This window comes from Benincasa hispida, chromosome 10 (genome assembly GCF_009727055.1).
Source record: "Benincasa hispida cultivar B227 chromosome 10, ASM972705v1, whole genome shotgun sequence".
Taxonomy (NCBI): domain Eukaryota; kingdom Viridiplantae; phylum Streptophyta; class Magnoliopsida; order Cucurbitales; family Cucurbitaceae; genus Benincasa; species Benincasa hispida.
In genome coordinates this window covers 35,305,639-35,377,727 of record NC_052358.1, presented here as the reverse complement: position 1 = coordinate 35,377,727, position 72,089 = coordinate 35,305,639, and the positions used below count along the sequence as shown (strand labels likewise).

At 32.4% G+C, this 72,089-nt stretch overlaps 1 protein-coding gene and 1 long non-coding RNA gene across 2 annotated transcripts; both read left to right on the top strand.

Moving 5' to 3' along the window:
• Positions 1-33,452: 33,452 nt before the first annotated feature.
• Positions 33,453-49,852, top strand: LOC120087807. Its single transcript, XR_005484699.1, has 3 exons — positions 33,453-33,611; positions 42,541-42,704; positions 49,430-49,852. It is a non-coding gene; the product is annotated as an uncharacterized LOC120087807 (long non-coding RNA).
• Positions 49,853-56,881: 7,029 nt separating this feature from the next.
• On the top strand, positions 56,882-57,358 carry LOC120089040. The gene has a single exon (XM_039046473.1). It carries the CDS (start codon positions 56,882-56,884, stop codon positions 57,356-57,358), a length of 477 nt encoding a protein of 158 aa, XP_038902401.1.
• Positions 57,359-72,089: the final 14,731 nt, after the last annotated feature.

Here is a 72,089-nt window from a genome sequence, read left to right as displayed (position 1 = left end):
TTTGTTATTCAAAATAAAACATTTGCAACCAAAAACTTTGAAATACCCAATATTTGGAATTTTGTTATGCCAAAGTTCATAAGGAGTTTTATCCAAAGAAGGTCTAATTAAAACTCTATTTAAAACATAACAAGCGGTGTTAACGGCTTCCGCCCAAAAGTATGTAGGTAAACCATACTCATGCAACATTGATCTAGCAAATTCTTGCAAAGTACGATTTTTCCTTTCAACTACACATTTTATTGAGGAGTTCTTGGAGCGGAGAAATTATGAAGAAAACCATTTTCTTCATAAAAAGTTTCAAAAGCATTGCTATCAAATTCTCCTCCATGATCACTCTTAATTTTAGAAATCAAAAAAACCTTTTTCATTTTGAACTCTTTTTGCAAAACTAGAAAAGCTTTTCAAAGTCATCCTTATGTTTTAGCATCAAAACCCAAGTAAATCTTGAAAAATCATCAACTATCACAAAGGCATAATAGTTCCTCCAAAACTAGCAATTCTAGAAGGTCCAAATAAGTTCATGTGTAATAGTTGAAAGGGTCTAGTTGTAGAGATCACATTTTTAGATTTGAAAGAGGACTTAGTTTGCTTACCCTTTGACAAGCATCACAAACTATTCTTTTCAAATTTAAATTTGTGAAGACCTCTAACCAAAGAATTTTGGAAAATATTTGAAATTAATTGCATGCTAGCATGTCCTAGTCTTCTATGCCATAACCAAGAATCATTATGCAAAGCCGATAAACATTTATCATTAATAGGATAATCATTCAAATCAATAGTATAAACATTTTCATCTCTATTTCAAAAATATAACTTTTCTATTACTGCATTTTCAATGATGCAATTCTTTTTATCAAACATAACTCTAAAGCCTTTATTACACAATTGACTAATACTAAGTAAATCATGCTTCAAACCATCAACCAAAAGTACATTTTCAATTAAAATAGAAGATTCATTACCTATACTACCTTTACCAATTATTTTACCTTTCTTGTTGTCACCAAAGGTTACAAGACCTCCATCCTTTTTGGAGAGAGAGACAAACTTGGATGGGTCTTCCGTCATGTGCCTCGAGCAACCACTATCCAAGTACCACTTGTTTTTCTTAGAGGCTTTCAAACAAACGTACAAACACAAATGTTCAAGTTTGATTCTTTGGTACCCACACTTGTTTGGGTCCTAGATGGTTAGCATTGACAAACTTGGGAATTCATTTTATTTTTGCATAGACATTTAAGGCATTGGATTTAGACAAGTAACAAGAATAAGTTTGTATGTCCAAACTTGCCACATGAGAAACAAACAACATTATGCAAAGATTTATCTCTTACAACAAATTTATGCACTCTACTTTTCTTGGAGAAATTATTCCTTGGAGCATTGTGAAAACTTTGCCCTTTGAGAAAAATTTCTTCTTGGAGAAGTAGTATGAGCATATTTCAATTTAAAACACTTAGGTCTAATATGGCCTTCAACACCACAATAATGATATATAGGTACAAAGTTTATATTTAACATGCTTAAACACAACCTTAGGCATATTAAGCTTAGGCATATTAGAGATGCTTTAACAAAGATAGTTTTGAACTTGAAGGAGTAGAACATTCATCAATATAGCCTAAACCTCTTTTATCACCAAAAGGCTTGCCTACTTCAATTATCTTGTCTAATCTTTGAGCACCTATTGTCAACTTTTTAATAGATTCTTTAGCCTTATCAAGTTCTTGCAAAACACTAATTCCTTTTTTTTGAGTAATTTAATCAAATTATCTTTTTCACAACTCTCATGCTCAAGAAATTTAACTTTGTCAAGCAAAACATGTTTCTCATCACAATCAAAAGCATGCTTGTCACAAGAGATATTCATTTCATCAATATGCATGGCATCATGCTCATTCTCTTTTAAGCAAGCAATTTCTTCAAGTAAAGACTTATTTTTACTAGATAAAACATTGTATTTCTTTTTAAGCATAACATACTTAGAACTAAGTTTTTCTAAATCATTTTGCATATTTTCAAAAGCTTCGAACAATTCATTATAAGAAAGAGGTTCTTGAGTTACCTCATGATTTTTTTCATCCTCTTTATCACTATGAGCCATGAAGCAAAAATTGGCCACTTCTTCATTATCACTCCCACTTTCGCTTTCATCGCTATCATCCCAAGTAGCTTGCATTGCTTTCTTCTTGGATTTCTTGGATGATTTGAGAAAAGGACAATCAGTTCTAATATGACCCAGCTTCTTGCATTCATAGCACATTACCTCATCATTTTTGCTCTTTTCACCTTTTGACTCTTTTTAGTTAGAGAGATGCTTTCTTGAATTGCTTCTTTCTCTTGATGAATGTTCTTATACTTACGTGAAAGATAGGCAACATCATCTTCATCAAGGTCATCTTCATCTTAGGAGTCAACTTCTAAAGAGATGACCTTTAAAAGCTATAATCTTTTCTTTCTTTTTCTTCTCATCCTCCATGTTTTTCTTGATCTTTATCTCATGCGTCAACAACGAGCCCATGAGTTCATCAATGGAGAGAGATTTAAGATCCTTTTCCTCTTGAGTGGCGGTGACTTTAGGCTCCCATTGTTTAGGCAAAGACCACAATAGCTTCCTTATCTTCTCAAGATTTGAGTACTTTTTCCAAGTCCTTCTAAAGCATTGACAATGTTTAGTAAATCTAATAAACATATCAGAAATAGCTTCATTTTCATCAATTTTAAACATTTCATATTGATGAACTAACATGTCAATCTTTGTTTCTTTTATTTGACTAGTTCCTTCATGAGTAATTTCTAATTTATCCCATATCTCTTTAGCGGTTTTGCAAATAGACACTCTATTATACTAAACTTCATTCAAAGCACAAAATAAGCAATTAATAGCTTTGGCATTTAAAGAGCATGTTTTTTCTTTCATTTATTGACCATTCTTCCTTAGGTTTTTATGTGCTAACACCATCGACATCTTTTGTTAGAATTTTAAAACCTTCATCAACAATATCCTATAAATCATAATCAATAGAAAGCAAGAAAAATCTCATTCTATTTTTCCAATAACTATAATTAGTACCATTAAAGAAAGGAGGCTTTGTAATAGATTGACTATCGGTAAAAAGGATAAAACCTAAACTTGCCATAGCTAAAAATAATTAAGTTTATCAAGAAATAAATATTTCAAAAAGAACAACCTGCTCTGATACCAATTGTTGGATCGATATGTCCACCTAGAGGGGGTGAATAGGGTTTTAATTTAAACTTTTTTTTTTCTAAATTAACCCAATTAAACTAATTAATACACTTTTTATAAATAATAAGAAATTCAATTTATGCAACAAATAAGATGACAAAAATGTGATAATTTAATTCTATCAAATTTTAGCAAAGAAATAAGAACAAAATAACACATACAATAAATTACTTAAATTAATTGCAAAAATAAAAAGGAAAGAGTTTAGATAGAAGACACCGTAATTTTTATAGTGGTTCGGTCAAACTCAACCTACTCCACTCCCCAAGCGCCTCTTGGGAATTTGAATAAAATCTTTTCGACTCCTTCCACGGATTAGAGCCCAACCGTTACATCACCGCTCCTTTTACGGGTTCAAGAGCAAACCCGAACCTTTCCACGATTTAGGATCAAACCGTTACAAATGTTGGAATTTTTGAAGAACACAATACAACTCTCACTAGAGTGGATTTACAAGTTTAAACACTTAACAAGTTTATCCTCACAATACAATAACACTCTCTCAAGAATAAGATGAAAAGAAAAAAAAAATGGGAAACTTAGAGAGAGCAACAATGGAACTTTTGAGTTTTTGGAGGATTATGAAATGTAAAATTTGTTTGTTTTAAAATTTGAAGAGGAAGATGGTTTATATAGAGATGGAAAAATTTTTAGAAACCACAATTAATTTGGACAATTGGATTTTGGAAAAGAAAAATCAATGGTGGAGATTTAAACTAAACTAGTTGTTAGATACAAACAAAATATAATATTAAATTCTTTTTCTTTTTCTTTTTAAAATTAATCCAAAAAATAAAAAAACGTACCATGTGTAAAAAATTAGCCATTAGACACAAACATAAAATATATTAAATTCATTTTCCTTTTAATTCATTTTCTTTTTAAATTCATTCTCTTTAAAATCAATCCAAAAATAAAAAAACATACCATGTATAAAAAACTAGACGTTAGACACAAACATAAAATAATATTAAATTTATTTTCCTTTTAAATTTCAATTTTTTTTATATTTTAAATCAATCCAAAAATCAAAAGTCCATCATATGTTAATCTCTTAATGATCCACCATTCAACCAATATGCTGCAACATGTCTCCATGCAAATGGTCTGGTTATGTCACGTCATCCACCATGGTATTTTCTCTATAGACTTGTTTCGGTCATATCGTCTTCGTTTTAACTTCGATTTGAGTGATTCAAGAGGTGTTGGAATCGTTGTTTCGAGCTCTACGCTATGGATATATTAAATCACTAAGATTTTCAATAATTAAAAATTGAGTTTGTTATCATCAAAAAATTGATTAATTAATTAATTAAAATTAATTAATTTGAGATTAAGGCCGAAAAGCCAACAAAGTGGATTTTCGAGAATCTTTATCGATCTGAAAGTTAGAGTCCGTGTATCTAGTAAAAATCAAATCCTTATATCCATACACGAACATGTAGTCCCTCGTTCTACGAAGATACTTGAGGATGTTCTTGACGCTGGTCTAGTGAACCTATACTGGATTAGACTGATATCTACTAACTATCCCCACAGCGTAGTAGATGTTCAGTCTAGTACATAACATCGCATACATCAAACTGCCAACAATAGATGCATAGGGAACCCATCTCATCTCCTCAACCTCTTGAGGTGTCGAAGGACACATTTCCTTAGATAATGTAACTCCATGTCAAAAAGGCAGTGGGCTCCTTTTGGAGTTCTGCATCGAGTACTTGAGCAACATCTTGTCAATATACGATGCTTGAGACAGCACTAGCACTTCTTTCTTTCGATCCCAAAAGATCTTAATACCTAGAACAAACTGAGCCTCTCCCAAATCTTTCATTTGGAATTGGGTCACTAGCCAGTTCTTAACTGATGTCAGTAAACCTACATCATTCCCAATGAGTAGGATATTGTCTATATACAATATTAGGAAAACTATTGAACTATTGATGATTTTCTTGTAGACATAAGGCTCATCAACGTTTTGGTAAAAGCCGTAAGATTTGATCGCAGTGTCAAATCTAATGTTCCAAGATCGAGACGCCTGAGTTGAAATACATAGACTCCATCTCGAGATCCATGGCTTTATCCCATTCATCCCGGTCAACATCCTTCTTTGTCTTCTGATAAGACAACGGATCCTCAACTTCACCATCGGCTACCATAGCCAGGATTTCAGTGAAACCCATATAGTGAATAGGTGGGTTTGCAACCCTCCCACTACGTCAAGGTTCCCTTAACTCTTGAGGTGTTTTTGACCTACCGTATGAACTTCCATCAACAACTTTTGTGTATGAAGCAGGCCCTTCAACAACTCTTGTTGAAGCTTTAGTAGTTTCATTAGAAAGTTTACGCAACATGATCTTACTACGTGGACTGTACTTCTGTCACACCCTGCCCCAGACTATCCTCTGAGCCTAGGAAAGGATGTGACTGCAGCAGTTATCAACCCTTTTGTTGACACTTACTGCCTAATTACTTTTGCAGAAATAACTCTGATACTAATGAACAAATTCAACAACCAACTGATTAAGTCAAGGAGGCAAACAACAACTGATTAAGTATGCGCATTTTATTACAACAATGTAACGTTTATATAACTCCAAGACATATCTACAAGTTTACAAGAACAACTATAAAACTCTTCGGAAGTGTAACTGTGGCTTGTGGCAAACCTTGACCTTAACAACACCCTGGAACTCCTCACCTTTCGCTACCTGGGAAGAAAACATGAAATAATAAAATGAGCTTCACAAAGCTCAGTGAGTGGTACTTTCCTTTAAGTCTTTAAAGCATATATTTTAGAGTAAATTGTATATGCTTAGGTTATGAATGAGTATCTAGCATGAGAATGAGATTATGTGATCGGGATGTTCAGGGGATCAATAGACCCAGTGCCTGAGCCCGTAAGCAAAACCTCATGGGATGGTCAGGGGACCGAGAGGTCTAGTTCCTAAGCTTGTGAGAGGATCCTCATATGGGATGGTCAGAGGGCCAACGGGCCTAACTTCTGAGCCCATGAGCGGGGAGCTATGTGCACATAGAAGACAAAGGAAACGTAAAGAGTAAGCGTTGTATTTAGTAATAGTTATCTATCTACCGTGTGTGTAGGTAGACAACATACTCATTCTAGTTAGTTATCAGTTTAGCTATCTACCATGCGTGTAGATAGAAGTTAAGGCCCTTGCTTAAGCAGGTGTTAAAAGGAATTAACTGTTCCCTCATATGATCCCCCTCTAGGAAGGTAGCGTTTGTTGACACAAACACCTTGTTTTCCTTAGGATCATAAAAGTAACCCTCTCTGTACCTTTGGGGTAGTCTACAAATAGGCACAGCCTCGAACGTGGTTCCAGTTTCTTTGGATTGACCTCAAGCACATGTGCTGGGCAACCTCATATGCGGAAGTGACGTAAACTAGCTTTACGCCCATTCTACAACTCCAAAGGTGTTCTAGAAACACTCTTGGATGGAACACAGTTGAGGATATAAGCTGCAGTCTCCACTGAAAAACACAAAAATGAGTCTGATAAGGAAGTGTAACTCATCATCGACTGAACCATGTCTAACAAGGTTATGTTCTCCTCTCGGATACACCATTCTCCTGAGGTGTACCCGGCACTGAGAGTTGGGAAACGATTCCATGTTCTATCATATAGTTCTGGAACTCCGAATCTAAAAACTCTCCACCCCGATCAGATCGAAGTGTTTTAATCCATCTATCCAATGCACTTTCAACTTCAACCTTAAACTCTCTGAATTTTTCAAAGGATTCAGACTTCCGTTGCATCAAATAATCATACCCATACTGAGTAATAATCAGTAAAAGTGATGAAAACTCATAGCTCATTGTGACATAATAGTTATGCATTTTCTAAGTTATGCTGGATACCTCTCGGGCGGAAGTAATTGAAGGAACTCTTATCAAAGAGAATTTATGAGTGGAAGCAAGATATTTCCAAGCTCATTATGACATAATTAAATGCATTCACAAACATACAGAATATTTATGCATTTTCTAACAAATTACAGCATGTTTTCATAAATAAATACAAGGGGAACGAGAGACATACCTTTGAAGAACTCTTCTTCCACTGATCTCTCACTCTTATGAAGAACTTGGATAGCAATCTCTCGATCTCTCCCAGATCGCTTACCTAACCGTCTAGTAGTCACGAATGATCTTCTTCACAAACAAGTAACCTCTTAGACACCACCACTTGGCAACCTTGGTATTCTCGGAGTGAGAATCCAGGAGGTGTTGGCTCTGTTGGATTTGATAGAAGGATGGAGGAAACAATGATCGAACCAAACGATCAAGCAAGTGGGACAATGTACTGTATATCGCATATAGACTTTATGTGTTTGATCGTTTAGTAAAGCTCAGCAGGTACACGATCGTTTAGAAAAGCAGGCTTGATCGTTTAGTGAATCTCGCTTGCCATGCGATTGTTTAGTAAAATTCTTTACACGATCGTTTAGTCCAAGGCACTAGTGCACGATCGTTTAGGCTCTCGCTTAGAAGGTTATCATATAGTCTCTAGTTAGCTAAACGATTAGTAGTCGCACTTAATGAAGCGATCCTTTCAAAAATGAAAACATTTTTCATTTTATCCTTCAGTTATGAAAACCGAAAATAGCCTCCCACTTTCATGCACGGTTAAAGGAGAAACCGCCCACAATTATCATATAATTGTTTGATTATAAATAAATATAATAACTAACTTATTATATTATTTTTATAACCTATAGTTTTAATATCACATCATCATTCAATTATCGAGCCATGAGAAGATGTGTGGCCCCATATTATTCAAGCCCCAGAATCTGCCCTTAAGGGAGAAATCTATCTACTTACCCTTGCTTTGGGGAAAATGTGAATTCCATCTTGCATAGCTGAGTTCCCAGCTCCCCAATTAGATGAATCCCCAAAGTGGTAGGTTTGAGTCGGCAATCTGGCCACTCGCACCCATGCAAATCAAAGGACCGCTCTCATAGGCAGGAGTTCCCAAATCACTCAGGATTAAGGTCATATTACCTATGGTCATCATGGTGAAATGAAAGTCTCTGTCATGAACGACGTTATATAACGAGACTAAACACTTCGTGGACTAGTCTTATACAAACTCCATTGTATAGGACACCCCCGCTCGCATATCTCCACATGAATGATCAAGATCAGACCATTTGTAGCACATCACAACACTTATAACTATCTACAAAGCAGGCGGTATCCGTAGTGTCATAAGGATAAGGTTTCCCTCCCATATCCATATACTATAGACCATTTAGTTTATCACTTAAGGCATGATCCACTCGTATGTCTCCACATAATGTTTAAGTTACAACGACAACCAGGGATTTTAGTTTATTGATTTGTGGTAACTGCAAATAAAATATCTCATATTTCATAGACAATAGTGAAGAAAATATCTCATATTTTTACATCACAAGCATTTTTTCATACAAGTGTTTACAAACTACAGGACCCTACGAGAATTTAGGGCATCAACCCAACAAGTATCTACCAGTGATAGCTTTCAATTTGAAAAACAAAAGGAAGTAGAGCATAAAATTGTGGTTGGGCATGGATTTTTTGGCCTTTTACCATTTTTTGTTCTATATATGCAATTATTTCATCCTTATACTACATATTCTATTATTTTGGGCTTGAATTCTATTTATGCAACTAACCATAATATTTAATGGTCAAGAAAATAGCTCCTTATTGTTCATTTTCATTTTCGTGAAAAAAAAAAATAGAATCAATACAGGAAAACTATGTTTGGTTGTTTCTTAAATTTGACCAATTTTTAGAAAGACTTTTTAAATCTAGAAATAAGAAACAAAAATGATTATCAAACAAGTCTATTCTTCAAAAATTAAAAACGTGTTGGGAATGTCCTAAAACTCGCAGCTCGTAATCATGGAGACATATTCTATTTATCAATAAAAGTGTTATTGAAATTGAAATTGCATTATGTTATAAAATCCAATAAATAAATCCATGGTTATAGTATGAATACTATAACTTTATGTATAGACATAGAAGAGGATCAAGTTATAGTATATAGCCAAAATGGTCTATAGTATATGAATGAGATTAGGTACCTTGTCCTAAGGACACTATGGAGGCGACCTACTTTGTATACTGATACAAATGACGTGATCCTAAAATCGTTCATGTGGAGACATGTGAGTGGGGGCGTCCTATGCAAAAGAGTTTTGCATAAGACCGGACCTTGAAATAGTCACTTTTCTTTATAACGACCCTTTACTGTTAAAACTGACTATTTCAATTTGATAATCTAGGATAACTCAATCTTAATCCTGGGCTAACTTTGAACTCCTGTGCATTCAGGATTATCCTTTAATATGCATAGGTGAGAGTAGTTCAACAACACTGCTCAACAAGTCTTCCATTTTGGGGATAAGACTGGATAGATAGCTAAGGACATAATCCTGCAAGATGGAATTCACTCCTACCCGTTTTAAGGTTAGCAGATAGGTTATTCCCTTAAGTAATGATTCCTGGTCTTGAACAAAGGGACCATGCCCTCTCGTGGCCGAGAAGGACATGGTTCATTAGTTGGACTATAAACCAATTGTTCAAGTGAACAAAAATAGTTATTTTGACCGACTTGTAAATATGAACGACCCGTGAAGTATCAAGATGTATTTTCAGGGGTAAAACTGTTATTTTGACCTACTTGTAAATATGAATGACCTGTAAAGGATCGACTTACTGATTATGATTAAATCAAGTAGACAGAAATATATCTACAATGGTATGTCTCGGTAGTTAACGAATATTGATTAATTCGGTGTAAAGAGTTTAGCCAATTAATCTCAAATTGGTGGAGCTCATGATCTATAGATCCATAATGTCCCTTTACTAGCTTATAAAATATTACACCTTGGATCAGAAAATTGAGCGAATTTGAAGTATTCAAATTCAAAATTTGGGTTTGAATTTGAAATGTTCAATTCCAATTTTAGGGTTTGGATAATTATATTCCATATAATTAATGTTTAAATTTATTAAAATTAAACATAATTAGAGAGTTTAAAATATTTAAATATTGATTATATGAATAGAATTCATGTTCAAATTAGGTGTTTTATTAATTTAATATTTGATATTAAATTATGATTAAATTATTTATTTATTTAAATAAATCAATTTTCAATTTTTAGAATTCATTTTTTTAGTTTTTTTTTATCTAAATTAATTTTAAATTAAAATTGAGTTTTAATTTGATAGTGGAATTATCCAAGTTTTCAAATGTTTTAGTGGATTATTCACTCATGCAATCTGAATTTTGAAAGATTCAACAAAACTATTTTGCTCTCTAAAACCTCTCGTTTATCCACCTTAATTCAATTCAATTTAGAGTTTCTACCACTCAATCTAAGACTAAGAATAGTAGAGAAGTTTCTCTTGGTGGTCTACTAGAGATTTGAAGATCAAATTTGCGGAGTTAAGTAAAGATCAAAGGGAATCTACAAAGGTATATATTCTAGAAACCCTCTTTTGTGAAAAACTGTTTTTAGCATGCTTTAGAGTGTCTAATGATTCTGTTAACTTCCGCTTTATGTATGTTTACTCTATCAAAATGGGAACGTGAAACAAAAAATATGAATATTATCAAATGAGTCCTTAGCAATAAACTTTCAAAAATAGTAATGATCGCATGTTTTCAAAAAACAAGAATTTTTTTTTTAAAAATCGGTGTTCTTTTCTTTTCTTTTCTTTTTCTTTCAAAATTCATAACAATTTTCAAAACATTTTTAAAAATTAAAGCAACAAAAAACTAAATTGGATATCAAACAAATCTGTTTTTTCAAAAACTAAAAACTAAAAATCCAAAACTAGTGGGTTATCAAACAATTCCTATAGATTTATTAGTCATAATCTTTAAATTTTACGGACTAAACTTTTAATTTAATCTTCTATAAATGTAATTTCAAATGCATTAATATACAGTATACTTATTAAGTAATACAAGTTACAAAAATATCATAAACCTTTATAAAATTGTTCACCTAAATACATAAAACAAAAATCATTCAATCTATTTTTCTGAAATAATTTTATAAAAGATCCAATAATATTTGTGTATATATATATAAGAAAAATTAAATATTATATATATATTTTTCAAATTTTAAAAATTAAAAAATTATAAATATAGGTGATGAATAATAAATGAATTATGAACTACTAACTCATGAAATTAATATATAAATATCTATATTTAAAAATGAAAATAAAAGTAAATTATCAAATTCAAGATTCGAACTGTGGTCTTAAGTGAAAAGATATGCCCAAACCGTTGAAACAAAATGTTGCTACTTATTTTTAAGAAGCTATATTCATGAAACTAGAATATCATCATTTGAGGGGTACGTGTCCTTGATCCCTTAATAGATTCGCAATCTAGATTGAAAAATGGAAAAATTATGGTAAACATGAAAAAAAAAATTTGAGTTTAAAGCATATTCTAATAGTTCAATTGAAAATAGTTATTTTTAAACTAATATTTCTTGAACCAAAAGCTCGACAAGATAGAAATTATTTTCTTTAGTTGACAATGCTTTTTCGTTTGGTAGAATATTTAAAAATAATAGAAAAGGTAAGTAAATTATAATTTAACTTTTTTCCTCTTATTGGGGGATCGATACCTCGCATCTCCAATTTTTTCACCATTTAATATAAAAAGTTTTCCTACGACCCAATGGGTTGAACTGCATTGAGCCGAAAGCAACGTCCTTATATTGGGCGTGCATCTCGGATTTTTTTTTTAATAATTAATATCTCTGTTTTCCAACCGTTTTTAAAATATTATCTTATCTTTTTTCTTTCCCATTTCTGGAAATTAAAATATTATCCTTATCTTTACCATCTATCCAAATGTTAATGTCTTGCATTGAAATGATTAATGTGAATATCTCTATTGAGATAATAAATATTATTGAATTATCTACTTTCTCAAATTTAAAATTGAGTAAATTGTGAATAGATGATTAGAATTTAATCCTTATAATTTATAATAGAATTTAAAATTCTTACATGGCTATTTAAAATAAACTATTCTTACATTTCTTTTATAATTTCTTACATTCTCATTCAATGGTTTGACATTGACTAAATGCTAATTACTATTTTTTAATCTTCATTTTAATTTAAATTTGGATGGTTCGTATTTACAAAATCATCGTTCACAAATTGTAATTTAAACACAAAAATAACAACATTCAAAATAGAAGAAGAATTATTATGAATACTTCAAAGGGAAAAGAAAAACATTCAGGTTCGTAGTAAACAGTTGGTGGATATAAAATTTTATGTTAGATCTAGATTTTTTTTAAAATAATGTTATTTAAATATAATAAGATTGGTTTGAAAGTATTGACAAAAATAATGTTGTAAAATCATGGATCGAGTCCACGAGTATCGAGGATAAATCATGTACTCGATCCACGATTTAAAACTAAATCAGGGACAGGATCTACGATTTCCTAGCCATATGTCAAGCATGCTACATTGACAAGAATATCGTGGACTAGGTCCACAATTTCCTTGGTCTCAAGTCTTACTCACTCTCTCCGATCAGTTTCTTCCTTCCTCTCAATTTTTCTTCTTGATAAAAGAAGTAAGCTCGGGAGGGGATATGATACTGTGCGATTCAAATAGTTAGATGTATAGAAGAAAAGCATATTCTTCAATTGAGGTTGTTTCTTTTATTGAAAAACATATTTTCACGAACAGTTGAGGTTTTCTATATTTTAGATAATAACTTTACCCATTTTTTTCAACAATTTTAACTTTGAATTTTTAAATATTTTTTTAAAAAATTTAAGTTGTCTTTTTAAAAATGAAATTTGAGAATTAATGTGTAAATGAAGGTTAAAATAAAATAATGTCTTTTACATTATTTACCAATCAATTTCATATAAAAAATGGAAAATATTAAAGTGAAAAAGATAAACTTTGAGATATTTTTGTTAAAATAGAAAATAAAAATTAATATCGAAATGAAGCGAAATGTGAGAAAATATTTGCAACATTATTTACCATTCATTCCATATAAAAAATAGAAATAATTGTAATAAAAAAAATATATAAAATTGATAAATTGAGGCATTAGGGCTCAAACTTGAATAGCAGAAGTTGGAAGCTGGTTATTAATACTTGTTTGATAATGTTTATTTTTTCTGTTTTTTATTTTTTAAGAATTTAACCACTAAAAACAAGAATATGCTTGATAAATATTTTAAATTCTTGTTTTTTTTGGAAAAAGTAAGAATAGAAACTTGATAAGTATTTCTTATTTATCATTTTTCGTTTTTTTCATTTTTAAAGATTAAATATAATTTAATTGTATAATATAAAAATACATACCATGCATCTAGACGTACTAAAAAATTATCAAAAGTTCTTTATGTAATACATTTTCGATGCAAAATTAACGAGTATGATAAAAATGTTTCTATCTTTCAAATGTTGTCAAATTTTGATTTGAAATATTTTCTCTCATTCGAGATTTGAATTACATTGCTATGTAAATGTTGTGTTAGAAAATATTAAAGTATACATATTGAAAAATTTTAAATTCAAAATTAAATGTCCAAATGGCATAACTAAATAGTCATACGGTTTTGTACTATTGACCTAGAGGTCATAGATTCGAATCATTTTCAATCCACCGTTATTAGATAAAACTACAAATTAAAGTGATACTATATATATATATATATATATTGCAAAAATTAAAATTTATCTTTCAAATAATATATACATCTATATTGCAAAATTAAAAAATAAATATACCTATAACATATTAAAAAATTAAAAAATTAAAAAATATATGTAAATAGAAATATGATCAAGGAAAAAAAGAAGGAAAAAAAGTAAACGAATAGGTAAATAAATTAAAAAGAAGATAAAAACTGTAACGAAAAAAAGAAAGCTACTTTGGCTAATAAAGATTTGAACCATAGTCTTAAGATTTAGGAAATTTATACTAAATAATACAATTTTGGAAACAATTTGAAAATGTAGTACAACTTTAAAATATTTGTAAATATGGTAGATATTGATCGTTCAATTTGTAATTTTTTTTAAATTCCAATCCTGTCCTTAGTTGCAAGTGTTTCCATCTTATTCAATTAATTTTTTTCCTTTCCTTTCTTCCTGCGTTTGTGGCTCCCATTTCTTTCATTTCTTTTTGTTTTCTTTATTCATTTCATTTCATTTCCTTTTTCCTTCCTCTACAATTTAGCTTTCTTCTTTCTTCTTTGGTTTTTTTTCTAGGGTTTAGCTTTATTCTTTATTCTTTGTTTTTTTTCTACGGTTTAGCTATTTTCTTGTTGTTACGTTATACCATTATTCAAGCCCATTGATTGCTACATTCTCTTAAGCCTCTTCAATCAAAATATCTACACAATTCACTCTTATTGATTGATCAACAAGGAGATTTGTCGATCTTAAGAGGTAATTGTAGATTTTAATGAGTTTATTCGATGACTTTATTTCATTAATTGATGGTTTCTGTTTCTTCTATTGGTGTTTCTCATTTATCATTCTTTGTTAAACTTAGGGCTTAGTCTATCACTAATAGTGGGTATCAATGAAAAAAAAAATGTTAGTGATAGCCGCTGCGACTATCACTGATAGTCACTACTATTGATAGACTTAGCGATAGACTGGATTGAAGTTGCTGGTAGAGGAATTTGTCAGTGTTTTGGGATAGCAACTAATAACAAATTTCTTAAATTTAAAGCTATCACTGATAGCAGCTATTAGTGATATTCACTGATAGAAACTATTAGTAATATTCACTGATAGCAGCATCACAGATAGCAGTTATCAGTGATAGCAACAAATAACACATTTCTCAAATTGAAAGTTATTAATGACCAATTGATAACACATTTTTTAAATTGAATGTTATCAGTGATAGCAACTAATAACACACATATCAAATTGAAAACTATCACTAATAGCATTTATCTACGATAGCCACTTATAGCAACTATCAGTGATATTCATTAATAGCAACATATGATAGCAGCTATCAGTGATAGTTACTGATAGTGTAGAAGTATATCAACATGCAATAGAAGCAACAAGGATCAACAAGCATTCAAATTTATTAATTTTGGCTATAAATTAAGCATGTTCATACAATAATAAGAGGGTTTCAAGTAATACCTTTGTAGAACCTCTTTAATCTCAAATTCAGCTGCAAATGTTCTCCAATTCTTCTTGTGAACCATCTCAAGATCTTCCCTACTATTCTCTTGGAGCTTTAGCTTGAGTCGTGAGACTCAAAATAAGCTTGAATGAAGGAAATTTGGAGAAGAAGCTCACTACATAATCTTGAAGAACACCTGCTTCAACCTCACTAGCTTTCAACAAAATTTCAGCAAGTGTAACTAATTTGCATTCAACAAGTTCCACTTCATTCTTCTCTATTTATTGCAAGACAATCATGCAATGGAGAAGGCTGCATGTAGAGCAGCTCATGCTTGGAGAATTGAAGCAAGAGTCAAATGGGATTTTGAGTGAACTCCTTTGGTTGAAGATAATGGAGTTTTCCAATCTTTCCCTAATTTGTGTTTTCCAATTTTCTCCAATTTACAAATTGAATTTTCGAAATCAATTTTGATTTAAAAAATTGAAAACATTATTAATTTTACAAAATTAATTTCATAAGTTAATTTTCTAATAAAATTAATAATAAATAATTAATTAAACAATTTAATTAATTCTAATTAATTTAATATCAAGTGTTAAATTAATTTTACACAAATTCTATCTTCATGAATCCTTATTCATGAATTTAATATTTAAATCATATTTAAATATTAATTAATTCTCCAATTCCATTTAATTCCAAAATTGAACGCATCATTATAACACATATAATTACTAATTCCCTTAATTATAATTTGAACGTTTAAAATTAACTTATCACGCTACTCTAAAGCTAATCCATTTACGAGTTAGTAAGAGGATCTTGTAGACCTACAGATCACGAACTCCAACGACCAGAGATTAATTGGCTAAACTCTTTACACCAAATTAATCCCCATTCGTTTAATGGGTCACTTCACTAAAGCCCATAGTTGCACTCCTCTCACTGTAGATATATTATGTCTACTCAATATAACCATGATTAGTAAGTTAAGCCTTCACAGGTTGTTCATAATAACGACTGGGTCAAAAATCTGTTTTACTCCCGAGATTACCTCTTGTTCCTTGAGTCCCACTGATCCTCTAATGAACAATTGGTTTATGATCCGATCAACAAACCGAGTCCCTCTCAGGCCAATGAGAGGGTGGGGCCCCTTGTTCAAGACCCGAAGTCAGCACTTAAGAGAAACAACATCTCTACTATCCCTAAAAGCAGGGTTTTTTTTTTTTTTATTAAGGGCCATTCGATATCCCATACCCAGCTTTTCTCCCACTTGCCTTAGGTTATTCACCTGGTATTCCTAGTCTTACTAGATGATTCTTAAACACTTTAGCCGAGAGAGTCATTGTAAACATGTTAATGTAAAATAGACTTTTTATTAAACTATATGGAGAATGCATCTTATTCTCACAACACTTGTTTCTCAATGCATCTTATTCTCACAACACTTGTTTCTCAACAATGGCTAGGAAATCATACACTCCTCCCACTACATCAAGGTACTCTCAACTCTTGTTGGGTTTTATGTCCTAAAACCCACTTTTAGAGATAGTAGAGAGGTTGTTCCCTTAAATGCTGACTCCAGGTCTTGAATAAGGGGTCCTACCCTCTCATTGGCCCGAGAGGGAATCGATTTGTTGATCGGATCACTAACCAATTGTTCATTAGAGAATCGGTGGGACTTAAGGAACAAAAAGTAATCTCGGGGGTATAGACTTTTGACTCAACCGTTATTACGAACAACCTGTGAAGGGTTAACTTACTAATCATGGTTATATCGAGTGAACATAATATATCTATAGTGAGGGGAGTGCAACTATGGACTTTAGTGGAGTGACTCATTAGTTAACGAATGAGGTTAATTTGGTGTAAAGAGTTTAGCTAATTAATATCGAATTATTGAAGCCCATGATCTGTAGGTCCACGTGGTCTCCCTACTAGCTCATAAATGGATTAGCTTTAGAGTAGCGTGATAAGTTAATTTGAAACATTCAAATTAGAATTAAGGGAATTAGTAATTATATGTGTTATAATTACGAATTTAATTTTGGAATTAAATAGAATTGGAGAATTCTTTAATATTTAAATATGATTTATATATTAAATTCATGAATAAGTATTCATGAAGGTGGAATTTGTGTAAAATTAATTTAATATTTGATATTAAATTAATTAAAATTAATTTAATATTTGATATTAAATTAATTAAAATTAATTAAATTGTTTAATTAATTAATTATTATTATTTTTATTAAAAAATTAATTTATGAAATTAATTTTGTAAAATTAATAATGTTTTNATGGTGAAATTAGTGTTAAATTAATTTAATATTTGATATTGAATTAACTAGAATTAATTAAATTGTTTAATTAATTAATTATTATTATTTTTATTAAAAAATTAATTTATGAAATTAATTTTGTAAAATTAATAATGTTTTCAATTTTTTAAATCAAAATTGATTTTGGAAATTCAATTTGTGAATTGGAGAAAATTGGAAAACACGAATTAGGAAAAGATTGGAAAACTCCATTATCTTCAACCAAAGAAGCTCACTCAAAATCCCACTTGACTCTTGCTTCAATTCTCCAAGCATGAGCTGCTTTTCATGCAACCTTCTCCATTGCATGATTGTCTTTTAATAAATAGAGAAGAATGAAGTGGAAATCGTTGAATGCAAATTAGTTGCACTTGCTGAACTTTTGTTGAAAACTAGTGAGGTTGAAAAAGGTGTTCTTCAAGATTCTGCACTGAGCTTCTTCTCCAAATTCCCTTCATTCAAGCTTATTTTGAGTCCCACGACTCAATCTAAAGCTCCAAGAGAATGTAGAAAAGATCTTCAGGTGGTTCACAAGAAGAATTGGAGAAGGTTTGCAGCTGAATTCGAGATTAAAGAGGTTCTACAAAGGTATTACTTAAAACTCTCTTATTATTGTATGAACATGCTTAATTTATAGCCAAAACTAATAAATTAGAATGCTTATCAATCTTTGTAGCTTCCGTTGCATGTTGATATACTCCTACAATTGGTATCAGAGCATTATTGAAGCATTCAATTTGGTTTAATTTTGATGTGGTGGGTGTTTTTTCCTGAGATATATGAAAATGGTGCATTGATATGGTTTTTTGAGTTTTGGCATTTAAATTCTTTTTTATTTCTAAGTTAAATTTGTAATTGGCTATTGTTTGATGAGCTTATATATGTGCTCAAGAGTCTATAATTTATTTGAAATCATTAGAATTGAAAATAAGTTGTAATTGAAGAAAGAAGTGAAGAAGATTGAGCTGCAGATTTCTAGATTGTGAGATTCTATCCAGGCAATGTTGCAACGCTGCTTATAATTCCAGCGCTTATAATTCCAGCGAGATCGAGATTTTTGTTCGAAGTTCAAACGAGATTTCCTTTAAAACCAGCGAGATTCGACTGGAGCTAGTGAGAGCGACACTTGCCTTAGCAAGAGCTAGCGAGAGTTGAACCGATTTTCAGTGAGAGATCGAGTTTGAGCGAGATTACAACCAGCAACGAGATTCTTAAATCGGTTTTGACGAGTTTGACCCATTGACTGAGCGAGGATTGACCAGTTTGACTGGTTTTCTTCAAACTTGACCCGGTTCATTTTCAAAAGTGTTTTGATTGGTCTGATTCAGGTGGTTCACATCCGGTTCAAGCTATTTGGATCCAATTTTGAGCAGTTCAAGCGGTCTAGAAGCGGTTTGCAGCATTTTCTTGCTGTTTTTGTAATAATTGGGCCTTTGTTTGCTTGAAAATGCCAAAACTAAAGCCATATCAGTATGTGTTTAATTATTTATGCATGTGATGTATGTTATTATAATTAAATAAATCTTGTATGTGCATATAGTATGTCATGTAGATTTAAAATCCTACCATAGGAAGCATGTTACATGCATCAAAAGTATGTTATAAAATGTTATAATATATAATATGCATGTTTATGGTTTCTTTTATTTAATATAAATGTTATATTAAATATTGAATGCCTTTGATGTATGTTGTGGATGTTTAGCATGTCTGAAATTTTGTAAGCTATAATAAAATTGGATTAGACATTTAAAATCCATAACAAAGAACAGCTACATGCTCACATAGATTAACCACTCATTTTAATAGTTAAAATAGGTCATTAAACTTGTAAAACTCGAGTTACAAACTCAACCAGTATATAATCCTGTCAAAGGTTGGAGGTATTTAAGTTGACAGTCTACAGAACACTTCCTATCTGAAGATTATGGCTGAATTATTGAGCGTTGTTAACCGATTTTATGAGCAATATGTGAGCGATGTGAGGTTTTAAAACTAGTTTATCACCTCGACACCGTAAGTTAAATCCAATTATAAACGTTGTACTTGGATAATTAGGTTGTTTAATAGCCGAAACAAACCTAAGAAACGAATACCCCGTTTAATCGTTAGAACACTTCACTGGGAGTTTAATAACATATATGATATGTTATTAGAACACTTCAATGAAAAAAAAATGTATATGATATGTTAGAACTCTTCAATGGGAGATTAATAAACATATATGATATGATTATTTTTAGCTCTCACATCCCTAAGAGTTCACGATCGAAATTCATGTTTCACTTCATCTTGATTATACCTCGACTGCTCCATTCGGAAAGTGTTTACATGAATTGAGATTTTGGTGAATAGAAGAAGTTGTTCACTTTAAAATAAATTGTGTTGTTTTGATTTTAAAATTTTCACGTTCTCAAGATATTCACACCGAAAGGTTTATGCGGCACTTCGTGTCACCGTAGGAATGACCATAATTCTAAAAGTGTTTGCGCGAATTGATCATGTTGAATGAAGGGAAGATGTTCAATGGAAAATCAAATATATGATATATTGATTTCAATTCTCACATCCCTAGATAATTCTCACCATGAGATCTGTGCAACACTTCGTGTCGATTATATCTCGACTGGTCAATTCAGAAAGTGTTGGTTACGAGGTCAAGAACAAAGTGAATGGGGGAAGTAGTTCATAGTAAGTGGGTGAAGGATATGTGTTAACATATCCTACGGTCTCTTCTATTGGTTTGAACCGTGAGATTCCTATGTTTCGAATGCTTGTCGTCTTTAAGTCGGTATTGCTAGTCGTTTAACAATGGCTATCCCCTCGGAGGGTTTCATCATAGGATTCAGAACAACTCAAACTCCAAAAATGGATGGATTTCTAAAAATCGGTTTCAACTTTGACTTCCATTTTGGGGATAAGACCGGATAGATAGCTAGGGACTTAGTCCTACAAAATGGAATTTACTCTTACCCGTTTTAGGGTTAGCAGATAGGTTGTTCCCTTAAGTACTGATTCTTGGTCTTAAACAAAGGGACCCCGCTCTCTCATTTCCGAGAGGGACATGATCATTAGTTGGACTATAAACCAATTATTCAATAGAGGATCAGTGGGAGCTTAAGAAGCAAAATGTATTTTCAGGGGTAAAACGATTATTTTGACCTACCTGTAAATACGAATGACTTGTGAAGGATCGACTTACAGATTATGATTAAATCAAGTGGATAGAAATATATCTATGGTGAGCAGAGTGCAACTATCGAGCTATAGTGGTATGTCTTGGTAGTTAACAGATATTGATTAATTCGGTTTAAAGAGTTTAGCCAATTAATCTCAAATCGTTAGAACTCATGATCTGTAGGTCCACAAGGTCTCTTTACTAGCTCGTAAAACATTACACCTTGGATAAAAAAATTGTCAATTTCAATTCTAGGGTTTGGATAATTAATCTCAAATCATTAGTACTCATGATCTGTAGGTCCACAAGGTCCCTTTACTAGCTCGTAAAACATTACACTTTAGATCAGAAAAATGAGCGAATTTGAAGTGTTCAAATTCAAAATTAGGGTTTGAATTTGAATTTGAAATGTTCAATTTTAATTTTAGGGTTTGGATAATTATATTCGATATAATTAACATTTAAAATTATTGAAATTAAACGTAACTAGAGAGTTTAAAATATTTAAATATTGATTATATGAATAGGATCATGTTTAAATTTATTATTATATTAATTTAATATTTGATATTAAATTATTATTTAATTATTTATTTATTTAAATAAATCAATTTTCAATTTTTTAGAATTGTTTTTTTTAGTTTTATATCTAAATTAATTAGATTTAAAAAAAAATAAAATTGAATTTTAATTTGATAGTGAATTATCCAAGTTTTCAAATGTTTTAGTGAATTATTCCATATTCAACACCTAGGCCACTCCCTAACTACAATTTAAAGTGTTAAATTGCTGAATGAGTGAGTGCTTGCATGTTTGAGCTTGATAAAAGCTTCAATTTTGAAATTATTCACTCATTCAATCTGAATTTCGAAAGATTCAGCAAAACTATTTTGCTCTCTAACACCTCTCCTTTATCCACCTTAATTCAACTCAATTTAGAGTTGTTGGTGTTGATGCCCTAAATCTCGTAGGGTCCTATAGTTTGTAAACCTTGTATGAAACTTATACGTGGTTAATAATATTTGATTTTTTATTCACTTTGTCTACGAAATATGTGATATTTTAGTTGCATTAACCATAAACCAACATCCAAGATTATCATTGTAACTTAAACATGTATGTGGAGACATACAAGTGGATCATGTTTAAGTGATAATCTATATGGTTAGTAGTATATGGATAAATTTGGGTACCTTATCCTAGTAACACTATGAGTATGGCTCGCTTTGTAGATGTTACAAATGTTATAAAGTGCTACAAATGATCCGATCCTGATCATTCATGTATTAGACATGCGAGCGGGGATATTCAATACAAAGGAGTTTGTATAAGACCAGACCACAAAATGTTTAGTCTCATTATATAACATTATTCATAATAGAGACTTTCATTTCACTAGGATGACTATAGGTAACATGACCTTAATCCTGAGTGAGTTGTGAACTTCTATCTATGAGGACGGTCCTTTCATTTGTATGGGTGAGAGTGGCCAGATCTTCAACTCAACTTTGGGGATTCGTCTAATTAGGGAGCTGGAAACTCAACTACATGAAGGAACTCTTATATTAGAGACCCGTAAGCAGAAGCGAGGTCGTTCCAAACCCCATTGTGACAGAACTTGCACATTTACAATCAAATAGTAATAGTTATGCAAAAACTCTAAATTACAGCATACTTCCAAAGGACACTCCTCCGTAAGGATGAACCAAAGATCATCGATGTAAGTATTGAGTTTTTCCAACTAGCATAATTGTCGCTAATTAATTTATCAGTGACTAACAAAGCTAGCGTCGCGGTTGCCATAATTATAAGTTGCTGAAACAAATATGAATAAACTTAATAAGTCTATGCATTACCACTTTTAACACCAATTTTAGGTTTTAACAAAATAGTTTATTGTACCCTAAGTTAAAGACATCTATTTTATAATGATGCCCCATTGAGGTAGGATAAAAGTTACCGGTAGGGTGATCAAGTGCCCCTTTACTGGGATGACATATTCTCAACCATTAGACAAAAATAACTCTTGTAACTAAATCTAACAGTCACCATTTTTCGGTCCATAATATGCTAACCTTTAAAAATTCATGTAAGTGTAACCCTTTATTTTAGGCCCAAGAATCTCGCCTTAATGCACCCATCTTAGGGGAAAAGCTAATTAGGACAAGAGACTAAAGCGACCTTATCCTATTTAGGAGATCGGATAAAGAGTTGTACAAAACTACCATCCTTTAGGGGGAGACTCCCAGGGTGCCTCGAGGCAATGCACAAAATGTTATCCAACCTAATGAGAGAGACCGTGGGATATGTTGTCACACGTCCCACTCCCACTTACTATGAACATTCTCTCCGTTCACCTTAGTATTGGCCTACCCAAAAACCATCCTTTAGGGGGACACTCTCAAGGTGCCACGAGGCCGAGGATAGATCTTATAGTGTGAACTTTAGGGAGAAACGTGTAGAGGTTTAAGTAAATTATCATATACCCCAAGTACCTCCCACTGAATGTTCTACCTAGGGATTCATTAACTTAAACAATCCTGGTACTGATTTTATCTAAGTGTTAATTTAATTTGCTAAAAAATAACTCTTGCTTTTGATAATTAAACAAATTTGAATCAAGTCCCATTAAACACTTTAACAGACTATCATCGAATTTGCATGCATGCATCAAATATCTAATTTACCTTTCTAGGTAGGTTCCCAGGTAGGGGTGTTCCGTTTCCGTTATCTTAAATAACCCAGCCTAGACAGAACCCACCTTAGATAAAATGTCCCTTATAGATAGATTTGGTACATATTTTAATCTTTTATTAGTCAATTTAATCCTATTAAACCAATTAAAAGATTAAACTTACGTTTCTAATCTCATTAGATCCATGATCTTAGGTCTATCTCAATCAAATTTTAAAAGTCTTTTAAAACCTGAATAAACCTAAGTTTGCATGCATGTCTTTCTTATTGATTTTAGTTCTAATTTCTAATATAACTCTTATAAAAGAAACAACGAAAACCATTCACATTGCTAAGCTAGACTAGATATTTATAACTTTTATGAATTAACCTATGTGTCATGTTTCATGCAATGTTCATTCATTACTATATATAACTCTTATATAAAACGTAATGAACTAAGCATACATGCTTTCATACATCCTTATACTATAATATTTATAATATAAAGATGATGAATGAATATGCTTAATGTATGCATAAATATAAATCTTATATTATATGATGCATGAGCATGCTTTAAGTAATGTAGTCATGCAAGCTACTATATCATAACTCTTACAACATAGAGATGATGCATGACAAATGCATAACCTATGGTGGGTTTTAAAAACTATATGGCATACTTTATGACAAATAAAAATAAACATACATCATATGTACATTCATCAAGAATCAATGGATCGGGATGATTTGCCTCAAAAATGGAAAAAATTAAAGCTAACTATTACAAAACCAACAAGCCAACCGGTTCAAACAGGTGAACTGGGTGTTGAACTGCCCAGGTGAAGCATCGTCCAGTGATCATATAGCAGCTCAGTGTGATCCTCTAGTGATGTTGAACGAAAGTAAATGATCGTATAACATGGATCGTGTGCCTATGAAAATGCAATGAAGCATGAAGGCCACACGATCATGCAACACACATCGTGTAATGCATGCCTAAACGATCGTATAGATGATAATGATGCAGTGAAGCATGATCATCTAAACGATCGTGGAGCAAGTGTTAAGTATCATATACCAAGTGATCGAGTAGCAGAGACTATGCAATGAAGCATGCTGGCTGACTCAATCATTTAGTGTGCATGCCTACCATGTGACGAGTATTAAAACCTCAACGATCGTTTACCTCATCGTCTACACGATGAGGTAGCCAACGCAACACAACCGAGTAAACACTTTACTCGATCGTTTCGCATCAGCCATGTGATCGTTTAGCAAATACTACACGATCGGCTAGAACTTTTCTACACGATCATGTAGCTGAATCTAAATGATTTTTTAGGTCGGGCTACACGATGCGACCAACTCTTGGTCTTCTTCCATGATTAGAACGACATCTTCATGTGTTGAAGCTTCTTCATGGACGACTCTTACAGACTCAAACACTTTGAATACAGACTCGATAGCATTGCATTATGCCCAAAAACACAGGGGCCCTTACAAATGTACTTGAAAAGCAAAGGAAGCTTTAAATTACAGAGGCAACCATCCCGAAACATCCATCGATTCAAATCCACAACTACATCTAACATTTAAATGTATTGCAGACTACACAAAAACCCACCAATATCGTAAATGTAATTTGATGCATCAATAGAATTTGGACTATCAGAACAACCTGCCTCTGATACCAAATGAAGAAACTCTTATATTAGAGACCCGTGAGCGGAAGCGAGATCGTTCCAAACCCCATTGTGACAAAATATACACATTTACAATCAAACAGTAATAGTTATGCGAAATCTCTAAATTACAGCATGTTTCAAAGGGAAAGTACTAAGGTTCATGAGAACTTAACCTTGAAGAACTATTCTTCTCGTTCCCTTGAACTCACTAAACGATCGTTCACCAACACGAACAAATCTACACTCGAACAGTAATCTTCTAAGCAATCTCCTTGAACAAGAAAAAATCTATACTCGACCCTTGAACAGGAAACAGATACCACTAGCAGGCTACCTTGAAATTCTCAGTGTGAGAATCCAGGAGTTGTGGGCTCTGTAGGATTTGGTAGAGGATAGGAAGAATTTGGCAGATTGTATAGACGATCGAGTAAGTAGGAGATAGTTTTAGTCTGTCGTATAGACAGTGTACCCGAATGTTTAGAAGATAAGTGACTATCGTATATCTCGCTCGTTGCACGATCGTGTATGCTGTCAAACTATCGTATAGCTAATGCTGTTGATTATCCGATTCTCAAAATCTTAATGATCGCATCGTGTAAAAATGAAAATGATTTTCATTTTAACCATCGGTTACCATAACTGATCACAACTTCCCACTAAGTTGGTTATGGGAGAAAAAACTATAATCAATTATCTTATAATTGATTTAATTCCAAATATAATCAATATATTCATAACCTATAGTTTTAATATTACATCTCATGCAATATATATAAACCACAGTTCTTTTTCTCTCTTATAGCATTTAATAATAATTCCTCCAATTAATGTATCTAATACATTAAGTCAATTATATCTCATATAATTAATACAATTTAATTATATCATATATAATCAAATTTTTCGTTGTTAATTTGAACATTTCAAACTAACCCAAAAACTGATTCTCAACATGAATCCATTGAGCTACCAAGGGGACCTTACGGACTTATAACTTGAAGCTCCAACGTTACGTGAATAACTGACTAAACTCTTTAATCACGATATCCACCATTCGTTAACTGCCGCACATTCCACTAAAGACCGACACCTGCACTCTTCGCACTACAGATATATTTCTATGTCCATTGGATATAACAAATCAACAGTTCGATGACTCTTCACAAATCGCTCGTAAGTACAACCGGGCCAATTTATCGTTTTACCCCTTTAATTACATCTAACTTCTTAAGTACCACTAATTTTTCTAATGAACAATACATCATAGTCCTACTATGAGTAAATTCTTCTCGGGCCCAAAGAAGGTGTGGTGCCACATTGTCTAAGTCCTGGAATCAGCCCTTAAGGGAGCAATTTATCTACTTACCTCTAAATCGGGGAAGGAGTGAATTCCGTCTTGTGTAGCTGAATTCCCAGCTCCCCAATCAGACGAATCCCTAAAGTGGTAGGTTTGAGTCGGCGATNAAATCGGGGAAGGAGTGAATTCCGTCTTGTGTAGCTGAATTCCCAGCTCCCCAATCAGACGAATCCCTAAAGTGGTAGGTTTGAGTCGGCGATTTGTCCACTTGCACCCATACAAATCAAAGGACTACACTCATAGGCAGAAGTTCCCGACTCACTCAGGATTAAGGTCATGTTACCTATGGTCATCCTAGTGAAATGAAAGTATCTATCATGAATGGCGTTATATAAAAAGACTAAACATTTTGTGGTCTTGTCTTATACAAACTCTTTGTACAGAGCATCTCCCCTCTTATGTCTAATACATGAATGGTTAGGATCAGACCATTTGTAGTACTTTACAACACTTGTAACATCTATAAAGTGGGTCACACTCGTAGTGTCAATAGGATAAAGTTTTCTCCTTTATCCATCTACTACAGACCATTTAGGTTATCACTTAAAGCACGATCCACTTGTATGTCATCACGTATATACTTAAGTTACAATGATAACCAAGGATCTTAGTTTATTGGTTGTGGTTAATGCAACAAAATATCTCATATATCGAAGACTGTAGTGAAGAAAATATCTCATATTATTATATCACGTAATGTTTGTTCATATACATGTTTACAAACTACTGGATCCAACCCAACAACTACACAAGATAGAATTCACTCATTCCCGGAAGTAGGGGTAAGTAGATAAATTACTAATGGAGTGAAGCGTCAGGATGTGTTGAGATACTGGCGGTGATGCAACTTCGGAGCGTCGCAACGCTTGGAATAGCGTTGCAACACTGCGTCCACTGCTAGATACTCACTACTCACTACTCGATGACTCAATACTCGATTCTTGTTGACTTGAGCATTTTCTTGATGACTTAATAGTCTTTTACTCAATGGTACTCGATGATGCTCGATGGCTGCCTCATACTTGGTGGAACTCAGCAACATTTTGATCTTTACAACTTCTTTGAAGTCCGGATGTTCAAATTAACTCTAAATTGCTTCAAATTAACCTTGTTCTTCACCAAATGATTAATTCTACCTCTTGATTGCTTAATACCTACAAAATAAGGAAATAAACACATAAAATCCACTACTGAGCCCACATTAAGCTAGGAATAATAACTCTTTTTGAGAGCTAACAAACACCCTCAACTTAATTCTTGCTCGTCCCGAGCAAGGTAGAAACACACAATCAAGTAGAAAATAATTAAAAACATGCTAGCTTAATTCGCAAAGTCGTTACTCTAGTCTACACAGTCAGTTAGAATGAAATATGTAATCAAGAACAAAATCAATTACAATCAATCAATGAAGCACAAGTTTAAGAATGTTTCTTAATCTATTCATGCATGAGTGAGCTTAGAGTTTTGCTAGTTAAGCTTGCACAGCCTTCCCCTACATTAGTTCGGTTATCAACCTCAGACATACCAACTTGCATAAACAGGGCAACACTAAGACAAGGGTGCCTAAACTCACACACAAAAAACTTAAATGATATTTATTTTACCTAAAGGACTAGCTTTCATACCCTACTGCCGGGAACCTATCACTCTTTTCTCGTGGGCCTTAACTAGACACGACGGAGGTAGTTATTTTCACCTCTATCCATGCACACACACACACTTTTTTTTTTTTTTTTGTAGGCACACCGGTTATGCCTCATTTTTTTTTTTCGTTTTTTTTTTCAAAATTGCAACTAATTGCTTTTCTTTATTTTTTTCTCTTTCTTTTTTTTATTCATAGTAGGCCCTAATTTATCAATTTTGTCTAGTTTTTCTCTAAAACAAACATAGCTACTCCTAGGTCAAAGGTGGACCTTTCGGGGTGACAACAAAAGTACAAACCAGATAACCCAATTCTAAGCATGAAAGACTTTAATTTTGCAAAACAATGACTTAAAGATGCAAATGACAAGAATTTTTTTTTAAAATTGGGCTAAAAATCATGAACAGATCAAAGCCATGAATCTCGAAATGGAGTCTATATACTTCAATTTAGTTTGGGATCTTGTAGATCAACCAGATGAGGTTAAACCTATAGGTTGCAAATAGATCTACAAGAGGAAACAAGGTGCTGATGGGATGGTGCAAACCTTCAAAGCTAGACTGGTGATAAAGGGTTATACCCATGTAGAGGGAGTTAACTATGAAGAGATTTTCTTGCCTGTTGCCATCCTGAAGTCTATCTAGATCCTCCTATCCATTGCCTCATATTATGACTATGAGATATGGAAAATGGATGTCAAGACTACTTTTCTGAATGGAAATCTTGAAGAGACCATTTATATGGTACAACCCGAGGCATTCATAGTCCAAGGTCAAGAGCAAAAGGTTTGCAAGCTTAATCGGTCCATTTATGGACTGAAACATACATCTCGATCTTGGAATATAAGGTTTGATACTGCGATCAGATCTTATGGCTTTGATCAGAACGTTGATGAGTCTTATGTCTACAAGAAGATCAACAACAGTTCAATAGTTTTCCTAGTGTTGTATGTAGATGATATCCTACTCATTGGGAATGATGTAGGCTTACTGACTATAGTTAGAAACTAGCTAGCGACCCAATTCCAAATGAAAGATTTGAGAGAGGCTCAGTTTATTCTTGGTATTCAGATCTTTCAAGATCGGAAGAACAAAATGCTAGCACTGTCTTAGGCATTGGATATTGACAAGATGTTGATTAAATATTCAATGCAGAACTCCAAGAGGGGCCTATCTCCTTTCAGACACAGAGTTACTTTGTCTAAGGAACAATGTCCTAAGACACCTCAAGAGGTTGAGGATATGAGACAAATTCTCTATGCATCTGTCGTGGGCAGTTTGATGTATACGATGTTATGTACTATACCTGACATCTGCTATGCAGTGGGGATAGTCAATAGATATCAGTCTAATCCAGGATATGATCACTGGACAACCATTAAGAACATCATCAAGTATCTACAAAGAACAAGAGACTATATGCTTGTGTATGGTTCTAAATATTTGATCCTTATAGGATATACGGACTCTGATTTTCAGACTGATAGGGATTCTGAGAACTCCATTTCAGGATCAGTGTTCACTTTTAACGGAGGGGTTGTAGTATAGCGAAGCACCAAGTAGGGGTGCATCGCGGACTCCACCATAGAGGTTAAGTATGTAGTGGCTTGTGAAGCTGCTAAGGAGGCGTTTTACTAAGAAAATTCCTTACTGATCTGGAGGTTGTTCCAGACATGTCTAAGTCCATCACACTTTATTGTAATAATAGTGGTGCTGTGGCAAATTCCTGTGATTCTAAGAGTCATAAGTGTAGCAAGCACATAGAGCGGAAGTATCATCTCATTCGAGAGATTGTGCATTGAGGGGATGTGATTATCACAAAATAGCTTTGGAGCACAATGTTGTTGATTCGTTTACGAAGGCCCTCACGACTATAGTGTTTGAGGGTCACCTACAGAGTATGGGTCTATGGAACAAACCACGGCTGGACTAAGGCAAGTGGGAGATCTTGTAATGGGCGTGTTATACCCTAGTTTATTGTTTTGTGTACTTGTATTTTCTTATCTTGTACACCCCACTATCTTTAGGACAAATGGGAGATTATTGGGGTTGATGCCCTAAATCTTGTAGGGTTCTATAGTTTGTAAATCTTGTATGAACAAACTTATATGTGATTAATAATATTTGATATTTTATTCACTTTGTCTATGAAATATGTGACATTTTATTTGCATAACCACAAGCCAATAAACTAACATCCAAGATTATCGTTGTAACTTAAACATGTATGTGGAGACATACAAATGTATCATGCTTAAGTGGTAGCCTAATGGTCTGTAGTATATGGATAAGGCTAGGTACCTTATCCTAGTAACATTACGATTTGTAGATGTTACAAATGTTTTAAAATACTACAAATGATTTGATCCTGATCATTCATATATTAGACATGCGAGTGGGGATATACAAAAGAGTTTGTATAAGACTTGACCATAAATGTTTAGTCTCATTATATAACACTGTTCATAATAGAGACTTTCATTTCACTAGGATGACCATAGGTAACATGACCTTAATTCTGAGTGAGTTGTGAACTCTTGCCTATGAGGGAAATCATACTGTTGATTGGTTATATCCAATGGACACAGAAATATATTTATAGTGCAAAAAATGCAGTTGTCGGTCTTTAGTGGAATGCTCAACAGTTAACGGATGGTGGATAATGTAATTAAAGAGTTTAATTAATTATTCACGTACTGTTGAAGCTTCAAGCTATAGGTCCATAAGGTCCCCTTGGTAGCTCAAAAGGATTTAGTTGAGAAACAGTTTTTGGGTTAATTTGTATTGTATAAATTAATAAAAGGAAATTTAATTATATATTATACAATTAAATTGATTCAATTATATATGATATAATTGACATAATGTATTTGATATATTATAGTTTATTCAGAGGAAATAAGTTTTTGAATGAGATTCAAATAGTTGTTAAATTTAATATAAATATAATATGATAAGTTGGTTATCATATTTATTTATATTATTAATTATTTTGGATAATTAATCATTTTTTCTCTCTAACCACCTTAGTGAGTGGTTAAATGGTTTTTATGGAAAAATAGAATAAATGAAAAAAATAGTCTTTTCAATTAGATACGAAACAAACACTACACGAAGTTGAGAGAGCATATGCTAGACACTTTGAGCTAAACGATTGAAGCAGTTTGCTATGCGATAGTGTGTTCTTCTTCAATCGTCTTCCTTCTCCAAACTCACAAACTCCCTCCTAACCAAAATAGCCAAAGCTCACCACTCCTAGGTTCTCACCCTAAGTATATCGATGATACCAAGTGGTAGTGTCTTCCCCTTTTAGTTTGTTTTGTATGCTGTTCGAGGAGTTCGTGACTGTTCAAAGTGTTTGTGAAAGTTCGAAGGATTTATGTAAAGAAGTGTTCTTCAAAGGTATAATCTTTGAACTCTTTTTCTAGTTTAAAAGAATGCTGTAATTTTTATTAAGATGCATAATCTGTATGTTTGCAGTAAATTTTTGTTTTTAATCTAAATGGAATTTGGACGATCTGCTTCCGCTTATGGATCTTGTAAATCGAGTTCCTTCATCCACCACTCAATCCAAGGCTGAAAATAGTAGAGAAGTTCCTCTTGGTGGTCTACTAGAGATTTGAAGATCAAATTTGTGGAGTTAAACAAAGATCAAGAGGGAATCTATAAAGGTATATATTCTAGAAACCCTCTTTTGTGAAAAACCTTTTTTAGCATGCTTTATACTCAAATTAAATGTAATTAGAGTGCTTAATGATTTTGTTAGCTTCCGCTTTATGTATGTTTACTCTATCAAAATGGGACCAGGAAACAAATTATATGAATATTATCAAATGAGTCCTTAGCAACCAACTTTCAAAAATAGTAATGGTCGAATGCTTTCAAAAAACAAGAATTGTTTTTAAAATCTGTGTTCTTTTCTTTTCTTTTCTTTTCTTTTTCCTTTCAAAATTCTTAACACTTTTTAAAACGTTTTTCAAAATTAAAACAACAAAAAACAAAATTAGATATCAAAACAAATCCGTTTTCCAAAAACTAAAAAATAAAAATAAAAAATCCAAAACTAGTTGGTTATCAAACAATTCCTATAGATTTATTAGTCACAATCTTTAAATTTTAGGGACTAAACTTGTAATTTAATCTTCATATAAATATAACTTCTAATGCACTGATATACAATATATTTATTAAGTAATACTAGTTACAAAAATATTATAAACCTTTATAAAATTGTTCATCTAAATACATAAAACAAAAATCATTCAATCTATTTTCTAAAATAGTTTTATAAAAGATCCAATAATATTTGTGTATATATGTATATAAGAAAAATTAAAATGGAATTAGGTTTTCTAACTTGATTGAAGTGTATGAAAAATTAGATATTATATATATATATATTTTAATTTTAAAAATAAAAAAATTATAAATATAGGTGATGAATAATAAATAAATTAATAACTACTAACTCATTAAATTAATATATAAATATCTATAGTTAAAAATAAAATAAATGTAAATTGTCAAATTCAAGATTCAAACTTTGGTCTTGTGCGAAAAGATATGTCCAAACTGCTGAAACAAAATGTTGTTACTTATTTTTAAGAAGTTATATTTAGTGAAAGTAGAATATCATCATTTGAGGGGCATGTATCTTTGATCCCTTAATATATTCGCAATTTAGATTGAAAAATGGAAAAATTATGGTAAACATGAAAAAAAATTGAGTTTAAAACATATTCTAATAGTTCAATTGAAAATATTTATTTTTTAAACTAATATTGCTTGAACCAAAAGGTCGACAAGATAGAAATTATTTTCTTTAGTTGAGAATGTTTTTTCGTTTGGTAGAATATTTAAAAATAATTGAAAATATAATTAACTTATAAGTCAACTTTGTTCATCTTATTTGGTGATTGCTTAACATGTGAGAGGTATGTAAGAGGTATGTAGTTTGATACCCTACATCCCCAGTTTTTTCACCATTAATAAAAAGTTTTCCTACGGCCCAACGGGCCAAATTCCAAAGAGCGGAAGCAACGTCCTTATATTGGGCCTTCAGCAGAGCCCACAGTACGTGGAACTAAAATATTATCAATGTGAAGGTCTCATAACAAATATTATTGTAATTTGCAAAATCATCGTTCACAAATTGAAATTGTGGACCAGATACTGAGGATAAATCATGGACGGGGTCTACGATTTCCTTGGTCGTTGTTTCTTCCTCCCTCTCAACTTTTTTCTTTCTTCCTCTCTACTAGTCCGATGCGTCAATTGTCTCTACCGTTCGCCGTCGATCCTAGGTATTTTTTTTTAGTATATACGATTATGCCTTGAATAAACATAGATCTAGTAGTTTATTTAAATGTATGGATGAAAATCTAGAGTTTTGAAATAGTTTTGTTGAAAATTTAGAAGATGTAGTGTGTGAAGTTTGTTTTGTCTAAGATTTAGCATTTTTTTACTGTTAGATTGAATTTGAAAATTTATTTTTGAATTTTTTGAGTTTTGACTTGAAAATTTAGATGGTTTGTGTGAGTTTATTGTTGTAATTTGAATTGATTTTGTTTTTTTGTTTTTTGTTTTTTTTATGTTTTTTTTTATATATTGGATTGAGTTGTAGTTTGAAATTAACTTTGTTATTGTAATTGGTTTTTATTTATATTATTAAACTTTGTTATTATAGTTTGAAATTTTATTTTTTTATTATTGGATTTTGTTATTGTAATTTGAATTTTATTTTTGTTTGTATAATTTTGTTTATCTTCAAATAAAAGAACTAATGAAATTACATTTCATCTTGAGATTAAATCTAATAAATGTGTATGATATAAAAGAAGAAAAACAAAACAAGTAAAGAAGAAATTTGTTAATTAAAAATTAAAAGAAAAAACAATCTAAGTCGACAACAATAAAAAAATAAAAAAATGGAAATCTTGGACGGGGAAATAAAAATATGGAAATCATGACCACGAGTTTGGTCTTCATTGACCAAGTCATACGTTGGAGGCAGACAATAATCGTGTACCGGGTACACGATTTTTGCTACCCTATTTTTATCAATACTTTTATCTTCCATCTTAATTTTGTAATTTCTTTCCTATGTACTTACTTTTTTTTAAAAAAAAATGCATTATTCTTGAATTTAACCCATCAGATCTATGTAGATTTTTTTTTCAAGGAGAGATTTCTTTTAACCATAGTATTAAATTTCCATCCAAATGTCAATATTTCCATCAATATTTTCACGTTTTCATAAGTTCGATATTGACATGAGGGGTGAATCGATATTTCTATTATATCGTTAAAAAATTCACAAAATATAACATCTAATCAACAAAATATCACTAATGTAATAATATAAATAATAGATATGTTAACTTGTTTAAAAAGAATAAAATGTTTATTTATTAATTATTTTTAAAATTTTTGGTTTTTATCATTTTTTTTCCGAAGTATCCATCAAATCGAAATTTTATCGATATTTCCATAAAAATCTTTGTAAAATTAAGACCTCGATATATCCGTCGATATTGATATTTTGAACATTGCTTTTAACTCATTGCTACATTTTAATATTAATTTTATATATTTTGATCTTAAAATTTGGTTGATTATAATTTTGATCTTAAGATTGTGCTAAATATAATCTAAATTAAAAACTTCAAAAAGTTGACTTTATAACTTTGGAGGCTCGAATATAAATTGAGACATATTTTTACTATGAAATATATCTTTCCTAATGACTAATTCATGTTTTAAATGGATAATTAACTATCATATTCTTACACAGTGGTAGATCCAGAACTTCATATTAAGAAAAAAATTCATAAAATTTTAGATGTTTAACCTATGAACTTGTCTATGTATGATTCATGAAGTTCAAAATGTGTATTAATAGGTTTCTAAATTCTCGATTTTATGTATAATATATTTATAGGTTTCAATTTTGTACCATATATGTCTCATAAATATTTGAAATGTTTAAAATTAAATGCTATATCAAATATAAAAAATTATATTGTATCTAATAAGTTAGATGAAATATTTAATTTTAAAAATTGAAACAATATTTATTTAAATTTTAATGTAACTAGTATTATCAAAATTGTTACATGAATATGTTCGCGACCAAGAGGTATGTGGTTCGAATCTCCTTACCGTTAATATTGTACTAAAAAGAGTTCCATTAATCACAAAATTAAATACAAAAAAAAAAAAAATATGTTTCAAACTATTAGTTACAAAATTAAAAGTTGAATAATTCACTAGACGTCTTTAAATGATATACTAGATACATAAAATTAAAATTTTAACCACTTTAATAGACAAGTTTTGGAAGATTTAGGAATTAAACTTATAATTAACCTTCATATAAATATAACTTTAAATGTGTAGGATAGTATGACAACCCTAAAGAGGGGTGAATAGAGTTATTTGAAAAATTAAAACTTTTTATGAGTTTTGAAATCAAATTAATGAAATTTAAACTAGTGAAATAATTAAAGACAAAATAGATAAATTACAGCTGATTATTGGAATTTAAAGATGTGTTTGGCCTAAAGTGGATATTAAAGATGAGTTTGGCCTAAAGTGGATATTAAAGGACTTAAAAATGACGCTTGGGTGAAAGTACAAAGGAATAATGGGTTGAGATTAAATGGTAAAAGAAAAAAAATATATATATTTTAAAGACTACGACCACCACGATTTTTTAAAAAGGGAAGTTGTTGAAGGCTTTCCAGTTTTTTATAATTCAATTTAAAATTAAAAATAATCAATTCTTTTAATTTCTTTTCAATTTTAAAAAGTAACATTCATACAAGACCACGTATCATGATTTGAACCATTCAATTGATCTGATTTATCACATATATACTATCTCTTCAGTCCATAATGTCACATGGTTGCTTTATGTGTGCCACGACATTGTCGCATAAGATTTTTCTTTCAAATCTTCTTTTTGTCACAATTTATTCGTTTGACGTCTGATTTGAGCGATTCAAAATGTATTGTAATTGTCTCTCTGAACTCTATGGTATAGATACTTTAAAATACTAAAATTATCAATAAATAAAAGTCTGTTTTTATCAAAATGTATAATAAGATTGAAACTCATAAAACAAAAAAAAAAAAAAAAAAACAAAATACAATGATATCTAGGTGAAAGTAATATTAGTTTTAAATAACATCATAGACCTTTATAGAATTATCCGCCTAAATATAAAAGCAACCAATGAAACTTAGAACTGATTTTTCTATACCACTAATCTTCCTATCATTATTTAATAAAGATAAAATTTTATATATATATATATATATATAGAAAATTTGAAATGGAATTAAATTTTTAGTTTCAAATATACTAAAAATTAAATAATATAGAAATATTTATTGTAAAATTAACCAAATTTGAAAAGTAAAACAATATAGAAATGTATAGGTTCAAAATTTAAAAAAAATGAAAATTTAAGAATAATATGACTTAATAAAAAAAAACAATAGATTGAAATTTTAAATAGTTTTATATACATATATTTTAATTATTTAATTAAAAGAAAAACTTAAAGAAGAAAAAAGATAGTAAAAAAAAAGTAGTTGGATGATATCAAATATAAAGATCGACTTTACCTTACTAACATGATTGTTACTACATGCATGCAATTTCAAGATGAACTCTTTGACCATTTCAACTAAAGGAAACAAATTTATTTAAAATAAATAGCATCAACAAAATAAATGTTCAAATTAACACAAACCTTTACTCGGGTCCCTTTAAAAATAAGACCAAAAGAAAAGAAACACTTAAAATTTAAGGATGGAAACACTAAAAGTTCTATGTTCAAACATTTAATGACTTGCAACAAAATCATGAAAACTGAACGAAACTTAACATGTTCTATGAAGGGGTAAGTATATAAAATACCTCGTAAATAACCCCAATATCAAGGTTAGGCTATATGCAATCACATATTATGAATGTCTTATAACTAGTGGGACTAGAGTGTAACTTAACATAGATATCCATCTAAGTGAACAATCTCATCGATCCTATCTTAGGAGAAATGTACTACAACATATCATACATATGAAGTGGACCAGAAGGCGCACAATCATAAATGGTGAATCCATAGGAATACAATTATACATAAGTAGTGAACCCGTAGATACACAAGCATAGATAGTGAACTTGTAAGAACATACGTATATATAGTGAACCCTAATCGACCTAATGTATGAGTGGTTGAAATAAAGATAAGCGAGGTCTAAGTACAAGCATACATTGTTGACAGGCTATGAAATCACATATTATGAATTAACTACTGGGACTAGAGTGTAACTTAACATGGATAGCCATCGAAGTGAGAAATCCGATCAATCCTATCTTAGGAGAAAGGTACTCAACATATCATACACATGAAGTAGACCCGAAGGCACACAATCATAAATAGCGAACCCATAGAAATACAATCATACATAAGTAGTGAACCTGTATATACACAAGCGTAGATAGTGAACTCGTAGGAACATAAGTATATGTAGTGAACCCTAATTGACCTAATGTATGAGTGGTTAAAATAAAGATAAGCGAGGTTTAAGTACAAGCATACATTGTTGAAGAGGTAATAATCCTTTAGTATTTCGAGTATCGAACCCACATGACAAGTAGTAGTTTTAATTTGATCAAGACTGAAGATTTAATACAACCAAAGATAACCTTAATTAATTGTGTTGTGAATGAATAAGAATTTAAGCTAAATATAGTCATAATGGTAATCAGACAGGGCTAACAGTGCTTTAACCTTTCGGACTCTATATCAAAAGTGATGTGGCGACAACACACTAGGACAGTGAAGTATGCATGAGCAGAAATCTGCACCTATTTGGTCTTATGTCAAGTTTTTTTAGGAGTTCTAAGCAATTACTACCTAATGTTCCCATGGGTAGCTTAATCTTAAATTAATCATAGACTGACTTCTTTACCCTATGGTGTCCCTTATTCCTAAGGTGATATGACCTTCTTATTCTTATGCTCTTAGTTCCCTATCCCTTTGTGATATTTGTTTATACTTTAGCTTTCTCAGCACTAAAACTCCACTGGATTGTTAAATTAAGTGGCCAATTTAATTTAACAATACTAAATTTAAATTCAACAAAGAGAATGCATAAATCAAGTTGGTGTTAAGTACAACATTACTTAAGACATAAAGACCTTAGGGCATCCACATTGTTGAACCCCTAAAAGAATTTAGCTCATGATAAATGACAAAATAAACATCTTTATTAAATCAAGAATCATCATTATAATATAGCTCGATTGGTGAAAAGATGGACAACTAAAATAATTATAAGAATTAAATGAAAAATAAAGATGGAAAATTACAACTCAAAAGAACTTGGATAATTTCGCAAGTTCGAACTATTTCTCTAGAATGATTTTCCCTCTTACAAGGTGAAATTATGCTTGAACACACACTTCCATGGGAAGAAATATCCTAAAGTCATTATGCCTTAGAGGAACTTTCGTTCTTAAGGCTACTGACTTAAAACTTTGAGAAGAAACCCAATGGATTGCTATACAAATGGTAGATTATGTGAAGGTGATGAAGGGGGAGGCGACGGAGAGTTGATATCGTGAAATGAAGAGCCTCAATCCTTTTTATACGCACAAAAAATGGTTGGGGAAGACCAAATTTCAAGCTTTAAATGGTTTTAAGACGAAATCAGAGTTGCTTAATTGACCAGAACGTGAAAATTGAAACTGCTCTTGATTGGTTCAGAATCTGAAATTTTAAGGCTCACTGATGCGAGCACATCACTTTCATTACGGGCGCATCAGATGTAAAATTTTGCAAAAACAGCCCCAAAACCTATCAAAATTCAACAAATCAGTTTTAAAATAGCAATAATAGTATTTAACCTCAATTATCCCCAGTGAGCTCAATTTAACAATTTAAGACTATAATTAAAGGCAAATTCATGCACGAATCCATTTTTTCATAGCAAAAGTGCCCAAATAAAAGCTCAAATTCATGCATTTCAAGGCGTGAATTGCACCCCCTAACTTAATCGTTTTCTTGTCCTCAAGAAAATATCACAAACAACACCCATCACCCAAACATGCATGCTTAGTTTAATAAATGCGAAGATAACAACTTTTAGAAGGGGTCTCCAATCCAATACCTTGTGAAACTACAAACTCTCTAATAATCCTCACATGAGTTTCCATTTGTCCAATGGCTCAAAATTTCCACTAGCCACCCCAACATGCCAAACTAGCTAAGCCACCAATTATTGACCCTAGAGAAATTCAAAACATACTATGACTTTACCTAATCAACAAATTAACATGAATTACACAAGAAACTTTTTACTATTTCCCCCAAATTTACACTTTACAAGCCTTCACATTTTTTCTTCTTTTTTTCTTCTTATTTTTTTCTTGCCTAGGAATGACCCTCAACATCACTCTTACCTTCATTCCAGCTTGCCCCCACAAGTTACCTACGAGCATCTGACTACGAGCAAAGGTCACACTCAAGGAAAAACACTCACTTTCCAAGCTAACATTTTCACGTAAAGAGAGAACAAGTATATCATGCTCCACTTCTAGCTACTTTTTGTGGCCAACTTTGAAAGGTCATTTTTTTTTTCAAAGGGCTACCATAAATACATGTACACATTCTCACAATAAATATTATATTGGTATACAAAATGCCAAAGTTATCCCTTCCAAACTTAAAATAAGCGATGTCCTCATTGCTTGAGAAAAAGAAACTAAAAAAAAAATGGGCAAAAAAAAGAGAAAGGTGTATTGGCTTAGTTGTAAAATGTATGGCTAGGATCTCTTAGTACACAAACTAGTGGACATGCGAGAGACTAGCCTAACAAGATTTTGTACAAAAAGACAAACAAAAAACTCTTAATTTTGCATCCTATAGGGTTGAAAGGTACACAAAAGAGACATGCCCTAAGTATCAGCATGAAGAGCATCTTTGCACAACAAACAAATAATATGCAACAATTTTTTTACAAATAATGTCAGCCACACAAAATAGATTCCAGCAAAACCAAAAGAAAACTATCCTACTAAAAGCAAAAGCTAACCTAATTGCACATAAAAGAAACTAAAAGCAAAGTAAATATAAATTGAGTTCTGAGATCATAAAGGAAAGAACAAGAGAAGGAACACAATACTCCCTTAAGAAGATGGAGCATCATCATCAACTTCTAGATTTTTTTTTCATCAACCAAGTCGTGAAGGATATGAGAACTAAAGTAAACTCTTCTTTTAAGATAAGTCAAGAGTTGATGTAAGTTAATTGAGGGCAGCTCAACCTATTTATAGATAGGTTTGGCCTGCTGAACTGAAGTGACATTACTAAATCCTAATTTTACCTGTTGATGCAGCCGCATCATTTCGTTTGTTGTGGGTTCATTGCCCTTCTCTCCCTTTTTCTTATCTCCACACTTAAGTGAAAATTTTAAAAAGTTCATCTAATTAAATAAACTCCTAAGTAGGTTTCTAGGTAGGTGTTTCCTATAATCATCTTAAATACCTCTTTCTTAGACAAAATCGACCTAGATAGAGTTTATTTATTGAAGCAAAAAAACTCAAAATCCCTTTACTTTTTTGAAGAAATAATGGACTAATGATGAAATTGTTGGCGTTGACGCCCTAAATCTCGTGTCATAGTTTTTAAATTATTTGTACAACAAATTATTTATTTAATAAAATAAAATTTTATTTTATTTTACATTTAGTTTACATCAATCCAAAACCGATAAACTAAGATTCTAGGTTATTTGGTGTAGCTTAAACATGTATATGGTGATAGACAAGTGGATCATGTTTAAGTAATAACCTGAATGGTCTGTAGTAGATGGATAAAACTAGGTACCTTATCCTGTTGATACTATGGATACAACCCACTTTATAATTATTATGATTGTTGTAAAGTGTTATAAATGATATGATCCTGATCATTCATGTGGAGAAATGTGAGTGGGGGTATCCTGTACTTAGAGTTTATATAAGACCAGACTATGAAATGGTTAGTCTCTCTTCATAAAACTGTTACCTAAAGAGACTTACATTTCACCAGGATGACCATAGGTGACTTGATCTTCCTGAGTGAATTGTGAACTTCTACTTATGGGGGTTGTCCTTTGATCCACATAGATAGGAGTGGCCAGATTTGTTGACTCAATACGCCTACCATTTTAGGGATTCGTTCGAGTGGGGAGCTTGAAACACAGCTATACAAGATGAAATTCACTTCTTCCCATTATTAAGATAAGTAGATAAATTGTTCCCTTAAGGACTAATTCCAGGTCTTGAACAATGAGGCGCCTCACCCTTTCACTGGCCAGAGAAGGGTCTAGTTTATATTTGGACTATAATTAATTGTTCATTAGAGAGATCAGTGGTATTTAAGGAGTTAGATGTAACTATAGGGGTAAAACGATAATTTTGACTCAGTTGTATTTACGAGCAATTTGTGAAGGGCCAACTTACTATTGATTTGTTATATCCAATGGACACAGATATATATCTACAGTACGAAGAGTGCAACTGTCATTCTTTAATAGAGTGTGGCAGTTAATGAATGTTGGTTAATTTAAAGAGTTTAATTAATTAATCTTGTATCATTAGAGCTTCTAATTTGTAGGTTTATAAGGTCCTTTTGCCACCTCAGTGAGGGTTAAATTAGAATCAATTAATTTTGGATTAATTTGAATCGTTCAAACTAATTTAAGGGAGCTAATTGTATGAAGCGCAATTAATATAATGTATATAGATACATTGTAATATAAAGTTTAATGAGAAAGATAAATATTTGAATATGATTCAAATATCAATTATATGAATGAAATTCATATAAAACTATAGATTAAAACTAATATGATTCATATTAAAACTATAAGTTATTTGAGAGAATATAAAGTTAGGTTATATTATATATGACATAATATAAATTATAGGTTATATTATATGGGATATAATATAAGGTTTATTTACTTATATTATTTTAATATAATTAAATGTAAAATAAGAATTATTTTACATGATGAAGGGAGTTATGAAAATAACTCCCCTCATCTCTGTCATATGCAAATTTACAGAGGCAAAGAAGAAGAGTATGGATAGGTAAAACACAATAAAATGCTCTACAATTTTTCTCTCTATGAAAAACTCTCTCTAAGAAACTCCCTTCTCCCTTACCAAAGTTAAGAAGACAAGCCCACAACTCTTCCTTGATTCTCTCCTTGAGAATAGTGAGGAAGGTTTTGCGATGGTGTCCAAGAGTCCTTGTAAGTTGTGTTCGAGAGGTGGAAAAGAGTTCATGACCTAGCAGAAGAGGGAAATGTGAAGAAGTATTTTTTCTTCAAGGGTAAGTTTCTAATATTCCATTCCTCTATGTTAATTAGAAAGCATGCTTAGGCTTTGTTGCTATTTATCCTATCGTTCTATTTTTCTCTATTTTAATTTGTTCCAAAAATAGTTCACTAACACGAAGGCATTTATACGCTTTCGCATAGGGAATTCGATTCCTTAAGAAAAAAAATAACAAAAATAAAGTAATGAAAAGTTGTACATTTAGAGCTCGATCTTACAGTTAGACCAAGACAAAGGTTTTGTCTCAATTCAGCATCTCTTTCCAATATGCCTTCACTTGTTGTCCGATCATTTTGAAATCATTTCTTTCACTACCTTGAAAACTGACTGTTCTATCATGTGAGCTAAATAGTTGCTTTTGTCTCCCATCCTTTAAACTTGCAGTACAAACTCTCTCCTTTTCTTATGACTCTTTTTTTCTTCTCTTTTTAAAGATCCTATTTTTTCATCTAAGCTTTTTAAAGAGAATATTCAAATTTTTCAAAAAAAAGAACACTATCGATTTGAGTTGCATATGTTGAGGTTGATGCTCTAAATCTCGTGGTTTCGTAGTTTGTATTTCATTTGTACAAATAGATTATTTATTTAATAAAATAAGTTGTTACTTTATTTGACATTTAGTTACATTAATCCAAAACCAATAAACGAAGATCCAAGGTTATTTAATGAAGTTTAAACATGTATGTGGAGACATACAAGTGGATCATGTTTAAGTAATAACATGAATGGTCTATAGTAGATGGATAAGGCTGGGTACCTTATTCTGGTGACACTACGGATATGACCCGCTTTGTAATTGTTACAATTGTTGTAAAGTGTTACAAATGATATGATCCTGATCATTCATTGAGACATGTGAGTGCGAATCTCCTTACGAAAAGTTTGTATAAGCCCAAACCACAAAATGATTAGTCTCTCTTTATAACATCGTTACTTGAAGAGACCTACATTTCTCTAGGGTGACCATAGATGACTTGACCTTGATCTTGAGTGAGTTGTGAACTCATGCTAATAAGGGCTGTCTTTTGATCTGCATGAGAGAGAATGGCCAGATTCATTGACTCAATATGCCTACCATTTTAGAGATTAGTCTGAGTGAGGAATTAGGAACATAGCTACACAAGATGAAATTCACTCATTCCCATTGTCAGGATAAATTGATAAATTACCCCCTTAAAGGTTGATTCCAGATCTTGAACAATGAGGTACCTCAACCTCCCACTGGCCAGATTAGTTATAGTGGGACTATGACTAATTGTTCATTAGAGGATCAGTAGTACTTAAGGAGTTAGATACTACTACAAGGGTAAGATGGTAATTTTGTCCCAGCTATAGTTATGAGCAATTTGTGAAGGGTCAACGCTCAGTTGATTGGTTATATCCAATAAATATAGAAATATATCTATAGTGCAAAGAGTGCAGATGTCGGTCTTTAATGGAGTGACTGAATAAGGATTAATTTAATTAAAGAGTTTAATTAATCAATCTTATATCATTGGAGCTTCTAATATATAGGTACATAAAGTCCCATTGTTAGTTCAATAAGGATTAAGGAGAATCAGTTAATTTTTGTTTAATTTGAATTGTTCAAATTAATTAAAGAAAATTAATTGTATGAGATACATTTAATATAATATAATGTATGTTGATACATTTTAATATAAAGTTTGATGAGAGAAATAAATATTTGAATATGAACCAAAAATTAATTATATGAATGAGATTCATATAAAAATTATAAGTTAAAATTAATATGAATATGATTCATATGAAAATAATAGACTATGAGAGAATAAAGCTATAGCTTATATTATATGTGATATAATATAATTATAAGTTATATATTATATGAGATATAATATAAGTTTATATTTAATTATATTTAATTAGTTAATATAATTAAAATTTGAAATTTGAAATTTGATGGTGGAGGGAGTTATTCTACAACCACTCTCATCTCTTATATGGTTGATCTAAGACAGGGGAGTTATTCATTCATGATTCATACGTGAATAGAATCTGTAGAATAATCTCTCTCAATCTTCATCTTCTACTTCTGTCGTTTTCTCTCAAAAACACTTCCTTCCCTTTCACCAAAATGAAACGGCAAATCTACGAAACTCTACTTGATTCTCATAGAGAATAACAAGGTAACTATTGGGTGGTGTCCTCGTTGCCGTGTTCGAGACCTTGCTATGAACAAGTGTTCATGATCTTGTTGTCAAAGAGGAATTCAAGAAGAACGGTTCTTCCAGGATAAGTCCATGTCCATCCCTTTTGTTCTCTATAATTTACTGTAGAATTGCACGCTTAAGGTTGAATGATTATCTATGTTTTTGTTCTCTCTGTTTTCTTAAGTTTGTAAAATGAATTCTAGAACACATGATCAATTGCTTCTACAGTAGGAATTCCATTCCCTTTAGTTGGTGTCAAATCCAAATCTGTCTATGAATTTCATTTTGTAACATAAATTCAGAGTTTTAGTGAGTGTTTTTATTGCATTTCGAATATATGGTCTGCACTTGGATGTTCACAAAAATTGGCATTAGATTTACCACTTTAAAGTGTTTTAAGTTGTAAGGGCCCCGGTGTTTTGGATATTTAAGTTTTGTTGTCAAGTCTGTAAGTCCATGTCGCTCAATTTGCAAATGTTGCTAAAGAGTTTGGTGCCATTTGGAGTAAGAAGGGGCTAAGGATCATTCAGAAATTGCATTTTATTCTACAACAAAAAGATTTGATACTATGACATAACGAGCTTCATTAAACAAGTTCAAGAGAAAATGGTTTGCAAGATTAATTGGTCTATTTATGAACTGACACAAGCATCTCGATTTTTGAATATAAGATTTGATATTGTGATTAACCTTATGACTTTGACCAAAATGTTGATGAGCCTTGTGTTTATAAGAAAATCATCGACAATACAGTAGCTTTTCTAGTGTTGTATGTGGACGATACCCTAACGCTACTCATTGGGAATAATGTAGGCCTACTGACAAATATTAAAGAACGATTAGCAGCCTAATTCCAAATGAAATATTTGGGAAAGGTGCAGTTTGTTCTAGGGATCCATATCATTAGGGATCATAAAAACAAAACGCTAGCCTTGTCTTAGGCATCGTATATTAACAAAATGCTTGTCAAATATTCGATACAAAATTCCAAGAGAGTTTTATTACCTTTCAGGCATGAAATTATATTGTCCAAGGAACAGTGTCCTAAGACACCTAAAAAGTAGAGGAAATGAGATGAATCCTCTATATGTCGGTTGTTGGTAGCCTGATGTGTGCAATGTTATGTACTAGATCTTATATTTACTATGCAGTGGGGAATGTCAGAAGATATCAATCAATCCAGGATTAGATCACTGGATAGTCGTAAAAATCATCCTCAAGTGTCTTTGGAGAACGAGGGATTACATGCTTGTGTATGGAGTTAAGGATTTGATCCCTATAGAATATACTGACTCTAATTTTCAGACTAATGAATTCTAGGAAATCCATATCAAGATCAATGTTCATCTCAATGGAGAAGTAGTAGTCTAGAGAAACATAAAGCATGGTTGCATTTGCTGACTCTACCATAGAGGCAAAGTATGTAGTAGCTTATGAAGTTGCCAAGAAGGTTGTATTGTAAAATCTGCACCTACTCACGCGCCCTCTTTTCATTATGTTTATTGTTTAAGTAAGCAAGATATTGGGTTAAATGTTTAAAATAGATTGGATTTATGCATTTTGAGGTAAAGGATAAGTTTGAAGAAGGAAAATGTTCAAGTATGGGAACTTAACTCTTGGTTACTTATGGATCTATCCTTACAAAGAGAATTTTTGGCTAAGTGTTGGTCATGTCAAAGGATGTTTGAGCATCGAGTGGGCACAAGGTAGGCATCGAGTAAATGCTGTCGAGCGTCGAATACAACTAATCGAGGAAGATTCGAGCGTCGAGTATAAGGAATTGAGGAAGGGTCGAGCATCGAGTATAAGTAGTCGAGTAAAGGGTCAAGCATTGAGGGTAAGTGAGGAAGGGTCGCGCGTCGGGTAAGAGCGATCAAGTAAGGAGCGTGCATTGAGCGAGCTCCCAACACCAAGTTTCCCATCGAGTATCGAGCCCTTCGATCGAGTATTTAACAGAGAGTCGCGGAATCTTTCATCGAGTAAGGACCTTCCTCCATCGAGTTTTCCCAACGAGGAGCGAGTTGCTCAAAACGCTCAATTTTAAACACTCAATTTTAGACTTCTCTTTTAGTTACCTGGACAGATGGCTTAATCTCGGCTTTTAATCTCCACTAATGGGTGAGGTGGCTTAAGGAGATTTCACGCAAAGAGCTAGGCGGTAGTATAAAAAGGGAGGAGAAATTCTAGGGCTCGTTTTGGGATGATTTACTCGAGCAAACTAGACAAACTTGATACCATTAGAAAGCTCCGTGAGTCTAGTTTTCGAAATCGAGCCATTAGAAGGGAGTTCTTACCGGAGAGAGGGTCGAGAAGGAAGGAAGAGTCGACGGTTCATTTTTCAGGCATTTTTGGGCACTCAACGAAGAAACATAGATGTAGACTGAACCACATGGAATTTCAAGCTAAAATTTTAAGGTAATATTGTTATCACCTTTATGAGTAAGTTTATAGAAGGAACTCTTGCAAGATAAGGTCTGGGATTTGAGTTACATATTTTGGAAGCTAAACCTAGAAAGTGTTGAACAAATAGGTAGCTTCGCAGTCTAGGGCCACTGAGGAAGATTTAAAGCTCCATATCAAACCAAAAAACGTTTTATGTTGAAATTTTGAGGTAATATTTTTAACACAATTCTAAGCATGTTTGAAGAAGGAATGTTCATAAAATGAGTTTTGGAATTGGAGTTATTGATATTAGAACCTGAATCTGGAATTTGTTGGGCGAACATGCAACTACTTTCTAAACGTGGGCTTGGCACCCCAAAAACCCTACTAAGTATTGAGTGTGGGCATTAGAAAGAAGGCGACCCACTGAAGTTTAAGCTCTTTTAAATTCGACTAAATACCCAATGCCCTAAGGTAAGTTACGAAGTTTTGAAAGCGAATTGAATAAATGTGAGCTTAATTTTGAAAGCGAATCTAAAGAGGGGAAATCATGACTAGTAACTAAAGTAATTTGATACGTTCACATGGTTGACATTAGTAGAAGAAGCTCAACAATCTTAAAAGGATTTTCCAAAGACTGTGAGTGACTCTAATGTTTACAAACATTTATAAATGATTTAACAAATCATGCATTTATGAAAAGTCACTTATTGATAGCCAACTTAAATGTTTACCTAACTATTTACTTTACTAATGTTTACGAATGCTTGGTAGACTAATAATTTATAGAGTATGGATAGTTATGGTCCAGGCATGATGTTCTTGAGTAATTAATGTCTAGTACTTATGAAGCATGTTGCCTAAGAAAAAACCTGAATGGTTAGCGTAAGCCACTAAGGAAAGCTAGGTCTATAAGACAAGCTAAGTGTGAAGTTTATGTGAAGGACTCCTAGTAAAGTATGTTTAGCTCAATACTTCAAAGTGGTAACTGAGTTTAGAAATGGTTGATGATAGAATCTTAGCTACGTACACGTAGGGTCAATATGACTGGGTTGGTGATAGACAGAGGCTCCACATCCCAAGAGATAAATTCAAATTTCAGTAAAACTTGTTAATGAAGAATGCTATGCCTTCAGTTGGTTTCGTATTAGCAAGAACTATGAAGAGGGATAAACTACATCATTCAATGATAATTGTTGATAAGTTTATATATTTCCAAGCAATTAAGCTTCATGAGATTGCTTAACATTTTCCTCAAGTATGTACTTATTTGATCGCATGCCAAGGCAATATGACAGCATTATTTTATATAAAGAATTCTATGTTAAAGCATGCGTTCTAAAGATTGTAGTAAGTTTCCACAAAACTACGTTCTAAAAGATTCATAATATATATGATGTTAAAGCCCGATATGTTTTTAGTAAGTCAGATACTAAAAGCATGGAAGGTTTCCAGGAAGTACCTAAGGTGTTGACGATACTTAGTAACTCCACGTGCATGTCGAAAGTTCTGAAGAAGAGGTCGAAGTATGGGTCTCTTAGGCCATATTTGAGAGACCGAAGTATGGGTCTCCTAGGCCATATTTGAGAGACCGAAGTATGGGTCTCCTAGGCCATATTCCAGTGACCGAGGCCGAATATGGGTCTCTTGGCGTGATATAGATGTTGGGAGCTTAAGTGATGAATGCTCGTTCTCAACTAAGATTAAGGAAGTATTCACAAAATATTATTATGTTTTATGCTTTAAGTGTTATGAAGTTGTTTGGTGAGCAACAGTTAAAGACATAAGTAATGGTTAGAAGTGATACACCTCGACTAAGGTGATAGTGGAAGTTGAGCCAGAGGGCCCTCCCCCAACAAAGCTGAGGTTCAGTAAGGTTACGCTCAAGAGCAGACAAGAGGAGTCACTCTCTTGTAAAGATATTTAATGTGGAAACTGAGGCTTAAGGGCCTCACAGAGCTGATATCTATGATGTCTATGTTATGTTTAAATTCTAGTAGAGGAGTTTTATGTAATTACTTGCTTGACTAATTTCTCAATTTTCAGCTACGCTTTTCAGTTCATGATCTCTCTGTTAAGCATGATTGATATGTATCTTTTACGTTTCAAAGGTTAGTCACTCACTAGGTTTCAAGCACATTATGTTTAAATGTATTCTCCACAGGTAGCGGTCACTCCCCAGAAGACAACTCTGTTGTTGCTCTGCCACTCAAGACCAAAATGTTAGAAAGTCTAAGTGAGGGTTATGTATAAAGTAGTACGCATGGATTATGTCATGTAGGGACTAATGGAGTGTGTTAGGCTTACTATTTATGTAAAGTGTATAAGTTGTATTATTGAAGAGTAATGTAGAACTCTGTTAATGATTGTCATTTGTCTTAAATTGATGATTTAGTGTATATATATATATATATATGCATTTCGAGGTTCTAAGTCAGGTTAAGCAGGTTAGTAGCAGTAAGTACCAATAAGAGGGTTGGTGACTACTGCGGTCACATCTCCTTGCAGGTTTAAAAGGTAATCTGGGAGGGGGTGTGACATGTATGGCTCAGGAAATTTTTTATTGATCTGGAAGTATTTCCAAGCATGTCAAAGCCCATCTCATTTTATTGTGATAATAGTGGTGTTGTGGCTAATTCCAAGGAGCCTAGAAGCTACAAGTGAGGGAAGTACATAAAGCGCTAATATCATATTATTCAGGAGATTTTGCATCGAGGGGACATGATCGTCACGAAGATCGCTTTGGAGCACAATGCTGCTGCTCCATTTACAAAGGCTCTTACGACTAAAGTGTTCAAGAGTCACCTGGAGAGTCTAGGTCTATGAGACATGCATCATTTAGTCTAGGGCAAGTGGGAGATTTTACTGGGCACATATTATATGCCCTAGTTTATTGTTTCATGTACTGTACTATGTTTTATACTTTGTTTTTGTACACCCCACTAGTTTTAGGAAAAATGGGAGATTGTTTGGGTTGATGCACTAAATCTTGTAGTTTCGTAATTTGCATTTTATTTATATAAATAAATTATTTATTTAATAAAATAAGTTTTTATTTTATTTGACCTTTAGTTGCATTCACTAAAACTAATAAACTAGGATCCAAGGTTATTTGATGAAGCTTAAACATGTATGTGAAGATATAAAGGTGGATCATGTTTAAGTAATAATCTGAATGGTCTATAGTAGATGAATAAGACTGGGTACCTTATTCTGGTGATACTACAGATAGGGCTCACTTTTAATTATTACAATTATTGTAAAATGTTACAAATGGATATGATCCTGATCCTTCATGTGAAGACATGTGAGCGAGGGTATTCTATACAAAAAGTTTGTATAAGGTCGGACCACGAAATGATTGGTCTCTTTTTATAATACCATTACTTGAAGAGACCTATATTTCACCAAGATGATCATAGGTAACTTGACCTTAATCCTGAGTGAGTTATGAACTCCTGCATATGAGGACAATCCTTTAATTTACATAGATGAGAGTGGCCAGATTCGTCGACCCAATATAAGATATGTCGATACATTATAATAGAAAGTTTAATGAGAGAAATAAATATTTAAATATGATTCAAATATCAATTATATGAATAAGATTCATGCAAAAAATTATAGGTTAAAATTAATATGAATATGATTCATATTAAAACTGTAGGTTATTAGAATGGTGTGGCTACATTTTGCAAGTAATTGATTTTTTCTATCACATCCTTTGTTTCCTCATCCAACTCATCTTTCGAGCTTTCCTATTTTATCAACTCATGTATCTCACGTGAGGTCAAGTTGTAGGAGTCTTCAATTAAAAAAAATTTTGCATGTCTCCTGGAAATTTTAATGCTTTTAACGTATTAAAAGTAATCTTTTGATCATTGACCCTCATAGTCAGTTCTCCCTTTTGTACTTCCATTAGTGTTTTCCAGTTGCTAAACATGGATGCCTCAGGATTATCGGTACTTCTCTATCAGCTTCACAATCCAAAATTATGAACTTTGTAGGGAACACAAACTTATCAACTTTTACCAAAACATCTTTGATCTTCCCTATCAGTTAGTAGTGGATCTATCAACAACTGAAGAGTTACTGTCGTGAGTTTTACTTCCCCAATCCCTAACTACACAAACACTAAATAAGGCATCATATTAATGCTCGCTCCTAGATCACACAATGTTCTGCCATGACTTTGCTCTCCAATAGAACATGGAATGGTGAAGCTCCCTGGGTCTTTCAGCATTAGGGGACTCTTGCTACTAACCAAGGCACTGCAACATTCAGTTAGTGGAACTGTTTTGAACTCCGATAGTTTTTGTTTCTTAGACAGGATGTACTTTAAAAATTTCACATAGTTGGCATTTCTTCTAATGGCTCAACTAGTGGAATGTTGATATGAAGTCGCTTTAAAATGTCCAAGAACTTCTTATATTATATATCTTGGTTCACCTTCTGCAATCTCTAAGGGAAGGATATTGGTGGTGTGTATACTTGCACTGTATTCTTCTCCTTTGATCTTGCTTTGTTTTCCTTTTTGTCTTTTTCAGCTATCTCTTTCTTTTCTTTAGCTAATGAGGTCATCTCCTCCATAGACTTAATATTCGTTGATCCTTTCTCACGGATCTGTTCTTTCTCACCAGGCATTTTCGGTCCTTTATATTCTAGTCCGCTTTTGAGTGTGATAGCCTTGCAGTGCTCTTTTCTATTTGATTTTGGAGCCTCTGTGCTACTGGGCAATGTCCCTAAAGGTCTATTATGAATCTCCTTAGCTAACTATCCTACTTGCATCTTCAAGTTATGAAGAGTGGCATCAACTTCTGCCATATATTCTTTTAATAAATCTACCATCGTAGGGCTCTTCTAAGAGGGAGGTCTGGTGGCTACGCTCTCGGTTGTTGTCACAACACTTGAGGAAATCCTGACAAAGCCGTTTTTGCCTGCTGTTGAGATGTACTTGTACTACTGTTAGGTTTGTTGACTTTTCTGCCCTTAACCTCAAATTAATTAATTAATTAATATTTTGATGATAAAAAACTTTCTTTTATTTATTGACAATTCAAGTGTTTTGAATTGCCTATTGCGTAGAGCTTTCCAATGTTATTTGAATTATTCAAATCGGAGTTTAAATTAACAAGATATGACCAAAACAAGCTTAATGGAAAAATCCCAAGTTGATGATGTGACAGAACTTTTCTCATCAAAGTGGACCAATTGAAATGTGCGACTTGAACAAATGGAGAAGTGAAACATGGTGGACTTTTGATTTTTTGGATTGGTTTTAAAAAGAAAAGAAATTTAATATTATTTTATGTTTGTGTTTAACGGCTAGTTTTGGACACATAGTGGACATTCCTTTTTTTTGGGTTTTAAAAGAAATAATTTTAAAAGATATATATTATTGTATTATTCTTTTTGTTTGTATCTAACAGCTAGTTAAGTTTAAAATCTCCATCATTGATTTTTCTTTTCCAAGATCCAATGACCCAAACTAAATGTGGGTTTCAACAATTTTTCCTCTCTATTTAAACCCATATTCTTCTCCAAGTAATGACAATAATTTTTATTATTTTCAATCCTCCATAACTCATTAAGCCACCATTGTTGCTCTCTCTCCAAGCTTTAATTTTCTTCTTTTCATCTTCTTCTCAAGAAAGATATTTTATGTTGTGAGGATTGATCCATTGAGTGCTAACTTTGTAAATCTACTCTTCAAAGGAGTTTTTCTCATATTGTTCTTCATTTCCAAATTCACTGTAAGGGTTGCTTTTGATCCCTAAAAAGAATGGTTGTAATGGTTTGATCCTCAACCGTGGAAAGGACCGAGTTCGTTCTTGCTCCCAGAAAAATGAACATTGTAGTGGTTCAACTCTAATTCGTGGAAAGAATCAAATCTGTAGTGACATACCCAAGAGGAGCTTAGGAAGTGGATGTAGGCCGGTTGTGCTGAACCACTATAAAATTTCTAGTGTCAATTTTCCTTTCCCTCTTCTATTTCATTTTGCAATTAATTTATTAATATATTTCATTGCATAGAATTAATTGCTATAGTTTGTTCTTGAATTTGTTTATGCCAATTTATTGATCTTTTTGAATTGAATGTATTTGCATAAAATTTTTGTTTTAAATTACTAATTAACAAAAGTTTGTTAATTTGTTTAATTGGTCCCACATTAGTAATTTTTTTTATTAGTTTTAAATAAATCATATTCACTCCCCTCTAGGATTGCCATATTGATCCTACAATTGCCATACTAATGCCAATTAGTTTTAAATATTATTTTGATTTATAAAAGTATCTTACTAATATTTTTAAAATTATTTGAATAAGCTTAATTGCTAGAGATGTAGCAACTTTAGAAGGTCAATGTGTTGTACATCTCCTTTCTTTAATGGTAAAAAAAATTGATATTTGAAAAATGAGAATGAAAACATTTTTGCTTGCTATGGATCTTAATATATTATATGTTTGTGAACATAACTTGTCAAAATTAAACTTGCATGATAAATTGCTCTCTTTTAATGCCCGCCATAAATATCATATATAGTGCTTTGGATAGTAAAGTATGTGATAAAATTACACAATTTGATTATGCATATGATATTTTATGTAATGCAAAAAAAATCTTCTTGTACTACTAATGATTTATTTAATGTGAAGGGGAATTATAATTTACAAAATGAAGGAAAAATTCATGTAGTGGAAAAAGAAAAATTTGATGGATCCTCTTTGTTTACAATGACTCATTCCGATAATGATTCCGAAGATGAAAATGACGAAAATGAGGTAATTCAAAAAACCTATGATGAACTATACGATGCATTTGAATGCATGCAATGTGATTTAGAAAAAGTTGGCCCTAAATATCTAAAATTATCAAAGAAGTTTAAAGTATAATCTATTGAGAATAAATATTTGATTGATAAAAATTCTTATTTAAAGAATAAGGCTAATATCACATTGTTACATGATTCTTGTTGTGATGATAAAAATTACTTAAATGATAGAACTAAGTTTCTTGAAATTGAAAACGGCGAGCTCAAATCTTTATCCTGTGAAATGAATGTTAAATTGAATGATTTGAGGAACGTAAATGAAAAAATTGAATCTTGTTCTTTGGAAATGAAAGATGAAATTGCTAGTTTGAAAAATAGAATAATTAAGTTGGAAACTAGTAATACATATCTAGAAAAAGATTAACTTTCTCTTGTTGATAAAATTAAATTTCTCGAGCATGATATCTTTGATAATAATTAACTTGTTAAAGCTCTAAGAGAAAAGAGTCAAATCTTGTGAAAGAGCTTGAATGTGCTAAAGAAAGTATTAAAAAATTGACTATAAGTACACAAAAATTGGATAAAATTATTTTCTTATGTAAACCGTGTAATGACAAAAAGGGACTAGGCCATGTAAAACAAAATTATTCATCTATTTTTAAGAGTACCACTTTGTTAAATCCACCTCTATTATGTCTAAAGATGTTTTTCCTGATGTGCCCAATTTTGTTGAATTTAAATTTGTGCTAAAACATGAAAAATCTAGAAATTCTTATGGTAAATAAAATCTATGCATAAACAACATAGTATGAAATTTGTTAATAAGCATGAAAAAGATAGGCCTATGCATGAAAAAACAAAGTTTGTACCTAAATATGTTCATGAAAAATCTACATGTATGCATAATGCTATATTTGTGCCCAATCATGAAAATATTAGAAATGTGCATAAAAAACCAAAATTTGTGCCTACATGTCATTATTGTGGAGCTAAAGGTCATATAAGACCAAATTATTTTGAATTGAAAAATACTCTAAGAAAAAATTTATTTGATAAAAAGATTGTGAAAGATGAATTATGGTAATTTTGGACTCAATGCACGATGCCATACTCAATGGTACTCGATGCACGATGTCATACTCAATGGTACTCGATGCATTTACTCGATGATATTTCATGAAAAACTCGATGCATGATGCCATACTCAATGGTACTCGATGATATTTCATAAAATACTCGTTGCTCGATGCATGATGCCTTACTCGATGGAATTTTTTGAAATACTCGATGTTCGATGATGCTTGATGTCATACTCGATGCTAGATGGTTTGCTCGATGGTATTCGTTGCTTGTTGATACTCGATGGGTTTTCCCCGGTTCAAGGTGGTTCGAGCGGTCCAGAAGGTATTTGAAGCCAATTTTTGCTGATTTATGTAATAGCTAGGCCTTTGTTTGCTTGGAAATGCCAAAACTAAAACCATATCAGTTTTGTGTTTAATTATTTATGCATTTGATGTATATTATAATTAAATAAATTTTGTATATGCATAAAGTATGCCATGTAGAATTAAAATACCACCGTAGGAAGCATGTTACATGTATTGAAAGTATGTTATAAAATGTTATAACCTATGGTATGCATATATAGGGTTTCAAATATTTTAATATAAAGGTTATGTTGAATATTGAATCCTTTGATGTATGTTATGGATGACTAGCACGTCTATTTTTGTAAGTTGTTATAAAATTAAATTAGACATTAAAATCTATTACAAAGATAAATAGCATCCTCGATTAGGTTAACAACTTATTTTAATAGTTAAAATAGGTTTTTATCTTATAAAATTTGGTTACAAATTCAATCGGTTCACAATCCTATCTAAGGTTGGGGCTATTTAAGTCGACAGTTTACATAACAACTCCTACCTGGGGATTATGACTGAAATGACGAGAATTATTTATCGCTTTTATGAGCTTGTGTGAGCAGTATGATGTTTAAAATTAGTTTTAACCTAGACATCATAGGTTAAATCCAAATATAAACATTATACTTGGATAATAAACATATAGGCTTAGGTTGTTTAAAATTAGTCGTAATAAACCTAAGATATAGAATACCCAAATATTTAGAATTCTTCATTGGAGATTAACAATATATATGAAATATCATTTTTAGCTTTCATGTCCTCAAGAGTTCACACCGTGAGATTCATGCTCAGCTTCGTGTCGATTTTACCTCAATTGCTCTATTTGGAAAGTGTTTGCATGGGTCAATAACAAGATGAATGAGGGAAGTAGTTCATAGTAAGTGGGTGAAGGAAATGTGTCAACGTATCCTATGGTCTCCTCCATTAGTTTGAACCGTGAAATTCCTATATTGTGCCTGCTATTGTTTTTAGGCGGCACTAGCTAGTTGTTAATAGCGTCGATCCCTTCGGAGGGTTGTAACATAGGATTTTGAACAACCCAAGCTTCAGAAATGAATAGGGTCTTATAGTTCTGTCTTGCACGTTGTCTTCCATTTCAGGGGGCATGTTCATACCATTCTATAAGATCTGAAAATGGTAGGTCATACTTACAGAATTACTAAGTGTTAGTAAGTTCTTGACTGAATAATGTTAGCTAAACGACTGTTGGAATATGAGTTATTCTGGGGATAGTATTTAGTCAAGACTATTTTGCTTTAGTGAAGGAGTATTTGACTGCCTCAAGTAGCACTTATTCTAACTCACTATAGTATCGATGCCATAAATAAAGATATATGGGTACTTTATTAGTTTTTTGCTAAAATTGGATTAAAGATGCACAAGATTAATAGAATTTATTTAAATTTTCTTCAGAAATGTCAAACTCAATAATACAACTTCTAACTTCTGATAAATTTAATGGAGAGAGTTATTCCAACTGGAAGTCAAATTTAAACACAATATTAGTAGTTGATGATCTGCGGTTTGTGTTAACGGAGGAATGTCCTCCTATTCCTAGTTTGACTAAAAACCGAAGCGTTCAGGATGCTTACGATAGGTGGGTAAGGGCAAATGAAAAGGCAAGGGCCTATATCTTAGAGAGCATATCTGATGTGCTCAACAAGAAATATGAAACCATGCTCATAGCCTGTGAAATTATGGCGTCTTTACAGGAAATGTTCGGGCAACCGTCATCTTCTGTACGAAATGAGGCTATAAAGTATGTTTATAACTCTCAAATGAAAGATGGAACCAATGTCAAGGAACATGTTCTAGACATGATGGTTCATTTGAATGTCGCAGAAGCTCACGGGGCTACCATAGACGAAACTAGTCAAGTTAGTATGTATTAGAATCTCTTTCGAAGAGCTACCTAACCTTCTGTACTAATGTTATAATGAATAAAATTAATTACAATTTGAATACTTTATTAAAGAAACTACAGACTTATCAGTCAATGATGAAATTGAAAGAGAGTGAAGCAAATGTTGTTTCACGACAAAAGAAATTTTTGAAGGGTTCATTGTCAGTAATGAAACCCACTGACAAAAAGAAGTTTGTCCCTTCATCATCTAAAGACAAAAGTGTACAGATGAAGAAAAAGGGAAAAGGGAATAAACAACTCACTACAAAGAAAAATAAAGCTTTCAAAGGAAAATGTTTCCATTGTGGAGAAGATGGGCATTAGAAATGAAACTGCTTGAAGTATTTGGCTGAGAAGAAAACGGAAAAGGAAAATCAAGGTAAATCAGATTTACTTGTAATTGAAACATGTTTAGTGGAAAATTCTCACTTGACCTGGATATTAGCTTCAGGAGCCACTAACCATGTTTGCACTTTTCTACAGAAAACTAGTCCTTGGAAACAACTCTTAGAATACGAAATGACTTTCAAGGTGGAAACAGGAGAAGTCATTTCAGCAGAAGTAGTGAGAGATGTCAAGTTATTTTTTGGAGATTCTTTTTTCTTGTTAAGATATTTATGCTATGTACCAAAGATGAAAAGAAACTTGATCTCCATATCATGTCTATTGGAAAATATGTATAAAGTATCTTTTGAAGTTAATGAAGTGTTCGTTTTTTCAAGAGGTGTTCATATTTGTTCTGCTAGACTTGAAAATAACTTGTATGTGTTAAAACCAACGGAAGTAAAAGTCATTTTAAATATAGAGATGTTTAAAATGACAGAAACTCAAAATAAAAAAAAAATGAAAAATTTCTCCTAACACCTATCTTTGGCATCTCAGACTTGGTCACATAAATCTCAATAGGATTGAGAGATTAATTAAAAACGGTCATCTAAATCAGTTAGAAGACTGTTCTTTACCTCCTTGTGAGTCATGTCTTGAGGGAAAAATGACTAAAAGTTCTTTTCTGGAAAAGGTCTTCGTGCTAAAGAACCTCTCGAACTTATACATTCAGACTTTTGTTGTCCGATGAATGTAAGAGAATGAGGTGGATATGAATACTTTGTTAGTTTTATTGATGACTATTCTAGATATGGCTATATTTACTTAATGAGTTACAAGTTTGAAACTGTCGAAAAGTTCAGGGAATTCAAGACCGAAACAGAAAACTTACTAGGTAAAAGAATTAAAACACTTCAATCAGATCGAGGTGGTGAGTATATGGTTTTTACAATTCCAGAACTATTTGGTAGATCATGGAATTCAATCTCAGCTCACAGCACCTGGAACACCAAAAAATGGTGTTGCAGAAAGGAGAAACTGAACCTTGCTAGACATGGTTCGATCAATGATGAGTTTTGCTCAATTACCTCAATCCTTTTGGAGGTATGCAGTACAAACTGCAGTATATAATTTGAACATGGTTCCCTCAAAAAGTATTTTTAAAACATCATATGAGTTGAGGAAAGGACGTAAAGGGAGTTTACATTACTTTCGAGTCTGGGGATGTCTGACACACGTGTTGGTACAAAACCCTAAGAATTTGGAATGACGTTCAAAACTATGTCTCTTTATTGGATACCAAAAAGAAACAAAAGATGGATTATTCTATGATCCCCAAGAAGATAAAATATTTATTTTGACAAATGCTACATTCTTGAAAGAATATCATATTAGAAATCGTCAACCTCACAGTAAACTAATATTGAAAGAAATGACCAAAGATACTATAGATAAATCAATAAAAGTTGTTGATCAAGCTGGTCCATCAACAACAATTATTGCCCCATCACATTCTTTTCAAGAGTTGAGAATACCTTGACATAGTGAGAGGGTTGTTAATCCATCCAAACACTACATGGGTTTAATAGAAACCTAAGACATCATACTTGATGATGGACCCATTGACCTTTAAATAAGCAATGGAAGATATTGATAGGGAACAATGGATAAAAGCCATGGATGTCGAAATGGGATCAATGTACTTCAATTCTGTCTGGGAACTTATAGATCAATCACATAAGGCTAAACCTATAGGTTGTAAATGGATCTATAAGAGGAAAAGAGATCAAACTGGTAAGGTGCAAACCTATAAAGCCAGATTCGTGGCAAAAGGATTTACCCAAAGGGAGGGGGTCGACTATGAAGAGACTTTCTCTCCTGTTACCATGATAAAATCAATAAGAATACTCTTATCCATTACCACATATGACGACTATGAAATATGGCAAATGGATGTCAAGACAGCTTTTTTTAAGGCCATCTTGAAAATATTTTTATGTCTCAATCAGAAAGGTTCATTGAACAGGGCCAAGAACAAAAGGTTTGTAAGCTTAAGAGATCCATTTATGGGTTGAAGCAAGCTTCTTGATCCTGGAATATAAGATTTCACACTACGATCAAATCTTATGGCTTTGAACAGAATGTTGATGAACCTTGTGTATACAAGAAAATAGTCAACAAAATTGTAGCATTCTTGGTAATTTATGTTGATGATATCTTGCTCATTGAGAATGAGACAAGTTATCATGCTGACGTAAATAGATGATTAGCATCACAAATTCAAATGAAAATTTTGGGAAATGCTCAATATGTTCTTGGGATTCAGATTTTTCGAAATCAAAAGAACAGAGCCTTAACACTATCTCAGGCATCTTATATTGACAAAATGTTGTCGAGATATAACATGCAAAATTTCAAAAAGGGTAAGTTGCCTTTGACTGAAATTCATCAAAGGAATAGTGTCCTAAGACACCTCAAGAAATTGAGGAAATGAAAAGAATTCCATATGCATCAGCCGTTGGAAGTCTAAAGTACGCTGTGTTGTGTACACATCCTGACATATGCTTTGCAGTTGGAATCGTCAGTAGGTTCCAATCTAACCTAGGACATAGTCATCGAACAGCTGTCAAAAACATCCTCAAGTATCTCAGGAGAACGAGGAACTATACGCTTGTGTATGGACCTAAGGATTTGATCCTTACAGTATACATTGATTCTGATTTTCAGACTAACGTAGATTCTAGGAAATCTACTTCAGGATCAGTTTTTACTCTTAATAGAGGAACTATAGTATGGAGAAACATTAAACAAAGTCGTATAGCTGATTCCACGATGGAAGCAGAATATGTAGCTGCAAGCAAAGCAGCGTGGCTGCGCAAGTTCCTAACAGATTTGGAAGTGATTCAAAATATGCACCTGCCCATTACTCTGTATCGTGACATTAGTGATGCAGTTGCTAATTCCAAGGAACCTAGGAGTCACAAACATGAAAAACACATTGAAAGAAAGTACCATCTCATCAAAGAGATCGTACATTGAAGAGACGTGATAGTTACGCAGATAGCCTCAGAAGACAACCTTGCTAATCCTTTTATGAAGGTCATCTCAACTAAAGTGTTCGAGGGCCACCTATTGGACTAGGACTATGAGCATCATAATCTAGGGCAAGTAGGAGAATGTCAATGGGTATTTTAGATGCCCTAGTTTATTGTATTTTTCTCTCTTTATTTCTCAACATTGTAAACATTATATATTTATATGTTTGTCTCACTGGAGTGTTAGTCCAAGTGGGGGATTGTTGGGAATGTTCTAAACTCGCAGTTCGTAAATGTTGTTAACATATTCTATTTATCAATAAAAATGTCATTGAGTATTTTATTCAATTGTTGTTGATATTGCATTCTTTTATGAAAATCCAATAAATAAATCCATGGCTATAACATGAATACTTTAACTTTATGTGGCAACATAAAAGAGGATTAGGTTTTAATATGTAGCCAAAATGGTCTATAAGTACATGGATGAGATTGGGTACCTCATCCTGGTTATAATATTGGATGCAGTCCATTTTGTATACTGATACAAATGATGTGATCCAAAAATCATTCATGTAGAGACATGTGAGTCAGGGCATCCTGCAATGAGTTTGCATAAGACCGGACCTTGAAATAGTCACTTTTCTTTGTAACAACCATTTACTATTAAAACTGACTATCTCAAACTCAATGACCTAGGGTAACTCGATCTTAATCATGAGCTAACTATGAGCTTCTATTTATTTGGGATTATCCTTTGATCTACATAGGTGAGAGTAGTCCAACAACACTGCTTAATAAGCCTCCCATTTTGGGGATAAGATCGGATAGATAGCTGGGGACAACTTTGCAATATGGAATTTACTCCTATCCGATTTAGGGTTAACAAATGGGTTGTTCTCTTAAACGTTGATGCATTGTCTTGAACAACGGGGCTCCGCCCTCTCATAGAAGAGAGAGTTATGATTTATAAGTTGGACTACAAATCAATTGTTCAATGGAGTATCAGTGGGAGCCTAGGAGCAAGATGCATTTAATGGAGTATTAGTGGGAGCCTAGGAGCAAGATGCATTTATAGGGGTAAAACGGTATTCTTTGACCCAACTAGAAATGCGAATGATCTATGAAGGATTGACTTGCCGATTATGGTTAAAATGGACAGAAATATATATACAGTGAGAAGAGTGCAACTATCGAGCTATAGTGGAATGTCTTCATAGTTAACAAATAGTGATTAATTTGATTTAAAGAGTTTAATCAATTAATTACAAATCGTTGGAGCTCATGATCTATAGGTCCATAAGATCCCTCTACTAGCTCATAATTTAGATTAGTAAATTGAGTAATCTCTATGAGATTTGAAATTAGGGTTTAAAATTTGAAATGTTTAAATTCAATTAGGTTTTCTATTAATTGTATTTGATACAATTGAAATGTTTAATTTTATTGAAATTAAACGAAATTGGAGAATCAATTATTGTTTAAATTATGATTTAAATATTAATTATATGAAATTAAATTCATTGTAGGGAAATTGGTATTTTATTAATTTAATATTAGATATTAAATTAATATAATTATTTAAAATGTTTAATTGATTAGTTTTATTTAAAATTAATTAATTGAATTATTTTTTATAAAACTAATAAACAAATAAATTAGTCTATTTATAAATTGATTTTAGAAATCAATTTTGAAAATACAAAGTGGAAATTTCCAAAAGTTGGAAATCTTCTACTATGGTGCAAGCACTTTATTCATTTAATTCCACTTAATCCATGAAGAAGGAGTTGGCCTTCATGCAAGCTTTAAATTTGCATGCTGAAAGCTTTATAAATTAAAGTATTAGGCTGAATGATTAAGCTAAGCATTCAGAACTTATTCAAGAACTCTGAAAAATTCGAAAGCCTCTCCAAACCCTCTTCAAATCTCCATCATAGTCAACTCAATTTAGTGTTTCTACCATACAATTCTTGCAAGAGAATAGTAGAGAAGATCTTCATGGTGGTCTACTTGTAGATTGAGGCATCTTTACGTGGAACTCAGCTGATTTTGAAGAGGTTTCATCAAAAGTATTATGTTCAGGAAACCCTCTTCTGTAATCATTATTTTGAAGCATGTTTTCAACTCACCTTATTGATTCTGATGACATGATCGAAGTTCGATCCACCACTTTGAGGCTCTGCTATATGTTAATTTACTCTATCATTGGAAAGTTTAAAAGTACATTTGGGAGTGATTCTAAAATAGTTAAAATCACTTTTGTCATTTTCAAAATTACTATGTTACATGTTTTTAATTCTTGAAAACTAATTTTGATGACATGAAAATTGCATTTAAAAGTATACAATTTAATATTAAATTAATTTTGAGTTATTAAAAAGTATTTCAGAGTGATTTAAAAAATGATAAAAGTGATTTTGATAATTTTAAAAGCACCGCCAAACATGCACTAATTTGCATTCTTGAATTATATTGTATATAAAATTCAATGTCCATGAGAAATAATTGAATATCTATCTATTTGGCATTTATCTATATTGCTTATATTTTAGCTTTTTGGTCAATTAGATGTTTGATTTTTGCTTATGTGTTTTCTTGGAAAGTTTTGATCAAAAAGATATTGAGTTTGAAGTATGTTGTTTATCCTTGAATTGAAATTGGTTAGATTTTCTTTAGATGTTCTTTTTAACATGAGTTGCATTTTATTATGACTTCCTTGTTGAATGAAAACTATTTGAAGTATCTTATTTATCCTATAAGCCTGTTGTGTTGAAGAGTTGTTAAATTTTTTTCTATATGGGGAATATTTATAAAATTGGTATTTTCTTGAATCCCCGGTTGCATTTTGTTCAAGATTGATAAAAATTCATTTTAGTTGATACCTTGCTTATATTGATTGGCTAATATTGATTTGCTATTATTTGGTATCGATATTTAATTTTCAACAATTAGTCTTTATTTTAAAATATTTGAATTTTGGTATCCTAATTGGTTGATTTTTGCTTGAATAATTTTATCTTCTTAGTATCTATCGTTTTTTTTCTTTCTTATTTGAAGGAGAATATTTGATTTTATGGGGAGTTATATACTTTTATATATAAATTTCATGTTTGAATGAAATTGATTCTCATATTATTTTATTATCGTTCGACTCTCTTATTCTTATTGTTTATCCCTTTAGGGGGAGCTATTGTATTTCTAGTAAAATTATGTTTTGAAAATTTATTTGATATTTCTACCCTCAAATTGAATTATGTGCTAATGTCTTTTTGTCCCTTATTAAGGGGAAGATTTTTCTTTGATTTCAAAAAGGGGAGAAATTTATGAAATTAGTCTTAAATAGAATTAGCCAAAACTTTGTTGATTCTTTATGATGCCTCTAGAATTTACAATGTTGTTGCTTGTTATATTTCTTTTAGAAGGCATATACTTAGGAGAAGAAATATAAATTCTGTTCATGATTTACAGAGAACTCTCTTGTTATTGTTTATTTTTCTTAATTATATTTTTTGATTGATTCCCAAAGGAGGAAAGGTAATAAGAAAAATGAAGGATGTTGTTATTGAATATATTCTTTGTGTTTAAGTGAATTGAAATTCTATATAATATTAATTATGCATCAAGCACATATTTCATATCATACACCTATTTGAATCTCACTTTTCTTAACTTGTTTGTCATCATTAAAAATGGGGAGATTGTTGGCTTTCTGGCCATTAACCTCAAATTAATTAATTTTAATTAATAATTAATTAATATTTTGATGATAACAAACTTGCTTTTATTATTGACAATTTGAGTGTTTTGAAGTATTGCGTAGAGCTCGGAAAAACAATTTCAACACAATTTGAATTATTCAAATGGGAGTTTAAATGAAGAAGATATGACCAAACAAGCTTAACAAAAAAAATCCTAAGCTAATGACATGGCAAAATTTCTCATCAAAGTAGATCAATTGAAATGTGCCACTTGGATTAATGGAGAAGTGAGATATGGGGGACTTTTGATTTTTGGATTGGTTTTAAAAAGAAAATGAATTTAATATTATTTTATGTTTGTATCTAACCGTTAGTTTTGCACACATGGTGGGCACTCTTTTTGTTGGATTTAAAAAAAAAATGATTTTAAAAGATATATATTATTATATATATATATTTCTTTTTTGTGTTTAACGGCTAGTTAAGTTTAAAATCTTCATCACTAATTTTTGTTTTCTAAGATCCAATGACCCAAATTAAATGTGATTTTCAACAATTTTTCCTCTTTATTTAAACTCATCTTCTTCTCTAAGTCTTGACAATAATTTTTATTATTTTGGATCCTTCATAACTCATTAAGCCACCATTGTTGCTCTCTCTCCAAGCTTTAATTTTCTTCTTTTCATCTTCTTCTTGAGAGAGATACTTTATGTTGTGAGGATAACTCATTAAGTGTTAACTTTGTAAGTCTACTCTTCAAGAGAATTTTTCTCATATTGTTCTTCATTTTCAAATTCATTGTAAGAATTGCTCTTGATACCTAAAAATAATGGTTGTAACAGTTTGATCCCCAACCATTGAAAAGATCGGGTACGTTCTTGCTCCTAGAAAAAAGAACATTCGACTCTAAGCCATGGAAAGAGTCAAGTTCTTAATGACATACACAAGAGGAGCTTGGGAAGTGGATGTAGGCTGGTTGTGCCGAACCACTATAAAATTTATGGTGTCAATTTCTCTATCTCCCTCCTATTTAATTTTGCTATTAATTTATTAATATATTTTTGCATAGAATTAATTGCTATAGTTTGTTATTGAATTTGTTTATGCCAATTTATTGATCTTTTTGAATTGAATGCATTTGCATAAAATTTTTGTTTAAATTACTAATTAACAAAAGTTTGTTGATTTGCTTAATTGGGCCTGCATTAGTGAAAAGTTTTTTACTAGTTTAAATGTACCCTATTCACCCCCTCTAAGGTTTCCATATCGATCTTACAAGGTTTTTCCATGCAAAATTCAGGTGTAACCTCCATCCTAGGTTATAAGTATTGGAATATGGATCCCAATGCTCTTGTTCCTTCTGGTAACCTACATAACATACCGAATGGGGGTTATACATGCATTCACTAGAAAAATGATTGGTAGTATAGAATTCACAAGTTCGAGTATGAGGTTCAGCTTGGATAGGTGGCACTTTCTGTGGCCCCAATACAAAATTTTTAATCATATTGCTGATGGTCGACAATTTTTGGTTAATGGATGCTAGTGTATCCACGTCTTGTATTTCAACAATAGTTTTTGTGATTGAAGTATGTTCAGCGTCACCTCAATTCTGGTTGTTATTCGCAATCATATCCATAAACTCTTGAGCTTTTTTTACCGACTTCTTAAGTAAAGATCCTCCCGTGGATGCATTTACCATTGTCTTTGAGGATTGAATTCAACCAATTGTAGAACTGTTCCATCCCAATGCATGTTGGGAGTCCATGATGTGGGTATTTTTTCACCAACTTTTGGAATCTAATCCACGTTCCATCAATAGATTCAGACAAAGATTGCCTAATGGCTATGATGTCTCCCCTTTATTTGGCATTTTTGTTAGGCGGGAAGTATTTTCCAAGAAACTTATCCACAAGGTTGTCTCATGCGGTAGTAGAGTTAGAAGGCATTGAGTCCAACCATGCTTCCGCATCTCCTCGAAAGGAATAAGGAAATAATTTTAGTCTGAATACCTCTTCAGAAACACCATTAACTTTGAGAAAACGATAAATTTTCATAAAAAAAGTTTTGGATATTTATAGGGATCTTCATTGGGTAGTCTGACAAATTGACCAAATGAGTTTAATATCTGGAACATCAAAGATTTTATTTCAAATGTGGGCCAATGAATTGGGGGATTTAGAATGCTAATGTCTAAAGTTTGAAATGCAGGAGTTATATAGACTCTAATGGCTCTATCTTTATCTTCTGGAATGAAGATAGGATTCTGGGGGTTAGGTTGTTATGGTGGGCATTGGTCGCCATTTTGTTTTCCCCCGTTCATGGGAGGGTTTGAAGGATCTTCTCCAAGGGGAATCCATCTGAAATGATCTCACGAATGTGGCTTCAGTAAGACTCTCCTATGCGCTCAACTCCTTCTGCTCTCGATGCTTTCGCCTTTGTTATTGTCTTCGACGACGAAAGGTTCTTTCTATTTCGAGATCTGGTTGAAAAAGGCAAGACCTTCTTTTTATGCACTGACTCCTCCTTGCAAAATGAATAACAACAAAAAGGAGTTAGCTGAAACAAAATCAATGCGGTCGGTTGATCTTTCACAGTAAAAAATAAAATAAGTATTATGCTGGTCCTTTACAACAGAGCCAAAACCTTGATCGACCTAATGTATGAGTGGTACCAATAAAGATAAGTGAGGTCTAAGTGCAAGCATACATAGTCAAATAAGTAATAATCCCAAAGTATTTTGAGTATCAAACCCACAGGACTAGCAGTAGTTTATTGAAAATTTAATGCAACCTAAGGTAACATGAATGAATTGTGTTGGGAATGAACAAGAATGTAAGTTAAAAAATGGTAACAATGGTAATCGGACAGGGCTAACAATGCTTCAACCTTTCAAGCTCTATGTCAAAAGTGATGCAGCCGTAACACACCAGGACAGTGAAATATGCATGAATAGAAATCTACACCTATTCGATCTTGTGTAAAGTTCCTTTAGGATTTCTAAGTAGCTACTACCTAATGTTCCCATAGGTAGCTGAAATGTAGATTAATTAAAGATTGGCTTCTTTACCCTCTCCTATTCTTAGGCTCTTGGTCCCATATCCCTTTGTGATATTCATTTATACTTTAGCCTTCTTAGCATAAACCTCCACTGGATTGTTAAATTAAGTGACCAATTTAATTTATCAATACTAACTTTAGATTCAATAAAGAGAATGTATAAATCAAGTTGGTGGAGTGCAACATTACCTAAGCCATAGAGACCTTAGGATATCAACATTGTCAAACCCCTTTAGGAACTTAGTTCATGACAAATGACAAAATAAACATCTTTATTAAATCAAGAATCATCACTACAATGTAGAGATTGGTGGAAAGATGGACAAATAAAAAAATTACAAGAATTAAATGGAAAATAAAGCTGAAAAATTACAAAAAAAATTACAAGTGAAAAGAACTCGAGCAAATCCTTAAGTTCCAAGTTGATTCCCCATTTTTCAAGGTGAAATCATGCATCAACACACATTTCCATGGGAAGAGATATCTTAGAGCCGTTATGCCTTTGAGAAAATTGTGTTCTTAAGACTACTGAATTGAAACATTGAGAAGAAACCCAAGGGGCTGCTATAAAATTAGCAGATTCTATGAAGTTGGTGAAGGGAGCGGCGATGGAGAGTTGGTATCGTAAAATAAAGAGCCTCAATCCTTTTATAGGCACAAAAATGGTTGGAGAAGACCGAATTTCAAGCTCTGAATGATTTTTAGACGAAATCGGAGCTGCTTAATTGATCGGAACATAGAAATCAAAATTTCCTTGAATGGTTTGAAATCTAAAATTTTATGATTCACTGATGTGGGCACATCACTTTTGTTTGGGGTGCATCAGATGTTAAATTTTGTAGAAACAGTCTCAAAACCTGCCAAAATTTAACAGATTAGTTCTAAAATAGAAAATAACATTATTTATCCTCAAATATTCCCAATGAATTAATTTAATAATTTAGAACTAAAATTAAAGGCAAATTCATGCACAAAACCATTTTCATAGTAAAAGTACCCAAATAAAAGTTAATTCATGCATTTCCAAGCATGAATCAGCCATAAGAACACAAACACGATTAGTGAGAACTCGTAGGAACAAAGCATAGATAGTGAACCCATAGGAACACAAATATCAATAAGTAATGCACTCGAAGGTACTCACGCCTAGGATGTATATCACCACTATTAGGAGGGTCGACTGACACTAACTTGCATGCAACATATAATCAATGGGTCCCATATCATAATCATATCATAACAGTTCATATGAATTAACATGCTGATAATATTCTTTTCATTCAAGAAAATATAGAGTTCATTTCAACAGTTTCTTAACATACTTCCAAGGCTTATTTGGCAAAAATATATTTATTTAACTAATGTGCTTGGATCGAATGTGTTTCAGTATAGTGCCATTTACCTCAAATTTAATCTAAGCCAACTAATTCTGGTTGAAATCTTGAATCAAACCCTATGATCTAAACCAATTTTAATTTCAATCTTTAAAGCAAAACCCAAAGCACAACCCAAATCACAAAACTCAAATTTTAGAAGTATCCAAATAACTTTACCCAAATGTGACTTGATCCGAAATCAGCTCTAATCCTCCAAAACAACACGATCCTAATCCAAACACAATATTTAGGAGTTAGAACCCAAGTTACACCTCAATAACAATCCAAAAGGCTTTAAAACCCTAAAGACTTACCAAAAACTTACCGAAACCTTAATGATCTCGTTGGATAACACCTCAAAACGTTTTAAAAACTACAATCTAGGCTCCAAACATCATGGGTAAACCAAATCTTGGGTCAACACTCAATGGGCCATAAAAAACCAGCCATAAAATCGAAGAACTTACCCAACTCCTAAACAAACTTAAACGGTGGCGATGGAGGTGAACAAAGGTGTGCAATGGTCGGCTAGGACGGTGGCGAGCAGCTTGAAATAAAGAAGAAACAAAAAATAACAAAGGGAGTTTAGAGAGAGAGTTGTGAGAAATAGAGACGGGCGTTACCCACTGTAGGCGATTGATATAGTGCAAACGCATGTATCTAGTATAATTAAAACGACCTTAGCTGAGTATTGTCCTCACAGAATCGAATTAATATTCTTTTAGCTATTCAAATATTATTTAGAGGACCGACTTTGATAGAAACAAATTAAATTAATATAAGAAAGAAATAAAAGTGATCAAAAATGAAGATTATCAACAAAGAGACGTTTTAAGGAACATAATTCATCAAAGGCATTACTTAAAACCCTTTCTTTGACTCTTGAAGTAATAAACACACATCTAGATCTAGAATTCTTTTATCTGGATCGTCTCTCTCAAGATCAATCTTTTCTTTTACTTAATTACTAATTACTAATCTCATGAAACTAGATAATTAAGCAAAGCATTAAGACTCTTCATCAATAATCTCTACCATTCTCCGACTACTCTCGTGTGTTTAAACGATAATCTAGCATGCATGATCTAATCCAAAACCAAATCTCTTAAGCAAGATTTAAATCATAAAAGCATTCAAATATGAATTAAACATTCAAAAGCATTAAGAATGGTCATGCTAGAAAAATTAAATTCAAATTAATATTCAAGAAACAAAATGTTCAACAATTAAACTAAAGAATTCATATGTCCCTAAAACTATGAGAAATAGCCTAACATGGCTTCCATAGATAGAACAATATCAATAATACCACAGTACAAAAATTAATTAAAAAATACAAAAGGAAAAGAAGAGTTATTCAGCTTTCGATCACGTTTGCGAGATGGATTTGGCCATTGAACGATCTATGATCTCTCCAGCATAAAGAAGACTCCATACTTTTCTCTAAACCCTCTCTTTAGGCCTAAAAAACTCCAAAATTTGATTTGGTGTCCACCTAAAATCCCTAGGTTAAATAAGCAAAATTTTCCAAAAGGAAAACAAGTTTTCCTTAAGATATTTGTTTGGCAAAATTTTTCCTAAGATATTTGTCTGGCACTGCGGTGCTGCCTATGTAGTGCATTTGATGGATGCTTGTTGCAGTGCAACACTGGGACACTATTTGAGCTTAAAAGATTCTTCTCTTCTAGAAAAAGCATCGCGACGTTGCCCTATTTTTTTTTGGCGCACCTTGATTTTTCTTTTCTTTTCTTACTTACTTGCTGAAGGAACTCTTATTCAAGAGTACCTACAAGCGGAAGCGGATCTTTCCAATTCATTGTGACAGAATTACTGCATATACATTCAAAACATACTAATATGTATTCATCATGCTAAAGAGATCAAGAAATCATACCAGATGAGGATTTCTCCTTCACAGCGAGTCTGAAACCCATACGTCTACTTCGAACAATCACCACTCGGACAGAAGAAAATGGAGAAGACAACACCACTCAGAGCCCTCAGTATTTTTAGAGTGAGAATCCAAAGTGTGGACTTTGTTCGGATTTGGTAGAGGGAAGGAGGAAGATCGACTGTACACAATGATCAAACAAGTGGGAGAAGAGGTTGTCTATCGTATAGACAAGATGCTAGGAAAAGTAAGCGATCGTCTAAACGATCGTGTAGGAGAAGGTAAACGATCGTGTAGGAAAAGGGTGAGCGATCGTCCAAACGATCCCATAGGAAAAACTAAACGATTCTCTATACTATCGTTTAGTAAATATCGGGAGCTAAACAATGGCTTAGGAAAAAGGTAAACGATCTTTAGATAATAGCACGCGACGGTGTAATCGGTATGCAATCGCTTAGCAATATCGTACATGTAAGTGATCATGCAGTCACTATCGTACAGACATTGATTTTCTAAACGATGACACTATCTTTTTCATAATGTCCGCGCACCCCTAGATCAACACACTGTCAGCCATTTATAATGCACTCATCCGTTATTTAAAACAGAAGAGGTGCCTTCCCATTTCCTTTATAACCGTCCAATGAATGTGACCTTATCATATTCATAACATATAAATTAATATCATATATTAATTATAATATTTTCCTCTACTAGACCTAAATTATATTTATATCCAATTTTCTCCAAATTAATGCATCTCATATATAAAGTTAATTACATCATATTTAATTAACTCGTTCAATTATATCATATATAATCAAACTCCCTCTTGTCAATTTGAACATTTCAAAATGACCCAAAAATTGACTCTCAACTTGTATCCAAGCTACCAAGGGGACCTTATGGACCTATGGCTCGAAGCTCCAACGGTACGTGAATAGCTGACTAAACTCTTTAGTCACGATATCCATCATCTATTAACTGCCAGGCACTCCACTAAAGACTGACAGTTGAACTCTTCTTGTCATAGATATATTTCTATGTCAATTGGATATAACCAATCATCAGTACGATGACCCTTCACAGATGCTCGTAATTACAACAGGCCAATTTACCATTTTGCCCTTGTAATTACATCTTCCTTCTTAAGTACAATTGATCCCTCTTATGAACAATACAACATAGTCTTACTATGTGTGAACACCTCTCGAGCCATGAGAAGGTGCATGGTGCCACATCGTTCAAGCCCCGGGATCAACCCTTAAGAGAGCAATCTATCTACTTACCCCTACTTTAGGGAAGAAGTGAACTCCATCTTGTGAAGCTGAGT

Excerpts from the sequence above, each read along its gene's own strand:
- LOC120089040 (XM_039046473.1), top strand. The coding sequence starts at position 56,882 with ATGTCAAACTCAATAATACAACTTCTAACTTCTGATAAATTTAATGGA.